The 54,059-nt window shown below is 43.8% G+C and overlaps 2 protein-coding genes across 4 annotated transcripts; one reads left to right on the top strand and one right to left on the bottom strand.

Moving 5' to 3' along the window:
- The first annotated feature begins 3,167 nt into the window (after positions 1–3,167).
- On the top strand, positions 3,168–23,507 carry LOC125351350 (vomeronasal type-2 receptor 1-like). Of its 2 annotated transcripts, none has more exons than XM_048346030.1 (6): positions 3,168–3,409; positions 6,983–7,274; positions 9,638–10,510; positions 15,955–16,185; positions 20,639–20,762; positions 22,525–23,507. In XM_048346030.1, the coding sequence occupies exons 1-6, from the start codon at positions 3,168–3,170 to the stop codon at positions 23,505–23,507; spliced, it is 2,745 nt and encodes a 914-aa protein (XP_048201987.1). The 2 variants fall into 2 exon arrangements, with proteins under 2 accessions (XP_048201987.1, XP_048201988.1); XM_048346031.1 differs by having other exon boundaries at positions 3,273–3,395; positions 6,966–7,274.
- Positions 23,508–32,618: 9,111 nt separating this feature from the next.
- On the bottom strand, positions 32,619–46,914 carry LOC125351348 (vomeronasal type-2 receptor 1-like). Of its 2 annotated transcripts, none has more exons than XM_048346026.1 (6): positions 46,667–46,914; positions 43,839–44,130; positions 40,792–41,655; positions 39,838–40,065; positions 35,676–35,799; positions 32,619–33,601 (listed from the first exon to the last, which is right to left on the bottom strand). In XM_048346026.1, exons 1-6 carry the CDS (start codon positions 46,912–46,914, stop codon positions 32,619–32,621), a joined length of 2,739 nt encoding a protein of 912 aa, XP_048201983.1. The 2 variants fall into 2 exon arrangements, with proteins under 2 accessions (XP_048201983.1, XP_048201986.1); XM_048346029.1 differs by having other exon boundaries at positions 43,839–44,147; positions 46,681–46,803.
- Between the last annotated feature and the right edge of the window lie 7,145 nt (positions 46,915–54,059).

Below are 54,059 nucleotides of genomic sequence, written 5' to 3'. Positions count from 1 at the left end.
GTGTCACTGTCAGGGTCTCAGGGAATCTCCAGCATAAAAGGCAGAAAGGGGAGAGAGGTGGAAATACCTAGCTCACTATCTCAGAGCCAATATATGGTGTGAGGGGTGTAAAAAACCCATGGCTATTTGTACCAACATCCATTGTTGTCTTTTGCTTAAGTCTGGTTACCTGAAGGCAGAGTCATGGTAATGCGGTTCAGAGTATTGTGGAGGAAACATCTCACCTTGCTAGTTACCAAAATGTGTACCTCCAGCTCTGCAGGATGTCATCAGATTTGGAAAGCCTCGCCCAAGATGAAGACTGTCCACCTATGAGGACACTCAGAGTTGAGAAAAGGCTGCTTGATCTGACGTGCCCTGCTTTGTGAAAAGGGGCCTGAAGAAGCGAGAGAGGAAGGAACGGCCAGGCAGCAAAGTGGCTGGAGCTAGAACTCGTCATTCTAGGGGATAGAACATGTGTTTTCTCTCTACCAGGTCTAAGACGAGATGTGGGCTTGGGTGTCTGCACTTTAGCAGGCTCTATATGGAGCCAGGATTTTCCACTGGTCGAGAAAATGAAGTCCTCGAGCATACTACCAGGGAAACATGAAGTTCAGAGGATCCATCAGTGATACTACAGAGTGCCCCATGGCAGCTGAGTAATCCTTTGTAGCTTGTACAGTGGCAGAATGGCCCAGGCCAGTGCCACAACCTGTTGTGAAAATAAAATATCTTAAAAAAAGATAGAAGAACTGCTGTCCTTTGTTTGATGAATCACTGTGGCTCTGGTAAAATGCACAGAAATTCTGAGCGTTACAAGAAGTTGGTGCCGGATGCTGCTTAATGAAGCAACGGGTTAATCTCAACACGAACCCTGACCTAGAGCAAGAGTGGTCTGTGAAAGCAGCGCTGTCGTGTAAAGTACTCGTTTTGAACTGTGAGGATAACCTAACATGACTCGCGTTAATGACTTTGCGTGGTCCCTAGCACACGTGTCCCCAGGGGATGCAGGAGAGCAGCTGGGGGCAAGCCCACGGTGCCAGGGGTGCCTGAGTCATTACTCAAACAGCTGCCATCTGGAAGGGAAGGAGGGGGCAGAGCCAGAGGAGCCTTCCCACCCAGTCCTGACCCAGGCCGTGGCCCGGACCTTCTCAGCGCCAGGGCGGGCTCTCAGAGGGTTCTTGGGGAGCAGTTGTTCACCCCGTGTGCCCCTATGTTTGGATGAAGGCAAGCTGAGCATTCCCAGCCAGATGCCCTGAGGAGGAGGCTTTAAGTCTCGTCAGCCACACTGTGAAAGAGCAGGGGGAATGTGGAGCACTAGCAACCTAGAAAATAAAGATGAGTGAGGGGATTTTCTTAATGTATTTTCTGGTTTGCAGTGGCTTTTTACCCTAATGGAAATATATACGTGCAAAAAAGCTTTAAGTTACTCGTAATTTTAGAAATTTAGGCGTACAGTTCTGGATGCTTCCTTGATGTCTTACCTTCCCTATAAACATTTGTGAGCAAATGTTTGTCTAGACCATGAGTTAAATGTTTCTCCTTAATATAACTAGATCGTAGTTGATTAAAAAATTCCCTATTGAGCCTTTTGTTTTCTTCTATCAATAAAGCCATAATCTTACATGTTAATTTATGTATTTTTAAATAAAATTTCATGATTAAAGGGTTTATACAGTTTTTATGCTCCTGATTCTTTTCCTGATTTTACTCTGAACAAGCTCCATGTGTATATACTCCAAAGGGAGGTGTTTATGTTCTCTTTTTGAAAATCAGCACATATTTTACAAAAGGAGTTCGTTATGCTCTGTTCATAGATGCATGTAATGTGCTCATCAAATTTCAGGCCCTATTACTCTTACTTCTCATGTCCTTTTTTGTTATAATGGGTTTTCTTATTCGATTTCCATAAATCACAAAGTATTTCCGTTGTACACAGTTCTTAATCACTCTTCTTTCTCCCTTTTATCAGTTCCTTTCACCAACTATCGCCTTTTACGTTTATGTAGTTACATAATGGGAGCTGTTTGAGGAGGAGCCAAGGGGAACACTTGGACTTGGCTAAAAAGGTCTAGAAAATTCTGTTTATATTAACACCACAAAGACTTCCCTTCTCACCTCTCCAGCAATACTGCCTCCTGAGTATTTACTTTCTCATCATTGTAAAGGAGACTATTTGAGAAGGGGCAGAGTGGTAGACTGAGAATAACGGAAAGGTGAAATAACGGAGAAAAATGTGGGAATGTTTGAAAAGCAGGGCTACTCAAAGTGAGCAGGTGGGGTTAGGAAAGACTGGGAAGAATGATAGAAGGATGATGTTGATCAGAATGCATTGTGCTCACAAACTGACATGTTAAATTGAAACCCCTTTGAACAAATATTTTTTTAAGTTAGGAGAGAGGGCTACCCGGGGGTGTTGCTTTGAAGTGTAGCACTTGTAAGTTACAAGGCCCCTGGGTTCATTGCCCAGCATAAGGGCAATAAGCATAGGGAAGGGAAAGGGAGGAAAGTAAAGAAGAAATGGGAGAGGGGGAAGAATAGGAAAGGAAGAAGTTCTCTGGAGAAAATGAAGAATAGGATCTTGAGCCATATAGGACAGGCCATGGCGGGACCTCATCCAGCGATAAGATTGAAGGAAATGATGTCGTGAAATGCTTAATAAGCTTTGGAAAAATTTTCTAGGTTAATCAACTAGGAGGACATTGAGAAACAGACATGAAGTGACAATACTACTCAAAAATTTCAGAAGAGTCAACATGGTGGATGTATTCTATTCCACATCCCAGATTGTTTTCATCACATTGTCTAGGCACTAGAGGAGGAATGAGGCCTGATGTAGGTTTTAGTAGGTTGTCAACAAGTAGAAAGCTCTGCCTCACTAAAGAATGAGGCTAGAATTGAGAACTGTGAAAGGGGCAGATCTACAAGGGAAATGGCCCTTGGGAGCTGAACCCCATTAATAGCTCATGGAGGATTCTTGCTGATCATGACAGGAATTTCAGGAGTTCTTGTCAGAATTACTCTGCTAGTCTGGATGCATAAATTGTCAGTGTGGCACACGTGACAATTATGTAACAAGTAGCAGCAAGCCAAGCCCACGGGGATGAGGCACCCTGTGACGCTCCATCCAGGAGCCTCATTAAAACACCTGTGAATTCAACACACTCACCTTGCTCACTCTCACTGAGATGGCCAGCAGAAGGATATGCCTGGTTCTGGGACTTCTGCTGTGTGTGTGGGCTGAGTTAGGCATTGAAGGCCAAAAAGAGGAAGAGGAAGTGACCTGCAGGTTGATGGGCAAGTTTGATTTGAATGGCTATGTGGATGCCAAAAACCATTCCGTTGTCATTGGAGGTCTGTTTCCTATTCACTCCAGGACCATCCCAGCAAACGAGTCTATTTTGGAGCCAGTATCAGCCAAATGCGAAGGGTAAGCTGTGTTCAAGTCTTCTCCATCAATTGCAGGTGCGGTGAGCACTGGTGGGCAGGGCCTGAGTCTCCAGCTGCAGGGATCCTTCTGCCTGAGTTTGCCTAGGGACTCAGGCTCCTCAGAGCCGGGGGTCACAGGCGGCAGCAGCAGCAGCAGCGCCTGGGAACTTGACAGGAGGCTGACTGTGGCTCTGCATCCCAGACCCCGTGAAGCAGAGTCAGTGCTGACTTGTGCTTGCATTCACCTTTGAGCCGCGCTGGGCACCATTCCGTAGTGTGGCCGCTCGGCTGTCCTGGCTAAGGTCTGCAGCAGCGAGGACGTGCGGCCGGGGGCACCGGTGCATTTCTGACCTGATGCTGATGTCCAGATTCCTTCAGCAGCTGCAAGGCCTCTCTCTGCCCTGCGGTGCCCACCCGGGCTTGTCGTGTCAGGAAGGGGAATCTGCTTGTCAGTCCAGATTTGCGAGTGATCTATTGTAACCAAAGCAAGGAGAGATGTCTTGACCATCCCTTCCAATCACTTTAGCTTTGAAAACGTGAGGAAGTAAAGCAAAAACAATCATTATCATTACCATCATATACCTCTTCATGGTCTATGTCTTAATGTTTTTTGTTTGTTTTTGGTTCTGATATTGGGGCTTGAACTTGATTCTCCTAACTTACCATTTTTTCCTGGGATTACTTTCTTTCCAGTAGGAGAGTCTGCATGGGCTATCTGAGGAGCCAGGCTATGCTTCATCTGATAGTGATTTTATTCTGGTTTAATCTTACCTATTATTGACTCCAAAGTGTACATTGGATTTTGGGAAATTTAATTCAGAAATTCACAATTGTAATAAGATACTACTCCCAACTGCCAATCAGTTAAAATGTGTAGGAGAGGGAGATTTTCTTTTATTTTGAAACTGTACTGAGGAAGAAAGTGAATTGGAATAGAAAAGGAGTAACAAATCTTTTCTAAGTGGATTTACACAAAGGTGGGATTGGAGAAAGAATTTAAAGGAAAATAGAGCACACTGCATAGTAATACTTAGCTTTATTTTATTTTTTGCCAGTCCTGGGGCTTGGACTCAGGGCCTGAGCACTGTCCCTGGCTTCCTTTTTGCTCAAAGCTAGCACTCTACCACTTGAGCCACAGCGCCACTTGAGGCCTTTTTTGTTTATGTGGTGCTGAGGAATTGAACCCAGGGCTTCTTGCATGCAAGGCGAGCATTCTACCGCTAAGCCATATTCCCAGTCCTTGCATAATACTTTGAATATTGTAATAAGAGTTCATGAAAGAAAAATTTCAGTATTCTTTATTTATTAGTTCATGAGATTACATGTAATTTAAATTGTAGGAACAACATTGCATAGTATGTGTTTTACTTAATGGTATTATTGTCATTGTTTTTAATGATAGACATTTCTCCATATGAGTTAATGAATTATATAGGTAAGTCTATCTCAGGGTTTCAGTGTTGTAAATAACATTGAGGATACCTTTCTAAAGCCAAGTTTGCAGCAGAGGAGGAATTATTCACTGCAGGTGAATAATTTTCCAGTTTTTGAAGTGTCTTGAATGATATTACTATGTTTATTTTTAAAGTGTATTGCCCTCGGAATAAATGTGGAAATGAGATATCTTGGAATGCTAAGGTCTTGGGCCACATTTCAGTCTCTGCCTGATTGCTGATTCTCTGTCTCTAGGTCCCCTTCTCTACATTTCACAGCCAACACTCAACCCAGCACTCTTTTATCCTGTCATAATAGAATTGCTTGGCTGTTTCCATGTTACTACTTCAACAGTGCTATGCCAATTCTATTCACTTTTGTAAGACAGGGCCAGGCTCCAGACTAACTGGATAAGTATTCACCACATGAAAAACTAGAGAAAACACACTTCAAGAGGCATGATGGAAAATTGCAGTGTGCCAGTAGAGCAATTTAGTGTCAGGCATTTAAAATATTTATTGGCTGGACGCCAGTAGCTCACACTTGTAATCCTAGCTACTCAGGAGGCTGAGATCTGAGGATTGCAGTTTGCAGCCAGCTCAAGGAGAAAAGTGTGGGACTCCAATGAAAACTACTCAGAAAAAGCTGGGAGTGACACTGTGGTTCAAGTGGTAGAGCTCTAGCCTTGAGCAAAAAGAGGCTCAGGGACAGTGCCCAGATACTGAATGTAAGCCTAAGGACTGGAAAAAAAATTCTCACAGAAGACATAGGATTAGGTACTAGCTACAGAAGATGAAGAAAACCATCTTAGAGTCCTTGTTTGCTTATTTAGTGGAGAGACAATTGGAAAAAAAATAATGCAGGAGAAATATTACTCCCTTTTTAATGACTAAAGAATGGAAAGGAGTACCTTGTTAATATTTATTTGTGAGGATTTAAAATGGAGACATCACTAACAACATTTTTCAGCATTAAGAATAAACTCACCTGGCAAAACATAATTGGAATCATAGTATATATAACCTAATCTACTGTACTCTGTTCAAAAGTATTGTCATAATTTTTACAATGGTAATGTTTGGAGGAAAACAAGATAATGGAGGAAAAACAGGTATTGAGGGATGACTAGGTACCTGGTTTTGTAAAGAGAATCCTAACTAGGAAACTTCATTGTGACAAGAGAAACCAGCACTCAAAAAGATCAGCACATGGGGCTAGGAATATGGCCTAGTGGTAGAGTAATTGCTTTGCATACATGAAGCCCTGGGTTCGATTCCTCAGCACCACATATATAGAGAAAGCCAGAAGTGGCGCTGTGACTCAAGTGGCAGAGTGCTAGCCTTGAGCAAAAAGAAGCCAGGGACAGTGCTTAGGCCCTGAGTTCAAGGACCAGGTCTGGCAAAAAAAGAAAAGAAAACCAGCACATACAAAGGATATGCCGAACAAGAACACCTCTAAAAAACTGTATCTAATATGTCTGTTATCTGTATCTCATTCTATTACTCAACATACCCAATCAACAATGAGTAGGGGGCTGGGGATATAGCCTAGTGGCAAGAGTGCCTGCCTCGGATACACGAGGCCCTAGGTTCGATTCCCCAGCACCACATATACAGAAAGCGGCCAGAAGCGGCGCTGTGGCTCAAGTGGCAGAGTGCTAGCCTTGAGCAGGAAGAAGCCAGGGACAGTGCTCAGGCCCTGAGTCCAAGGCCCAGGACTGGCCAAAAAAAAAAAAAAAAAACAACAATGAGTAGGACTCAGACTTGAAGTTTTCAACTTTGTAACATCTGTGATTAAAACAACCAGCCCATAGTGATAGAATGCTTGCCTGGCATGCATGAAGCCCTGGGTTTGATTCCTTTACCACATAAACACAAAAAGCTGGAAGTGGCCCTGTGGCCCAAGTGCTAGCCTTGAACAAAAAAGAAGCTCAGGGACAGTGCCCAGGCCCTGAGTTTTCAAGCCACAGGAATGGAAAAAAACAACACCCTAAAAAAACTATCCAGAAACAAACACCAAACAAAAAAGCCCAGACAACTGAGATGCCAGCTGAAGATTTAGCAAAATTCCAACTCATAATTCCCTCTCCTCCAAGCCCTGCCCACTGACTTGAGCCTTACAAGAGTGATTTCCTTTCCAGGTTCAACTTCCGGGGATTCCGCTGGATGAAAGCCATGATCCACACGATCCAGGAGATCAATCAGAGGAAGGACATTTTGCCCCACCACACTCTGGGCTATCAGATCTTTGATTCCTGTTTCACTGTGTCCAAAGCAATGGAATCAGCTTTGGTATTCCTCACAGGGCAGGAAGAAGACAAACCCAACATGAGAAACAGCACTGGGGCCTATCTGGCAGGAGTAGTTGGATCAGGAGGCTCAGCCTTATCGATCGCTGCTTCAAGAGTTCTAGGACTATATTATTTGCCTCAGGTATCTCAGGATATTGTGCTGCTTTTATCTTACACAAACAGAACCTGTGCGTGTGGAACTTGAAGGGAACAAGGAGCTGAGGGGAGGGTGGGCTTAGCTACAGAGGCAAGCAGGAGTACTGGTGAGGATGCTACCCCAGGTCCTGTGTCCAGTCAGCAGGTATGAATTACTGCCTAGTGGGACATGACTGAGATTCTGTCCTTGGGGTCCTGCTTTAATGACCACGTGGTCGGCTAAACACAGTTCCCACCAGCGTTATGAAGCACGATTCAAGTCATTGGTATACACCTGTTAATTGACCAGTAATTAGCCTAGGGTCTCATGTTGAGTTTTTTTCTTTAATAATGCTAATTACTCATGACTGATTCACACACGGGAATGGGCCTGAAAATTTATCAAGATGGGAAGAGTTTTAAGATTCTAACATTTTAAATGAAGCCAATCTTAATAATATGTAAGTTAAAAATTAAGACTTATTAATTTGAATGGTGATTGAGCTTATTTGTACTTATAAGGAGAGTATCACGTGCACACTAGTATGTGTGTGTGTATGTGTGTGTGCACGTGGGCACGTGCGCACAAGCCCATGGGTGCTTATGTAGCCACAGGTTTGCTGCTAGGGATCAAACTCAGGGCCTTACACAGGCCAGATGTTCTACTACTGATCTAACACCCTCAGTTTTGCACAGGATTTCAAATGCAAATGTAGAAAAACCAGGAAATACTGAAAGCGGAATTTAGGGGAAATGTTGGCTGACACAGTGATTCCCTGTAGCTTGGCCCAGCTCCTGATTCTGTGAGCTCTCTCTTCTATCAAACATTAGTGCTGGCTCACACGTTTTCTAGAAACCTTTAGGTACGTTTTCTCCTAGAAATCTTTTTTTTTTGGCCAGCCCTGGGGCTTGGACTCAGGGCCTGAGCACTGTCCCTGGCTTCTTTTTGCTCAAGGCTAGCACTCTGCCACTTGAGCCACAGCGCCACCTCTGGCCGTTTTCTATATATGTGGTGCTGGGGAATTGAACCCAGGGCCTCATGTATACGGGGCAAGCACTCTTGCCACTAGGCCACATCTCCAGCCCTCTCCTAGAAATCTTGAAGTGAAACTTTCATGTTTATTATATCATTTAAGTTGAGCAACTTGAAGAGCTCAATACCCTATTTTGGGAAATCCAAGGTTTAGAAGGCTTAAGTGACTTAAAGTTTTATACAGATAAATTGATTCTCATGCTCTTTTTATGATCTTTCTGCTAATGCAGTTTTATAGTTTAACCTCCACCCAATGGAATAAAAATAGGAAAAGAGAGGAAAGACAACATAGGGCTAGCCTTGGATTCATGAGGGAAACAACCGCCGCAAAGCTGTGGAATTACAATATAGAAGAGGGTGGAGTGTTAGTAATGTGAGCTGGGACCAGGGAGAAGGTGACATATGTTCTTCATGGTAGAGTTGATGAGGTTGAGGGTTAGCTACAGCATCAATGTGGTAAAATGGTTAGGAGCTCATGGTCGCCTGATCTCCATTCTTGAGTTCTAAAAGATGGAGAATACACACAAGGGCCACTGGCCACGTGAGGATATAAAATTGCTCTTCGTTGACTTATCTTGAGTATAAAATGAGTGCTTCTAAGAGTTTTGTTTGAAAACATGACTTAAATGTAAGATTGTAGGTGTTATATTACTCAAATCCTTGCAGAGGGATATAGGCAGAGAGGAAGAGTGAAAGAAGAATGTAATGGAGGGGCGGGGGGGAATGGGAGGAGAAAGACAGATGAGAGGGAGGAAGGAAGAGACAGAAACAGTGAGTTGGGGTCTCTTAAATGTCATCTGTATGCAGATGTTGATCTGATGAAGAGGCTGGAGGGCTTGACTTAGGAGTCACATTGTTTTAGAGCTATAGCCTTATCTGAGAACTTGTGGACTGAATATCTTTATCTGTGTGTGTGTGTGTGTGTGTGTGTGTGTGTGTGTGTGTTGGTCCTGGGGTGTTTGAACTCAGGCTTGTGTTCTGTCCCTGAATTTTTATGCTCACTGTACCACTTGAGCCACAGCTCCACGTCTGGCTTTTTTTTTGCTGCTTATTGGAGGTAAGAGTCTCCCAGACTTTCTCACTTGGGCTGGCTTTATATCACAGTCCTCAGAGCGGAGGCTTCTAAGTTGCTAGAATTACAGGTGTGAGCCACCTGGGGCCTTAATATTTAATCCTATTAAGCCCCTTACGGTGGAGTAGGAGAAGGATTGGCACTGGGAGAGGGGCAAGCTGCTCCCTTTAACACTCCCACCAACTGGGTAGATAAGGGAGTAGAAAGTCCTTCTGTATAATTCTTGTGCTTTCTAATAATTGTGTTGCTTTGCTTTCAATTGTAGGTGGGCTATACCTCTACGTGCTCCATTCTTAGCGACAAATACCAGTTTCCAAGTTATTTTCGTATAGTACCCAGTGATAATATCCAGTCCCAGGCCATGGTGAAACTTATTCAGCACTTTGGCTGGGTGTGGGTGGGCACTATCGCATCAGATGATGATTATGGAAAATATGGTGTTAAAGTTTTTAAGGAAAATGTGGAGAGTGCCAATCTCTGCATCGCGTTCTCCGAAACCATCCCCAAAGTCTATTCCAATGAGAAAATGCAAAAGGCTGTGAATGCGATTAAAGACTCCTCTGCCAAAGTCATTGTGCTTTATGCCTCTGACCTGGACCTCAGTCCCTTTGTGCTGGAGATGGTGCACCACAACATAACTGACAGGACGTGGATAGCAAGCGAAGCGTGGATTACCTCGGCCCTCATGGCAAAGCCGGAATACTTCCCCTATTTTGGTGGCAGCATTGGGTTTGCAGTACCAAGAAGTGACATCCCAGGGTTGAGAGAATTCCTCTATGACGTGCATCCCAGCAAGGATCCAGATAACGCCCTGACGATTGAATTCTGGCAGACAGCATTTAACTGTACTTGGCCCAACAGCAGTGTGCCTTACAATCTGGACCACCGAGTGAATATGACCGGGAAAGAGGACCGCCTGGAGGCCATGTCTGATCGGTTGTGTACTGGGGAGGAGAGGCTGGAAGATCTTAATAATACCTACCTGGATGTGTCTCAGCTGAGAATTACAAACAATGTCAGACAAGCTGTGTATGCTATGGCTTATGCCCTGGATGAGCTCAGCAGATGTGAAGAAAACAAAGGGCCTTTTAGTCCAGGACAGCATTGTGCCTGTATACCTACATTTGAGCCCTGGCAGGTAAGTTGTTTTAACTCACGATGTAGTTTGGACATTCGTTGAACTATAGATTTTTCTGAATTTTCCTCCCTATTTCGTAGATTATTTTATAAGATAGCCAGCTAACATAATTAATTATGTGGCCTAAATGCTCATTGCCAGTTTCCATTTGTTCACAGAATTGTTAGGTTTTTTTTTGGTGAATGATAGAAACTCCCTAGGCATTGCCTTGGACCCAGGTTTCCTCTCTCGTCACATTGCCATCGACAATATGAAGTTTAGCACTTATTCTAACATTAATTTGGGGGCCTAAATATCATGTCTACATTTTATCCAGCGGCAATTAGGAAGGACAGACTCCTGTATGCCTGTCCCCTTAATGTTCACTCATCAAATTACGTTCAGTACCCTACACCCCTTAGCCAGAATTTAGTCATATGGTCTTCTCTAGTCTTTTTTTTTTTTTTTTTTGCCAGTCCTGGCCCTTAAACTCAGGGCCTGAGCACCGTCCCTGGCTTCTTTTTGCTCAAGGCTAGCACTCTACCACTTGAGCCACAGCGCCACTTCTGGCCATTTTCTATATATGTGGTGCTGAGGAATTGAACCCAGGGCTTCATGTATACGAGGCAAGCACTCTTGCCACTAGGCCATATTCCCAGCCTTCTCTGGTCTTAAAGGAACCCTAAGATGCAGTCATTATGCTGTGGGAGGGGCACACAGGCAGAACACAGTACGTGAAGACTGAGGGCCTCTCGTGGAGACGGCATTCCACATCCTGTGTCCCTGAGGTGATATTGAACAGTTCACTTGGAGGCACAGCATCCTGAGTGTTCCCCGCGATCACTACGAACCATAATGGTTCTCTGCTCATAGCCTTCATTCCTGCCTCCTGTCTAAGGGAAATGTGAGCATCCTGGTCCCTCTGTAAGCCCCCGCGATGCTCTGCTTCCCTTCCTGAGTCTCACCCTCGACTCTACAACATGGAATTGTTTGTTTAGAGCACACCAGACCCACAGTGGGGCAATTTTCACATCATTTTTACTTTGATTTTCAGATCGTCTACATTTATGTGTGTGTGTGTGTGTGTGTGTGTGTGTGTGTGTGTGTGTATGCATGCATGCATGTGTTGGTGCCCATACTGGGGCTTGAACTCATGGTCTGGGTGCTGTCCATGCGGTTGGTTTTGGTTTGCTCAAGGCTAGCGCTCTCCCACTTAGCTACAGCTCCACTTTCAGCTTTTTTGGTGTTTCATTGGTGATAAGTGTTCTCAGACTTCTTTTTTCCTGGGCTGGCTTTGAACTGTGATTCTCATATCTCAGCCTTGCCAGGATCCCGGACTACTGGCATGAACCACCACGCCCAGCTGAGAATCTTTTTTTTTTTTTTACATATACACATATAGTATTTTGTTTTGATGAGGTGATGTACAGAGGAGGTACAGTTACACAATAAGGTAGTGAGTACATTTCTTATAATATTTGTTACACCCTCCCTCATTTTTCTTACCCTTCCCTAGTTCAGGTAAGCATATATACAATATCCAGTGTACCAAAATCATACAGTAACCATGTAGGGTATGCCAAAGGAAATTCACCTAGTACATTAAACATAATGATAACAATAAAATCCTCCTGTGTCCTTCTCTTGGAGTTCATTTTGCTTAGCCTCATCTTATATAATCATGTGTACATAGCTGTCGAGCTATTGTGATCCTCTATTCTAGACCTTTTTATGTTTATTTAGTAATTGTTTGGCTTTAGATACATAATGTAAAGTTGCTGACCAAAATATTTGGAAATATCATTTGAAGAGAAGTTTGTTATTTCACAGACATGGTCTCTACTGTTCTCCCCCCCACAATCATATATCAAGGAGACCGTGCACCTTTGACAATCATTTTTGAAAGTAGCTTTTGGATTCCTACAGTTGATCAGTGGGAGATACTTTGGACTGTTCCTGGTCCATTTGACACAGTCTTTTCTCCAGAGAGCCTTGTTTCTAGTGCTAAACTATTGAGTCTGGAAGCCAGGCTGGGTCTGGGTGTGTTCATTGGGACTGAGGTAGTGGGCATAACTAGAAAATGACAAGTCAAGTTATAAAGTGCCAAGTGAGATACAGGCAGGTCAGGAAGTAAAAAAATGTGAAAAGTGCAAGGTGCAGGTGGCTCACACCTGTCATCTTAGCTACTTAGGAGCCTAACATCAGTATCACAGTTTGAAGTCAGCCCAGACAGGAAAGTCCATGAGGCTCTTATCTCCAATTAACCAATAAAAAGTCCAAGTGGAGTGGTAGCTCAAGTGGTAGAGTTCCAGCGTAAGCACAAAATCTCAGGGGCAGTGCTCAGGCTCTGAGTTAAAGCCTTAATACCAGCATGGAAAAAATTGTTAAAAGGAGAGAGTATTAATGTAGGCTTATAAGAAAACCTGCAAAAACTGCAAAGAACCAATAGCCCCCTCATCAAGTGGGCTAAAGACCTACAAAGAAACTTCTCTGATGAGGAAATTAGAATGGCCAATAGACATATGAAAAAATGCTCTACATCACTGGCCATAAAAGAAATGCAAATCAAAACAACATTGAGATTCCATCTCACCCCAGCAAGAATGTCATATATCAAGAAAACTAATAATAACAATTGTTGGAGGGGATGTGGCCAAAAGGGAACCCTACTTCATTGTTGGTGGGAATGTAAACTGGTTCAGCCACTCTGGCAAGCAGTATGGAGATTCCTCAGAAGGCTCAATATAGAACTCCCCTATGACCCAGCAGCCCCACTGTTGGGTATCTATCCAAAAGCCCACAAACAAAATCACAGTAATGCCACCAGCACAACAATGTTCATCGCAGCACAATTTGTCATAGCGAGAAGCTGGAACCAACCCAGATGCCCCTCCATAGATGAATGGATCAGGAAAATGTGGTACATTTACACAATGGAATTTTATGCCTCTATCAGAAAGAATGACATTGTTCCATTTGTAAGGAAATGGAAGGACTTGGAAAAAGTTATACTAAGTGAAGTGAGCCAGACCCAAAGAAACATGGACTCTATGGCCTCCCTTATTGGGAATAATTAGTACAGGTTTAGGCAAGCCATAGCAGAGCATCACAAGGCCCAATAGCTATACCCTTAGAAACACATAAGATGATGCTAAGTGAAATGAACTCCATGTTATGGAAACAAGTGATATATCACAATTGTAACTACTTTCAACGTCCTATGTGTATGTGTAGTTTCTATTATTGATGATGTTTTGTATCACCTTCCTATGTTTGTACCTACACTATCTCTGTAATCTTATCTGAGTATATTGGAAACCGTGTTTACTGGTATTGGAAGTAGGAAATTCAAAGGGAATACCAAATTCGAGAGACACAGGGTAAAAAAAGAGAAATAACTACAAAAGCAATACTTGCAAAACTGTTTGGTGTAAGTGAACTGAACACCTGGGGGGGGGGAGGGAAAGGGGGTAGGGAGGGGGGCATGAGGGACAAAGCAACAAACAGTACAAGAAATGTATCCAATGCCCAACGTATGATACTGTAACCTCTCTGTATGTCAGTTTGATAATAAAAATTTGAGAAAAAAAAAAGAAAACCTGCAATGTAGTAAGATAGGTTTTCTACTTGTATAAAAGGAAATATGAGCTGTAACTCTTTTTAGCCTATTCCATGAGTCAGAAAATGTCTGTTTGGAAAAAAATCTTCTTTTTCAGGGTTTACTTGGACATATTTTTTTCTCCTCTTTGAGACGGGGTCTTGCTTTAGCAGTCTAGGCTGAGTAGCACAGGCTGATGAGGGACTCCACATTCCCCCGTATCAGGCTTTCGGTGCTGGGATTACAGTTATGAGACCCAAAGGCTACCTTGGCCCTTGCCTTGCTTGAACCATTCTCGACCATCTAGTGATGCTAAATGGAATTATGGAAGGCTTGTTCCAGGGGAGGAGCGGGGAGTGGAAGCCTTTGAGGAAAAGAACAGAAAAGACAAAAACCAAAACAAGCACAGTGAACCTGGCACTGTGTTGTGCCCTCTAATATTGATTTCATGAGAATAGTGAGGTTTGTTGAAAGACTACAAAGACCACCTGGAGTGGTGGGGGGATCCACTTCTGAGAGGCTCCCAGAGGCTCGGCCTCCATCCCGAGGACAAAGGCAGGGAGGAATAATTGTCCACTCTTCCTCGTCCAGGAATGGTCTACTGCTTCCTTTGTACATGACATTTCAGAGAGCCAACAGGACTCGACAGAGTCTCTCTCTCTGCTAGGCTGTGTGGCCTTACTGCTTTGGGGAGGGTTGGGGACTGGGCTGGGTCCTCTGACTGGAGACACAAGTCCAGCCTGTGGGATGGGAACGCGGACCTCTCCCTGTGCAGGTGAGTTCCCTCCACACCGAGGAACACAGGTTGGTGCCTGAGCCAGGTGGACTCACTGGTGAGGCAGGACGGGGAGCTCTGTGTTCGCAGAGGGTCCTGTTTATCCCTGTGTGGTACAGAGACACTCCACCATGGCTGTGCCTTTGGCCATGGCTTCTGACTCCCCTCCCCCACCCCCCCCCTCCTGCAACGTTAGAGAGGCACAGGTGTTATTTCTTGGCTTAGAACATTCTTCTCACAGGTATTTGCCCCGGGGAATTCTACTGATTCTCTTTAAACCCAGCTCACATGGCCACTTCAGGGAAAGTGAAAAGTTTCCAGTTTTCATAAGGCAGTTACCCTGTTTCCACCCATGCCTTATCAGCACTTTTCCCAGTGGACCTGTAGACGGATAGTGAATCCTACTAGTAGCTCTTCTTATTGTGTAGCCTCCCTACTAGTCTGTGAGGTTTTCCTAAACCAGGAAATAGGTTTAACTCACCTTCACATCCCACATGTGCTATCCAGGAAGAGGAGAAGTATAGTGAGAGGTGGATTTGCTGGTACTAGTAATAGGAGGATAAGTCAGAATGTTCTCATTTTCCTTGATATACAGGATCAGGAAACATTTGGCTCCATATACATTAACAACCAGTGTTATTCCAATATAAATATTAGTATTTTCATGTATCACAGGAATTAATATTTTCTAGTCACCAAACTAAAAATGAATAAAATTAAGTTTTATAATTTACTGAATTCAACATAGCTGAAATACTTTAACATAATATTTTCATATTATAAAAATAATAATGTGAAAATATTAATGAAATGCTTTGTATTCTTTTGTTTGAACTAAGTCTTTGTACCTCTTGTTTGTTATGTTTATAGACTGTCTCAACTTGGCAAACCGTCCTTCAAATTTGAATAGGAACATGTGACTAGAGATTATTAGATGGCAAATGTATAACAAGGAAGAAAATGTATAACCCAATGAATTAAAATATGAGTTTGAAATTATTTTATTTGTAAGACTATTTTCTTAAAAAGTGTTGTTGGTTTTTTTTTTTTTTTTTTTTTTTTTTTACAAATTGCTTCCCCCTTGCTTTCTAGCTCTCCTACTATATGAGAAGAGTTAAATTTACAACCCATGACGGAAAGAATATACAGCTTAATGGTGCTGGAGATTTGGATGTTGGGCACTATGATATTCTAAACTGGCAAGCAGGTGATAATGGAGAAGTTGACTTTGTTAAGATTGGAGAATACAATTTTGGCACATCTAAATTTGAAATTGTTTTTGCAAAGAAGTCAACAATATTTTGGAACACTGAATCATCCAAGGTTAGTTGCTTGCACATCTGAATCCATCTCAAAACTGTGCTTTTGTCTTTTTGATTTTTATTAGCATATGTTAATGAGAACAAACAAAGAGTTCCTTGGTGATGTTTACATATGTAGAGTTTATTATGGTATTTTCATACTACATACATCCTTTATCATGTTCTCTTTTCCACTTTCCCCTCCCACTTGGTCCTCTTCCCCCACCAAGTAGCCCCCCACTTTATCTTCATTTCCTTCCTTCCTTCCTTCCTTCCTTCCTTCCTTCCTTCCTTCCTTCCTTCCTTCCTTCCTTCCTTCCTTTCTTCCTTCCTTCCTTCCTTTCTTTCCTTCTTTCTTTTCTTTCTTTCTTTCTTTCTCTCTTTCTTTCTTTCTTTCTTTTTTTTTTTGTAAAGGTCTAGGTTCTGCATATTTGTCTTTCTGGCCATGACTTATTTCACAGTGATCTCTATCTTCATCCATTCTCCAGCAAGTGACATAATTTCATTCTTTATGCTGAAAAATACTCCACTGTGCATATATGCACAATCATGGTGTATAATCTTCTCAGTATGTAACTGAATTTTGTTTGCAAGTCTTGTTACTGAGATATTTTTTATCAAGAAGGAAATTTGTCCATAATTGTTCATTTTTTTGTGGTGTCCTTATCTAATTCTGGAGTAATATTGACCTCATAGAATGAGTTTGGTAGCATTTCACCCCTTTCTGTTTTGTAGTACAACTTACGGAGTCTTGCTGTTAGTTCTTCTTTAAATATCTGGGAGAATTCATCAGCAAATTTGTCTTGCCCTGGGCTATCCTTTGTTGGGAAACTATTACTGCTTTAATCTCATCACTTGTTATGGATGTGCTTAGGTTTTTTATGCTCTGTGGGCTCAATTTTGATAGGTCATATGCATTTATGACTTTAATTTCTTCTATTTTTTCCAATTTATTTACACAATAAATTTTTAAAGTACTCTCTGATGGTGTTCTGAATTTCGTTACTATCTATTGTAATATTCCCCATCCATTGGCTGATGAGAACCTAGATTGACTCCATGTTTTACTTGTGAAGAATCCTGCTGTCAACGTGTGCGTATAGGTGTTTCAGTGGTATATGGACTTATATTCCTTCAGACATTTTTCCAGGAGTGGTGTAGCAGGATAATATCATAGTTTTACCATTTGCTTTTTAAGGAACCTCCATAGTGAATTTTATAGTGGCTGCACTAACGTACATTCCTGCTGACAGTGTATAGGGTCCCTTTTCCCCACATCCTTGTGTTTTACTCCAGTCTAGAAGATATGTGATCCCTGGGACCTGTGTTCATAATTTCAGTCCTTCTTCACAGTAAGCCTCCATAATCTGTAATTAGCTAGCTCCTAGTTGAGCACTTTGCTAGTTCTGAGCTTGCATTGCTTCTGCCATGGTCCTCAGGTGCTTGGATTTGCCAGTGAGAGCAGAGTCAACAATCACTATGGACTTGGTTGGCTGAGCTCTTTGATGCTTAAAGATGTTGGTGGATTCCATCTGTCTTTCTCCCTTTCCATGACCTCTCATGGCTATCTACCCTGACCCTGTGGCCAGGACTCCCTAAGCCATGGTTGTGCCTTGGGTTTCAAGTCCCAACAGTAGCTGAATCGCAAACACTCCTCTACAGAAAATGCCTGTGGCTAGCAGACAATTCTTGGAGCCATTATATTTCACCTGCCCTAGGTTTGGTGCTCTGGCTCCATTGTAGTTCTCAGACCATGAGGCTGCCTCTAGCTAAGGAAGGGTTTGCTCCGCCCACCATCTGCTTCTCTGTCAGACCCTCTCCTTCTCCACTGCCATCTCTTGTGGCCAGCTTCCTCCCAGGCACCGTGGCCTGGTGTCCCAAGACTCCATAAGTTGCAATTATTCATTGTTTTGAAGTCCCCAGAATAGCTCTGTCTCAAACTACACCTGTTGACAAATCCCCACTGCCAGAAGGTAGCTCCTGGGGCTGGAGCACTCCACAGCTGTGGGCTCGTTGCTCTGTTTTCCACAGCAAATCTCAAGCACTGGGACTTCCATTCATCAGGGAGAGTAGGGTCACCAACCACAAGGCCCCTCACTGCCCAAGTTCTGGATTGCTCACACCTCTCTCTGGGTCTAGCTGCCTCCTTCCACAGCCACCTCTTGTGGCTGCCTCTATCCCAGATACTCTGGCTGTGTCCTCAAACTCCTGGCTGTGGTTATTTACTATTTGCAAGTCCCCAAGGTGACTTATTCTGAAGCCCTAGTGGCAACAGACCCCGCAGCCAGCTGGCAGCTCTGGGAACCTGAGTATGTGGGTCGGTGCTCTATTTCTGATATGATCCTCAGGCAATGAACCTTGTTCTTGTCAGATAAGATGAGGCTGCTGACCTCTGCACCTTTCCCTTTCTGAGCTCTTGGTAGCAGTGTCTTCAACATCTCTGTGCACCTGTATCTCAGGCTTTCCTGCTCCATGTCTGTCTTGCTCCCATACCCTGGCCAGGTGTCCAGGACTCCCAGAGCTGTGATTTGTTCATTAGTTTCCAGGTCCTCAGGGTAGCTCCGTCTCAAGATCTGCCTGTCTGGAAACGCTCACAGCCAGCTGATACTTGAGCTTTCTGCCAGCTACAGGCTTGGTGCTCTGCTTTCACATGTCATGTGATCCTCAGGTGGTGAAATTTGCATACATTGGTGAGGTGGGCTGCCAACAATCGTGGCTTTGGCTTCCTCAGCTCACCAGTAGCTGCATAAACTTCTCTGTTTGACCATGACAAAACCTATCTCTCTCTACAGCTGCCTCCTGTGGCCTCCAAGGAACTGGCAGAGGGTGTCCCAAGACCCTTAGGTTACGATTGCTTTTTGTTTTCAGAAGTGCCAGCCTCTTTTTATGTGTGTGTGCTGGGATTGAGCTCAGAGCCTCACACTCTTCTCTTATGTGTTGATGACTGCCATGCTACCACTTGAGCAACACCTCTGGTTCTGATGTTTTCCTACTTGATTGGTGGTAAGAGTCCCTCAGATTTGTTTGCTTGGCCTGGTTTGGAACCAGGACTCTCAGATCTCAGCTTCCTGAGTAGTTAAGATGACAGGAATGAGCCGCCCGCACCCAGAACCTCAAGACGTCACCTTGCCAGAGTTCTCTAAGCTATAAGCAGTGAAAGATAGTCTTATCCAATGCTATCCTGTCATGCTGGGGGCTCACTGTCCTTTCTCAAACTCTCCACTGGTTTAACGCTTGGGCAAGTAGAGATTTGTTCCACAACTAGGACTACCATTCTGTCTCCTGGGCCACCTGGCTGCCCTTCTGGAGGCTTCTATCTCCATCCTTCTGCAGGACCAGAGCTGCAAACTGTTTCCTAGTTTACTTGGTCACCTTTCTGTTCCATTGTAGTTCTGTTCCATTGTAGTGTTCAGCTATTGTGTTTTTCATGGTCCTTAGTGCTCTTCTATATCTTTTCTGAATATAATCTCTTGTTACTTAGACTTCTTATTCATGGAGGGTGATGGAGAAGAAAAGCCTTTGCTGACTTTCTCATTCAAGCCTGGAATTGACTTCCTTATTTCTGTTTCTTTAATTTGTCTTTTTGAATCTTGTGTGAGGTCATTGGTAATGTTTAAAAGTTAACTTCTGGGGCTGGGGATATGGCCTAGTGGCAAGAGTGCTTGCCTCGTATACATTCGTATACATGAGGCCCTGGGATCGATTCCCCAGCACCACATATACAGAAAATGGCCAGAAGTGGCACTGTGGCTCAAGTGGCAGAGTGCTAACCTTGAGCAAAAAGGAAGCCAGGGACAGTGCTCAGGCCCTGAGTCCAAGGCCCAGGACTGGCCAAAAAAAAAAAAAAAAAAAAAAAAAAAGTTAACTTCTGAATTATTTGTTGAGCATTTCAACCATTTCAGTATTATACAGAATCATTGAAGAGTTAGAGGCTTTGGAAAAAGTCCAGCCGCCTGTCCTTCTCATTGTTTTTTTTTTTTTTTTTTTTTTGGCCAGTCCTGGGCCTTGGACTCAGGGCCTGAGCACTGTCCCTGGCTTCTTCCCGCTCAAGGCTAGCACTCTGCCACTTGAGCCACAGTGCCGCTTCTGGCCGTTTTCTGTATATGTGGTGCTGGGGAATTGAACCTAGGGCCTCGTGTATCTGAGGCAGGCACTCTTGCCACTAGGCTATATCCCCAGCCCCCTTCTCATTGTCTTGTGGATCTCTTGGGATGGAGACCTCCTCTGGTTTTACTTGGTGGACTTCTTCTGAGGTCTCAATCCTTATTACCCTTTCAAGAGGAGAAAACAAGTCCTATAACACAAATAGCACTGTTGAGACTGTTGTTGGATATGAGGGGTTCATCAAGGATCAGTTGTTATTTTCAGGACGGCATTCATTTTAGAAGCTTCCATGGAAATCCAAAGAACTTTCTCAGTCCCACAATGGTAAAGAAGAAGGGTATGCCATGCTTATTGTTATTTGTTGTTGCTAGCTTCCCCATTCAGTGTGCACTGATGTGTGTCTTCCTGGGACCCGGAAAGGGATTCGTCAGGGGCAACCGATCTGCTGCTTTGATTGCATCCCATGTGCTGATGGACATGTGTCAGAGAAACCAGGTAGACATGGTTGTTCTTAAAATGCAATTCAGGGCTGAGTGCTTGCCTAGCATGCATGAAGCCCTGCGTTCGATTTCTCAGTACCACATACACAAAAGCCGGAAATGGTGCTGTGGCTCAAGTGGTAGAGGACTAGCCTTGAGCAAAAGAAGCCCAGGGACAGTGTCCAGGCCTTGAGTTCAAGTCCCAGGACTGGAAAAAATAATTGAAAAATGCAATTCAATTAAACGTGTGTTGACAAAATGATTCTTACAAATCTTTGCAAAAGAGCATGAAGAATAAAAAAAAAAGTAAGCAAAGCCTGGCACTGGTGGCTCATGCCTGTAAACCTAGCTACTCAGGAGGCTGAGACCTGAGGATCATTGTTTTAAGTCAGCCTGGGTAGAAAACTCCCCATGGGATTCTTATCTCCAATTAACCACTCAAAACCCAGAAGTGGCGTGGTGGCTCAAAGTAGTAGAGTGCTAGTTTTGAGCAAAAGAGCTTAGGGACATTGCCTAGACCCTGAGTTCAAGCCCCACAACCAACAACAAGAAAAAGACTAACAAATTATTGGATGTTCTGTGCATTATGAGAAAATACATAAATTAGATTTTAGTTCAAAACCTGAAGTTGGGACAAGTTCTATAACAATGAAGTTTATAAAGGCAATATGAAACATAAGAGTGAATAATTAATGCAAAGTTTCTTAAATTATTTGTTTTGGGACTTGATTAATTATCATTTCACTTCCTATTTGAAAAAGAACAAAGATGAACTTGAGAGATCTTTAACTGGGAACTGTGGGATTCTATGCCTTAAGATTACTGACATAAGGCTGTAAGACTTTACACTAGAGTTTAGAGTACATATTGAATTCTGTAATCATCACTATGGGAATTCATCTCTACTGCCTGCCAAAGTGGTGTTCCGTATAAGCAGAATTCTACTTATGCTTAGTGTTTTTAGCCTCGTAAGCCTGTGGGAACAAGTTTGTTTTAATTTTGACACGGAATTTTCTTGTCTTTTGTAGAATGGCCTTCAGAAACAATTTGTGTAAAAGAATTTAAATAATGTAAAATTGTCCCCCAAAAGAAAAAAAATTTTCCACAATGTAGCATGAAGAACTTTCTAGATATCATGTGGCTTAGTGGATTACATCAAAGAAGTCTGGTAAACAGTCAGAAGTCATTGGAAAGGAATTCCAATCCTTACCTAAACTTCTCAAAGAGCATTAGAAATCCTTTTTTACCATATCACCTTAAACTCATCCCAAATAGCTTGCTTTTATATGTCACAATTTCTCTTACAAACTCCTTCTGGGTAAATGCCCCACACTTTTCTCTTCCAAAGAGGTGATATTGACTGGAAGACTAAAAACTCTTGTGTTCTATGCACCATATCCCTGTAATAGTCTTCCTGGAGGTTTCGCCTCAGTACATTGAATTTCCTCACTCACAGATGGTCTTGGGCTTTATAAGTATGCACAACTCCTGTCTCAGTAGATAGTTGGAGGAGAAAAAAAAAAACTAGTGTGCTCTGGAAAGAGCATCAAAGGAAAGGCTAAACTTGAAAAGAAACACTAAACTTCAAAAATTGAAGAAAATGTTTCTCAATCTGTAGTATCTGTGCATTACACTCCATTTTATTCTCACTATTGTGAGAAAGTGCATGTATTCTATGTGAGATTCATTAGCGCATCCTTGCTCCAGGCCTTTGAATGCTCTCAGCTGTTTCCAGCTACAGGATTTCCCGGCAGTGATCTCTCTCGTTCCTTCCCCAGGGGAGAGGGAGTGCACACAGTGTGGGGAGGACTACTGGTCCAATGAAGACAAGAGCAAGTGCGTGCTCAAAGAGGTGGAATTCCTCGCGTACAACGAGGCCCTGGGCTTCACCCTGGTCATTCTGTCCGTCCTGGGGGCCCTGGCGGTGCTGGCGGTCACCGTGGTGTATGTGCTGTACAGGCGCACTCCCCTGGTGCAGGCCAACGACCGGGAGCTGAGCTTCCTCATCCAGGTCGCGCTCCTCATCACCGTGCTGTCCTCTCTGCTCTTCATCGGCAAGCCCAACCAATGGTCCTGCAGGGCCCGGCAGGTCACCCTGGCCCTGGGCTTCGCGCTTTGCCTCTCCTCCATTCTCGGAAAGACCATCTCGCTCTTCCTGGCCTACAGGATTTCTGTCTCCAAGACTCGGCTTCTCTCCATGCACCCCGTGATTCGCAAGCTCATCGTGTTCCTGTCTATGCTGGTGGAGCTCGGCCTGTGCATCGCCTACTTGCTGCTGAGGCCCCCGAGGGTGTACAAGAACATGGAGTCTCAGGTGATCAAGATCATTCTGGAGTGCAACGAGGGTTCTCTCGAGTTTTTGTGCGTCGTGTTTGGCATCGACGTCTTGCTGGCCTTCCTGTGCTTTCTCACCAGCTTTGTGGCTCGCCAGTTGCCAGATAATTATTACGAAGGCAAATGCATCACTTTTGGGATGCTGGCCTTTTTCATCATCTGGATCTCTTTTGTCCCCGCCTACTTGAGCACCAAAGGCAAATTCAAAGTGGCCGTGGAAATCTTTGCCATCTTGGCATCCAGCTACGGTTTGTTGGGCTGTATATTTGCTCCCAAGTGCTTCATTATTTTGCTGAGGCCGAAGAGGAACACGGCTGAGACAGTTGGGGGAAGAGTGCCCACTGTGGATAAGAGCATCCAGCTGACTTCAGCTTCTGTGAGCAGTGAGTGGAATGATACCACCGTGTCCACAGTTCTGGATGACTAGCGCTGGAGGGACACCGGCCTTCAAAGCGGCTACCTTGTGGTCTGGGGTAATATTGAGACCAAGTACTTGATGGAATAGGCTTAGTATGGTACATGAAGTCTCATTGTGTAAGATGAATAAAGTAGCATGAATAAAGTACCTCTTGCTGTAGAATTTGTGAACTATTTCATTCAAACATTGCATGGGGTTTTTTTTTTATAGTAGAGAATTAAATGATGGCATATACCTAAAATGATAAAGAAAAACAGGGCTTGTGAACATGTTTGTTTGTTTTTGTTTCAGATAATGGGTACTTTTATATCAAACAACCTCCCCTAGTGAGGGGCACAAGATTCATTTTGTCTGGATCCTGTCAATGCGTAGAAGCAGACAGCCTCCCAAGAAGCTGGTCCAAGAGAGATTACAGTTCACAAAGTTAGAGAACTCACTCATGGAAGATGTCTGGCATACAGAGAATATTGAAGGGATCATCAGCCACTGGGTGTCTCTTCCACCTTGGCCTGGGTAGATGAATTCCTTTCCTGACAAGGAAAGCCTTTTCCCACGCAGGCCTTTTTGGAGAAGTAGTGGTCAGGGATGTTATAATGAAAGGATGGATTTATGTACACATGAAGAGGTGCTTGGGTCTTACCATTTGCTGCTTTTCTCCCCACACTTTCCTCTTTGGGTCTCACTGTGTGTTGGTATCTTGTGTCCTGTTTACTTTGTCATATTTTGTTGCATTCAAAATCTATCATCCACATATCAGAGAGACCATGCACCATTTGCCTCTCTGTTCTTGGCTTGTCTCCTTCAACATGACTTGTTCTAGTTATATTCACTTCCTTGTGAATGTGATTGTTTTATCCTTTCTAATGGCCATGTAAAATTTAGATCCATTCATCTGTAGTGGGACATCCGGGTTGTTCCCATGTCTTGACTATTGTGAACAGTGTAGCAATGAACGTGGAGGTGCAGGTATCCTTGTCATATCCTGGTTCCTGTTGCTCAGGGTAGATGCCTAGGAGTGGTATGGCAGGCTTGTAGGGTATGTCTGTGTTTAGTTTTTTGAGGAACCTCCAGACTGCTTTCCAGAGTGATTGAACTAGTTTGCATTCCCACCAGCAGTGCACTAAGATTGCTCTTTCTCCGCATCCCTGCCAGCATTTGTTGTTGTCTGAATTCAGAATATAGGCCTTTCTGACTTGGGTAAAGTCGTATCTCAGGGTTGCTTTCATTTGCATTTCCTTTACAGCCAGGGATAATTAGCATTTCCTCATGAGTTTCTATGCCATTTTCACTTCTTCTTCTGGGAAGTCTCTCTTTAGCTCCCTTGCCCATTTAGTGATTGGTTTATTAGATTTGGGAAGGATTAATTTCTTGAGCTCCCTATATATGATGCATATTAAGCCTTTGTCTGATAAATTGCTGGTAAATATCTTTTCCCAGTTGGTTGGCTGTCTTTCTAGTTTAGTGGTTATGTCTCCCTCCAGTGGCAGTAACTCCCAACGGGGGAGTGCACAAGCGCATTGCCATAATTTGTGCTTCCCAAGGGGCTGGCATGCAGGCCACTTGCTTGGCTCATCCTGGCGGGTGAGGAACTCTTCTCCCAAGGGCCATTGCAGGCACAGAGGCGCAGTTCCCAGCAGGAGAGCCCTCCTGCCAGCTCCTGACCTGTGGGCATGATCCTGATTCCAGTTCCATGGGAGATACAGGGTCCTAGCGCCTGTCAAGTATGAGTCCCTGTGGCCTCCCACTGGAAGCTAGCAAGGGAGGGGGGCGGGGAATGGGTTAGGGCTCTGGCCTCTTTGTCTCTTTGTCCCTGTAAAATATGGTGTTCCTTCTTGGGTGGGAGAGAGTGGGGTCCAAGTTAGGCTTTGTGGGTCATTGCCAGCACTGGTCTCTTGGTGGGAGGGCTCCTGGGAAGGGTCCTCACGGATCCCGGGACTGGCTGTGGGCTGTCCTGTGGTACTCTGGGAGATGTCTGGGTTTGGCTGCTGTTGTGTCTCCCCTCTGGTCTCAGTGTCTGTGTTGTCTGGGACCTGCACTGTGGGAGTGTTCTGTGTCTGAGTTCTGCAGTTTGCTGATGTCCTGAAGTCCCGGGCAGCCATGGGCTGCTTATGCACCTTGGTTATGCTCCAGCAAGGAGTCGGGGAGGTGTCTTCACGATTTTCTGTCTTTGTGTATGGAACTTATGAGCTTTTCCCTTGTTTCATTTCCAGTCCCTGTGATTCTGTGTGTTTGATTTTTCATTGTTGTCAGTCTCTTGGGGGGAAACAGCGTGTTGGGACCCCGAACTCTGTGTGGTTGGAGCGTGCTAGGCTTATTCCCTGTTGTTTCAGTGCCATCTTGGGGCTTCCTTCCCCAATTCCTTTTGTATCTTCCTCTTTGTTTTCTGCCTAGGAAGAAGGTGATGAAAGTATTTTCATTTTGTTCCAGATTTTAGAAGAGATTGTTTCCGATTTTCAGCATTTAGTTGTGTACTGGCTCTTTGTTTAGCCTTCATTACGTGTTAAGCTATGTTCATCTATTGAGCATATGATTGATTGCCTGTTAACAATCATATGATCATGTCATTCTCACCCTTGAGTCTCTTTATGTGCCGTATTACATTTGTCCTTTTAGGTATACTGAACCAGTCTTCTATCTCAGAGGAGATGCCAGTTGGTTGTGAATGCCAGTTGTGGTGAATGATTTTTTTGATTCCTGGTTGAATTCTGCTAAAGGGCATTTTACTGAGAATGTTTTTGTATGGATGTTCATCAAGGAGATCGTCTGTAATGGGAATGGAGCAAACTTGTGAGCGGGCTAAACCAGAAGTTAAATGAACTAAATGGGCAAAATGTTATGGTAACTTTAAAGGACAGAAAGATTTTTCTCAGCTTTCATCTTGCTTATTTTCTTCAAGTTTCAGATTACTTAAAAATATCTGACAAAACAAAACAACACCACCCCAAAAATCCAGCTGAGTGGTGAGATGGGGTGGATCGGTAACACAGAGCATCCTACCTCCCAGGGAAGGCAGAGAGGAAAGGGCAGCCTTTCTTTTCTCCTCCCACCATACTCAGGTCTGCAGTGTGCGCATGCCCACTGTGGTGTAGAACTCTTGGGCATTGAAGTGTGATCTGTAAGGGAAAACAGCTAGCCAGGTTGGTCACAGGCCTTGTGCAGAGGCAGGGATCCTTGGCAGCAACGCCAGCTGTGTGGGGATGGAACTTGCTAGACTTTCTCTCCATGGGAAGTTTCCCCTGCTCACAGAGAGGACAACTCTATACTGTAGTCTGAGCTCTGCTCTAGGATTTTCTGGGTCAAGTCCGAGAGCTGGAGCCCAAGAAAAGGAACGGCTTCCTTTTCCTTGTGGAACAGCGCACCTCTGTGGCCATCCCCGGCACTGCAGGGAAATTCGGGAGTAGCTTTTCTGTTGGCTTGGGGTTTGCTCCTAAGTCAGGAAAATCAGGTTTCCCGATGCTTGATGTTTTCAGATGGACAGCTTCTACGTGAGGGCGTGGTTCAGGAAACACGGTGTCCCCAGTCCCTGAGTGTCGGAGGTTTTCATTATAATTCCTAAACCAAGTCCCACAGACTCCAACCAGTTCCATCTCCCTGCCACGCACATCCTCCAGAAATGTCCAGGCAGGAGAGACATGGCCGGAGGGCTCAGGGAAATTAGCACAACTGTGCTCGACCAGAATTAGGCCAGTCTACAAGAAATGATGTGGACCTGTCTAAGTACAGCCCTGGGCAGCGGTAGCATTTTTTCTAGGCTATTGGCTTTCACTCCTGGCTACTTTTGGAGTAGTCCAGGAAAAGATCAGGCCTCAGGACCTTGGTGGAGGGGCTGGGAGGTGGCCCTGAGTGAAATTTAGGGACAGAAATAAGATTCAGCTTTCACGATGCACATCTCTGTCTTGTTACGAAAGGCAGAAAGGATCGTCTCTCCTGGAATTACTGAAGTCTTTTAAAAAATTAATCATTTATTTATTGTCAAAGTGATGTACAGATGGGTTATAGTTTCATATATAAGGCAGTGAGTACATTTCTCATCCAAATTGTTACCTCCTCCCTCATTTTTCACCTGCCTCCTCCATCCCACTTTTTCTCCTCCCCCCCCGATGTGTTGTACAGTTTGTTTATAGCATATGATTTTGTAAGTATTGCTGTTGCATTGGTTTGTCTTTTTATCCTTTGTCTCTCAATTTTGGTATTCCCTTTCCATTCCCTAGTTCCAATACATATATATACTGTATCCAGGGTACTAAAATCAGTTACAGTATTATCAGGGGTAAAACCACGGGAAAGAAATACAAAAGAAAAAGGGCATAATTTCACATGGCATGTTAAAAATAACAACAATGATATACCACTTGTTTCCATAACTTGGAGTTTATTTCGCTTAGCATCATCTTATGTGTTCATATGGACATAGCTATTGAGCTATTGTAATCTTCTGCTATGACTATCCTAGATGTGTACTAATTATTCCCAGTGAGGGAAACCATAGAGTCTGTTTCTTTGGGTCTGGCTCACTTCACTTAGTATGATATTTTCCAAGTCCTTCCATTTCCTTATGAATGGGGCAATGCCATTCTTTCTGATAGAGGCATAGAATTCCATTGTGTATATGAACCACATTTTCTTGATCCACTCATCTACCGATGGGCATCTGGGTTGGTTCCATATTTTAGCAATGACAAATTGTGCTGTGATGAACATGGTTGTGCTGGTGGCTTTAGTGTGGTCTTGCTTGTAATCTTTCGGGTAGATGCCCAAAAGTGGGGCTTCTGGGCCGTAGGGGAGCTCTATGTTCAGCCTTCTGAGGAACCTCCACACTGCTTTCCAGAGTGTCCAACCCTGACTTTTGCTCACTATGTTTGAGAGACTCACCTGCTGCCTGAGCATGCACATTCTATCACTGTCAGGCTTCCTGGGAACTGGGACAGGAGGTGTATGCTACCAATGAGTTCCTTCGTTGAAAGGGGGAATCTTGGGGTCTAGGTTGCCTCAAGTTGTGCTCCTCCTAAACTCAGCCTTCTAAGTAGCTAAGAAGAGACTGTCTCACTGGGAAGATTTACTTTTAACTTGGCAAGTGGTGTGCTGTGCTTTCGGCAGGCTTTGCCTGTGCTCCTAGGACCCAGGCTGTGTGTTGTGGAGGCTGCTTCAAAGGGAGGGAGAGAACATCAGTGTCTTTGGGAGTCCTGGCTAAGGGGTAAATAAGGGCTGCTTTTATTCTTGTGCATTCAGAGACCTAGGAGGATCTGAAGAGCTGATATCTCTTTTTCCCTGCACACTTTTCACAGAGCAGAAACACGATGTGGATCATCCATCCATCCTATTCCAAGGTGCCTCTGAAGACCCTGACTCCCCGGTCCATGCTGTGAACGCATTAGTACACAGCATGAAGACAGAAGGGAGACACTGTCTCTGTGTACTTACACTAAACTTTGACACTAGGAAGAAAAGTCAGGGTGTGTATCTTTCCACACAGGCTCTCGGGGTGTATGTCAGGCTCGCCTCCAAGTCACCATCCTGTGACCTTACTTTCTGCACATATGTGGCTGTACCCTACTGAATAAATGCCTTTTAAGATGGAACTTGGGCACCTGATGCTGCCCCTGGTGCCCCGAACCTCAATTCCATGGTCTGGTGTCTGCTATTGTCTAGTCCCCAGTCACCGCAGGTTGCCACAGAAAACATTTCCCTTTAGCCTTGTATGGAAGGTAATTAGCTATTTTGATAACTTTATTCAAGTATACATAAAAAATTAAGTACCAGATAAGTGTACATTATCTTATCTATCTATCTATCTATGGGTGCATTTGATATTCCTTTTACAATACAAATTTTTTGTAATTAGAGTGGCAGGAAATGCAACGCCAGTATAAGGTAGATAATGGCCAAAGATATAATTGTTAGGTCTGCCTAGGAGAACAGCCCCTCCACCCTTCCTCTTCCCCTGCCTGAAAGCAGTCATCACCTGACTGTCAATCACCTGACTGTGAGTCAGCAAAGGACCCCAGACTCTGAGGTCACTTCCTCATCTGCTGAGGGCACATCCTGGACTGCCCTGGCCACACCTCCCTAGAACTGTGAGAGGTTCCAGGGCTCTGAGATCACTTCACATCAGCTGTAGTCCAGCTGCCTCCCAGTCTTTCCCTAAATAGTCCTGGTCAACATGAGTCCCCTCCTCTTTTCTCTTTTTCTCTTCTTCCTTCTCCTCTGCCGTCACATCTCCATCTTGTTCAGGCTGGAAGCTTGCTGTCCCCCTCCCGGTCCCGTCATAAACTCTTTTCTGCCTGATCCATGTGGTGGGTTTCTTTTTGGTGGAGCTTACAGTAACAGAGGCACAAAGGTCTATGATAGTGTATTTACAATTTCAATGTAGGATACGTTGGCATTGCGGGTACTCACCATGCTTATCAGGCTTAGGCTAGGTAGAATAAATGTCTCATTGGATCCCTCTTTCTGTTTACTTAGTTTCCTCTGATCCATAAGGAATCCTTTTAAGTGTCACTGTGCCCAGGAAGCCTTTGCTGAATCTCACTCACCCTGCCCATCTTTTGTCAGGTCAGTGACCACCTATCACTGAAAATGATGTCAGGCACCTGGAGGGGGGTCTCAGTGCCCTCCTTTTCACGTCTTCTGTGCCTGCCTCTGAGTCTGGCGTGCCTCGAGCCACCAGAGATGGCTGAGGAATGTATGGGTGGACAGGTGCAGAAGCGGATGTGAGCTCTGGAACAAGCAGGTGCCGCTAGGTTAACAGGTAAGGGCTGTTGAAAAGAGCAGGTGAACAGTTTGCAGGGCCTTTGATGTCAGGCATTGACAGCTAGACCCATGTTTTGTCACCAACAGTGGAGAGTTGAGCAGCAGAGGAGGGGTGAGGTCACAGCTGTGTTTTATGGAGATGAATGTAACATTGGCTTACCTCATCCATTTTCATGATATAGTGGACTTTTCCCCCCCTCAGGAAGGTTCTTTGCCCTAGCGCAAAGACTTAATCTTATAATGTGTGCTGAGGCCTTCCAGGCCATGAACGTTTCTTAGAAGGAAAGTGCTCAGTGTTTGTAGGTCACCTTGGGGCAGGATTGTTTTGCATTTGGTCGAATGCAGTTAGCCTTCATGCTACTCCCTAAGCAAACAAGCACGTAGTGTTGATGTAACATCCTGAAATCAATTCTGAGCTGCTCCCCACGGGCCAGCATGAATTACAAGGATATGCTTGCCTACAGCAACAGTGTCTATAGTTGAGTGCTAGAAGTTATTTTCCTACAAAGCAATCAGTGTAAACGCAGTTTTTAGTTTTTTATTTGTACCAGAGACAAACTTTAAACTACATATTCACCAAGGAAGAAAAACCACTTAATATTATGGAGTATGTTTTACTATTCTTTTACAGGAACGGTAGGAAGAGCCCTGTGAAAGTCTTCGGAGATGGGGAGGGGCAAAGGTGCTCATCCAGAACACCCTGAGGGACCATTGGATTTGTAACAAATGTGCCCACTTTCTAGCTCTTGCGAACCTTCATATACACTCCAGTTTGGAGCGTAGGAAGCTCATCCCCTTTATCTGGTTTGGAATAGTCCTCCTGTACAATCTGTTGGGTTCCTGACACATTTACCCTGCTAGGTTGGAAATCATAGTCCACTTTCTGCTCCAACAACCCAGCATGCATCTCCACCTAGGCAGTTCACTGAGATTCAAGAAATACTGCCGCTCTCCTGAGGGCAGCCCTCTTTCTGACCTATCAGATTTCGAGAGCCAAATAGTCACATGCATCCTGATTTGTCAGCCATTAAACCCATTCTTTTTTCCATAGTGTGGTTTTTTGTTACACTTAAATAATATGTATGGGTACCTTTTCAGATTACTTACGCACGTTTTCTATTGTTGGCACAGCGAAGGGTTTTGTCGAAGGCTTTGAAAATTGTCCCAGAATGAAGGAACGTTACAGTGATGGCAGAGATTGGATAAGAATAAGAAGGCCACTCTCTGCTGCAGCTGCTTCCCTTGGAGGATTGGAAAAAGGCACAAAGGTATTTTTTTTGCTACTTTACCCATTGTATTCTGAGGGACTTGTGAATGTATTCTGAAATTTATATTCCTCTAAATAGCTACTTTTTTGCCATTTCATACCTTGACTTACAGAGTTTTGATATATCCATGTCTGTGCTGGCTTCACATGTCATATCAATAACTTGAAAATAATTGTGTCTAATTCCACTTGCATCTCTCTGAGAATCTGTGGGAGACAATACATTAAGGAAGTGGAGAAGTCTCATTTAACTGACCCTGTAGAAGTTTCATATTTCAGTCTAAAAATATCTAACATTTCCTCATGGGACTCCAATTCCAGTTAATTCTGTGTGATCAGAGGGCAGACAGTTATCATTGAATTTGTTGCTTAAATAAATCTCTGGCCTTCGGATACCAGCTGTGGCTCACTATTAGCTTTTCTACCATCTGGGTCCTGCTGTATGATCAGTTTCACTGCTGTCGTGACATCTATGTCACTTGTCACTTTGTCCTCATTTTTCAGGAATATATTGAAGCTCACACTTTACTGTATTCCCCTGGAGGGAAGCCTGGGAGGGAAGGGCTGCCTCCCCTTGGAGGAACTTGTCTCCTATCATAATGGGTTTAAGGAACCCAATGGTGTTGGTATTTCAGTTCCTCCAATATTCTCTCAACTCCCTGCTCCAAGGGAAACTATGAAATGTAGTTCTTTCTTCCATCAGAGAGCTCTCTATTTTGGAAGATACATGAACAGGATACAGAGCAGAATGTGGTTTTTGGTTCTTGCATGGTGAAGGTTAACTCCCAGTCAGAAATGCATTGTTTAAAACCAAAATCATATCATGACCTAATTTTTTCTCCATCAATTTAGATGAATTGTCTCATCTTTCTCTACAAAAGAACCCTAATAGAATGTTTGGATGAAACAGTTCATCATATCAGTAGCAAGAGATCTTCTAATTCATGCTAAATGGAATGGTGAAGAATGAGATTGCATTGACCCTGCTACGACTATCTCACTAGAGCCCAGACCTCCGTATTACCTATGGCACTGTCAGATGCCACAACCACAACCCCAAAGCAAGCCACCCTGCAGCCTTGAAGGCCAGTGTCCCTCCAGCGCTAGTCATCCAGAACTGTGGACACGGTGGTATCATTCCGCTCACTGCTCACAGAAGCCGAAGTCAGCTGGATGCTCTTATCCACAGTGGGCACTCTTCCCCCAACTGTCTCAGCCGTGTTCCTCTTCGGCCTCAGCAAAATAATGAAGCACTTGGGAGCAAATATACAGCCCAACAAACCGTAGCTGGATGCCAAGATGGCAAAGATTTCCACGGCCACTTTGAATTTGCCTTTGGTGCTCAAGTAGGCGGGGACAAAAGAGATCCAGATGATGAAAAAGGCCAGCATCCCAAAAGTGATGCATTTGCCTTCGTAATAATTATCTGGCAACTGGCGAGCCACAAAGCTGGTGAGAAAGCACAGGAAGGCCAGCAAGACGTCGATGCCAAACACGACGCACAAAAACTCGATAGAACCCTCGTTGCACTCCAGAATGATCTTGATCACCTGAGACTCCATGTTCTTGTACACCCTCGGGGGCCTCAGCAGCAAGTAGGCGATGCACAGGCTGAGCTCCACCAGCATAGACAGGAACACGATGAGCTTGCGGATCACGGGGTGCATGGAGAGAAGCCGAGTCTTGGAGACAGAAATCCTGTAGGCCAGGAAGAGCGAGATGGTCTTTCCGAGAATGGAGGAGAGGCAAAGCGCGAAGCCCAGGGCCAGGGTGACCTGCCGGGCCCTGCAGGACCATTGGTAGGGCTTGCCGATGAAGAGCAGAGAGGACAGCACGGTGATGAGGAGCGCGACCTGGATGAGGAAGCTCAGCTCCCGGTCGTTGGCCTGTACCAGGGGAGTGCACCTGTACAGCACATACACCACGGTGACCGCCAGCACCGCCAGGGCCCCCAGGACGGACAGAATGACCAGGGTGAAGCCCAGGGCCTCGTCGTATGCGAGGAATTCCACCTCTTTGAGCACGCACTTGCTCTTGTCTTCATTGGACCAGTAGTCCTCCCCACACTGTGTGCACTCCCTCTCCCCTGGGGAAGGAACGAGAGAGATCACTGTTGGGAGTCCGGTGATTCTACTTGGTTTGGAACAGCCAAAGACTGACAGTGGGAAATATTGTGTAATGTATCAAAATTGTAATGTATAAAATTACTGTAAGGGAGCTGGGAATATGGCCTAGTGGTAAAGTGCTTATGTAGCATGCATGAAGCCCTGGGTTCGATTCCTCAGCACCACATATATAGAAAAGGCCGGAAGTGGCACTGTGGCTCAAGTGGCAGAGTGCTAGCCTTGAGAAAAAAGAAGCCAGGGACAGTGCTCAGGCCCTGAGTTCAAGCCCCCAGACTGGCAAATAAAAAATTATTTTAAAATATGCAACATTGTATAGATTGTTCCTTTATTTTAGCCTTTCCTTTTCTTATCTTTCTAGGAATGTTCTTCTTCTAAGCCAGGACATCCATGAGTATGGCAATTGAATGTATTGAGTGACACTATCAATTGTATTGGGACTTGGGTTAGGTTAACTAAAACACTCATAGTTCAAGTTGTGTATTAGCATCACTCTCTTCAGAGAGAATTTTGTCCTGACTTAGTCTTTTCCTTCTACAATTATCAGGTACAGATTTTGGGAATGAGGTGTGAATGATTGAGAAGTCTATAAACAGAAACAGTTACTCTGTTTCATTTTCCTGAGGCCATTTTGGTGCATGACCTGCCTATAAGAGAAGTTACATATAAGAAAAAAACTGTTTGAGATGAATTTATGGTAGATTATGAAATATCTCATTAATATTCTTTGAAGAATTCAAGTAAAGATATGAATTCCTTTTTTAATGATATCTGAGAAAGGACCTACACTTTTTTTGGATGTAATTCTCTACAGATACTGGGACAAATAAAGTCCTGGGGTTTTTGGGTTGCATTTTGTTTTTTGGTTGGGCACTTTTTGGACAATTTAACATAGATAAAACTGTCTATTATAAACTAGTGGCTGTGGCTCACACCTGTAATCCTTGCAAGGGATGAGGCTGAGATCTGAGGATTGCAGTTCAAGCCACCCTGGGCAGGAAAAGTCCATGAGGCTCTTATGTCCAATTAACCCCCAAAAGGCCAGAAGTGGACCTGTGGCTCAAGTTGTAGAGGACTAGCCTTGAGCAAAACAGCTCAGGCATAGTACCCAGGTCCTGAGTTCAGGCCCCAGCATGGACACACACACACACACACACACACACACACACACACACACACCCCGTTCTACATTTTCTACTGTTGGTCGTTTGTCAAGAAATATGTACAGTTGTGTTACTTTTATTAAAACATAAAAAATAGACTTCCTTCTACATGCTTTATATGAGTATGTACTCTGCATAAGGAAAATTCTGGTAACAATAAACAGCAAATTAGCTGTGGTTAAGAATTCATTGAACAGTGGCTATAGAATTCATATACATTAGTATTCATGATGACTTATGGCCTTAAATTTAACAATGTTCTTCCAAGTTAAAATAAACATCCTATTACTAATGTTTAACATATTTCAGAAGCAAATAAGTTAAAGACATTTTTGAGTACAATTATCTAAATTTACATCATACATTTTGTTTTGTATTATACTTACTAACTAACTTGATTGCTGTAGGGCTTTTCTAACTTCTAAGAGCTTTAGAAATTAATGTCAATGTTATAGTTTATTTTTGGCTGATAGAAGAGTTTAGACACTAAAGGCTTTATGCTTGCTCTCTTTGCTTTTTTGCTCATAGCTGGTTCTCTAACACTTGATCCTTATTTCCAGTTCAGGTTTTTGCCAGCTAATTGGAGATAGAGTCTCCAGGACTTTTGCTTCTGAGATCTTTGAACCATACTTTTTTAGAACTCAGCCTCCCAAATAGCTAGAATTGTAAGCATCAGCCACTGGTACCCAGCAATATTATGTTGTTATGTTTTGTCTTTTTAAATAGTACTCAGAGCCTTCAATAATTTGATGGATTTTTGTGATGTCTGTTACACATTATTCATGTCTTTTTAGAAAAAGTTCTCCAACAATCTCTGACAGCATATGTTTAATTGAATTGCAATTTAATGTCAAGAGAAAATAAACATCTCTACCTGGTTTTTCTGACACATGTCCATCAGCACATGGAATGCAATCAAAACAGCAGATAGGTTTCCCATGACGAATCCCCTTACGGGTTCCAGGACGACACACATCTGTGCACACCGAATAGGGAATCTGGCAAAGACAAGTGCAAAGATTTTCATCTTGCATCCTTCAATTATGCCATTGTGGAACTGAGGAAGTTCCCATCTGGATTTCTGTGACACTCTGCGCTCAGTTGGGAAATCTAAGAAAGCTTGAAAGAAAATCACACTGTAGGGAGAGTAAAGAAGACTTCCTGAAGCTGAATCTTGTGGATGTTTCCAGAAATGCAAAACAGATTTTTGGAATCCAGGCCAGATTCTGTGCGTTTGGGACTCTGCAGAAGGGACAAGTTGACAAGTAGGTTCCAGTTACCGGGAGTACCTGTCACCCAAAGAATCACCTTCAGGACCTGGAAAAGTATTTCTTCTCAGCAAAGCCATCCAAATTTAGAGAGCCAAGGGTCAGACGAAAAGCCAACTGAGCATTCGAGGCCCTGATTTCAAGCACAAGTACCAGCAGAGAGGGAAAAAAAATGGAAGAAAGAGTTGCTCTTTGAAAAGATAAATAATATAGACCAATGTTTAGCCAATCTGACTCCAAGGAGGAGGAGAAAGACCTGTCTAAGTAAAATTAGAGATGAAAATCACAATCTGCATAAACACCACTGAAATTTTTTTTCAATAAATACTTGCAAACTGAATTCAACAACATAAAGAACATAAGAAAGACTGTATGTACCTCACTATAATACAAGCTATGTATGACAAGCCTCCCTCATGTTGAATTGGGAGAAACCAACAGCATTCCCCCAAAATCAGGAACAAGATAGCAGTCTATTTCTTCTACTCCTATTCAATACACTACTGAACTTCCTCAGCAGACAGCAAGGCAAGAGGAATAAAAGAGATCCTCACAAGCAAGGAAGAAGTCAAATCATCTCCAGGTGCCCAGGAGATGATACTCACTTATCTAAAGGACTCTAAGTAAACACCTTAAAACATTGAGGACTGTAAGGTGATGGGATAAAAAGTCACCAATCAGTACTTTCCTATCTACCGACAGTGAACAGGCTGAGAAAAAATATCAGTAGAATTCCACTAAAAAATGGCTTGAAAAAAGAATATACCCAGGAAAAAACTTTAACCATCAGGGAGGTAAAAAAACAAAACAAAACTCTACATTGAAAACTATAAAATGTTGAGAAAGGAAATTGAAGAAGACACACTGGAAGATAGAAAGCTCTCCCATGTTCATGGGCAAAACCAGTACCATGAAAATGGTTATATTGCCAAAGCAATCTATGTACTTAATGCAATATCTATCAAACTATCTAATTCATTCTTCACAGAACTAGAAAAATCAATCGTTAGAGTAAATGGAAGAAGAAAAGACCCTGAAGAGCCAAAGCAATCTTGATTTAAAAAATGCTGTTGTATCACAATACTATATCTCAAACCATACAACAGAACTTTAGGACAGGATAGCATGGGACTGACACAAAACAGAAGACCTAAAAATAAACACATGCAGCTGTAACATCTGAGTTTTGAAAAAAGTAGCCCAGAACTTAATTTGAGAATAGACTGGCTATTGAACTGATAATGCTGGAAAATCTGGAGATCAGCTTGCAAAGACTGAAACTAGGTTTATATCTCTTGCCTTGTATTAATATCAATTCAGAGTAGATGGAGATTCTACATAAAACCTGAAGCCTTGAAATAGTTGTAGGAGAGGATAGGGAACACACCAGAACATACATGCCCAGCTAGAGAAAGCACTAGGACATATCAGCACAGGTAGAGAAAACACTAGAAAGAAGATACCTGCACAGGTAGTCTCTTCTTGAATATAATTTCACCATTCAGCAAATAAGGTCGTGGAGTGGCAAATGGGATTTCTTTTAAACAAAAAGAGATATATACATAAACTTTCACTGGATTGTGTGTATGCCCACACACATCTTTGTAATTGTGGGCTGCTATGTCTGTCTGGGCACTGAGGGGGAAGGAGAGTGTAAGATGGTGAACAGTACTGAAAGACATTGCATCTGTGAGTGAAGACAGAAGCATTAAACTCAGTGAAAGCTATTATTTCAGTCCTTGTTAATTTTTTTTTTCTGTAGCAATTTTACTATGCAGATCTTGTGAACCATCCTTTGAACTTACTTGTGGTCTGTTACCACTACTAAATGACAACTCCGAGAGGCAGGTGTTATGATTCCCCAGTTCCTATGTGTACGTAGCAGTATGTTTAGAAATGTTTGCACAAGGGCTGGGGATATAGCCTAGTGGCAAGAGTGCCTGCCTCGGATACACGAGGCCCTAGGTTCGATTCCCCAGCACCACATATACAGAAAACGGCCAGAAGCGGCGCTGTGGCTCAAGTGGCAGAGTGCTAGCCTTGAGCGGGAAGAAGCCAGGGACAGTGCTCAGGCCCTGAGTCCAAGGCCCAGGACTGGCCAAAAAAAAAAAAAAAAAAAAAAAAAGAAATGTTTGCACAACACATTTCATCAGATGGTAAGTACTTGGGGGCAGTAAAGTTTTTTGTAGTGCTATTAGTAAAATGTCTATCATATTTATGTTGAAATATATTTGAAGCAAGTAAAAAGATTCTGCACTAGAAAAAAATAATCAGAGTCCACAGACAACTCTTCATCTGCCAACAGATTAATATCTAGTATATGAAAAGCTCAAAATAATCCCCTTACATAATCCAGTTAATAAATGAGCCAACAAATTGAACAGACCATTCTCAGTAAATATACAAAAAGCTGTTTACCACCCACAGTCATAAAAGTAATGAAAATCAAAATACACTGTCAGTCCTATCATGATTGCTCTCATCAAGAATTCTAATAACGGGCTGGGGATATAGCCTAGTGGCAAGAGTGCCTGCCTCGGATACACGAGGCCCTAGGTTCGATTCCCCAGCACCACATATACAGAAAATGGCCAGAAGCGGCGCTGTGGCTCAAGTGGCAGAGTGCTAGCCTTGAGCGGGAAGAAGCAAGGGACAGTGCTCAGGCCCAGAGTCCAAGGCCCAGGACTGGCCAAAAAAAAAAAAAAAAAAAAAAAAAAAAAAAAAGAATTCTAATAACAACTGCTACTTGTTCAGATATGTTCTCATTTTCCCTGCCTTTGCATATGTGTTCTAGTACTTTCTCTACACATGCAGATATCTTCTAGTGTTTATTCTACCTGCGGCCAATATGCGAGGGAAAGCAATCCTTAGACAGTATTGGTGGGGATTGCTACTTTGGAAATCAATATGGAAACTGTTTATGAAACTAAACTCAAGCTGCTGTATATTCTTGGATGTATACTCAACTGAATTTAAGGCACCGTAAAGAGTTTCTGTAGACCATATTTATTGCATCACTGTTCACAACAGTCAAGCCCAGGTGCCTATCACTAGGTAAATGGATTAGAAAAGTGTGGCATACATGTAGAAGAGAGTATTCAGCTGAAGAGAAGAATGAAATTATATCATTTGCAGGAAAATGGATGACACCAAGATAATCATATTCAACGACAGGCACCAGCCTCAGACAATGACCACATGCTTTATCTCATTTGAGGAATGTAGGTTGTAAAAATAGAGGGATGGGCCTGGTGCCGGTAGTTCAAAGCTGTAATCCTAACTACACAGGAGGCTGAGAATTGAGGATCAAGGTTTAAAGCCAGCCTGAGCAGCAAACTCCATAAGACTCTTATCTCCATCAAAAAGCTGGAAGTGGAGTTGTGATTCAAGTGGTAGAACGCCAGAGCCTTGAGTGAAAAAGCTAAGGGACAGTGCCCAGGCTCTGAGTTCAAGGCCCAGTACTGGAACAAAATAATAGAGGAACATGAGTGGGAAAACGAGGCTTTTGGGAGGATGTAGAAGGAAAAAGTTGAAGGGGAAACGTGAAGGTGCTGGGAGGGGATTTCAACCTGATTATATTGTATGCCTAATGAAACTCATGATAAAAGCACATCGAAAGAATTTCAAAGGAGCATCAGAAAGGATGAAGAAAATAGCAATATTATATCAAAGCACATTATATGCATGTATGAAAATATTCAGTGAAACTTAGTAATATATGCCTGTTTAAGGAAAAATCAGTAGTGAGGAGAAAAATTATAAACTAACCCTTGATGATTCTGTGTTCCAAAATATTGGTGACTCTTTTTTGAGGCTGAGTTCATACTTAGAGTCTCTGAAGACATATTCTCCAAGCTTTACGAAGACAACTTCTCCACTATCTAATTGCCAGTTTAAAATATCATATTGTCCTTCTTTTATATCTCCACTTTCATCAAACGCTATTTTCCTTCCATCATGTGTTGTAAATTTAATTTCACGCATAAGCTCTGTCAGCTACAAAACAGGGGAAATTCAAATCATAAGTTGTCACTTGTGTAGAAAGTAGAATTTTGTGAAGAAAACAGTTTCAGATTTATTTAATTCACAGGACTGGGCTTTTTCTTTCTGTATGTATGTGAGAATTCAAACTTGAGGGATGTTTTCCAAACAGATGTGGTGTAAGTGTAAAGTGCACATTGGATCACAAAGACTTACCTTAAAAAGAAATGTGTTAAATACCAAATTAATATTCATACTTTGATGGGTGATCACGCCTTACATGGAGAGTCATGCAGATCTTTTTTCTTTTTAATTCCTGCTGGTTAAAATGTAGACCTACTAGCCCCAAGAACTGACCTTAGAATAAGTGTGCGAGCCTGGTATTGTGGACGGTGAAGTGAGAAGATAAAGGAATAGAGGTCCCCAACCTCTTCTTTCTGTCTCACAGTGCACACTTTAAATTTCTATTATGCCCATGAAAAAAAACAACAAAAACCAACACAAAAAATAATCTTGTGTAAGACACCATCTTAGGTGCTTTTCTATATTTACAAAAATCCTAATGATAATTCTCTTAACAATTAAGAACTGAAGATGTTTGTTTAAGTTACAGGGGAGCCCTTTGCTTTTAGTTGGTCATAATATGAAAACATCTACTAGGTACCGGAGCCACCGAATATATTCAATGGCATGGGTTCTCGTAATTTTCAAACGATATCAAGAGATGACACAATGACTTACTTCTTGTGGATCAAAAGTAGGTATACGTGCACACGGGTAGTCTGGCCCATTTTCTTCTTCACATCTGCTGAACCCATCCAGGGCGTAAGCCATAGCATACACAGCTTGTCTGACATTGTTTGTAATTCTCAGCTGAGACACATCCAGGTAGGTATTATTAAGCTCTTCCAGCCTCTCCTCCCCAGTACACAACCGATCAGACATGGCCTCCAGGCGGTCCTCTTTCCCGGTCATATTCACTCGGTGGTCCAGATTGTAAGGCACGCTGCTGTTGGGCCAAGTACAGTTAAATGCTGTCTGCCAGAATTCAATCGTCAGGACGTTATCTGGATCCTTGCTGGGATGCACGTCATAGAGGAATTCTCTCAACCCTGGGATGTCAGTTCTTGGTATTGCAAACCCAATGCTGCCACCAAAATAGGGGAAGTATTCCGGCTTGGCCACGAGGGCCGAGGTAATCCACGCTTCGCTTGCTATCCACGTCCTGTCAGTTATGTTGTGGTGCACCATCTCCAGCACAAAGGGACTGAGGTCCAGGTCAGAGGCATAAAGCACAATGACTTTGGCAGAGGAGTCTTTAATCGCATTCACAGCCTTTTGCATTTTCTCATTGGAATAGACTTTGGGGATGGTTTCAGAGAATGCGACGCAGAGATTGGCACTTTCCAAGTGTTCTTTTAAAACTTTTACTCCATATTTTCCATAATCATCATCAGTTGCGATAGTGCCCACCCACACCCAGCCAAAGTGCTGAATAAGTTTCACCATGGCTTGAGACTGGATATTATCGCTGGCTATTGTGCGAAAATAACTTGGAAACTGGAATTCATCACTAAGAAGTGAGCAAGTAGAGGCATAGCCCACCTAAAATTGAAAATAATCATGGAGTTATTAGAAAGAAAAGTTAGGTCATAAGTGACACAATTTCAGCTTGTATCTAGTAAGAGAGTGAGGATTTAAGAGCTCATCCTTTATAAACACTTTGTTTACTGCACAGCCGTACCTCCGAACACCTCTTTCCAGTCACTGGTTGAGGGCTGTGGACACTTTGGTCCCTGCCAGTCCTTTTCCTGCCCACCCAAAGGGCTTAGGAAGGGTAATTATGACGATGAGGATATTCACCAGGCTGTCACCTGCTCTTTCCTTTCTCCTGGAAACAAAGTGACTCCCTTGAGCCCACCACCCAGGGCTTCCTCTCCCATCCCAAATCTCCTGCTTCCAGATGACACAGGAAGCGATGCAGAATCCATTTTGTTCCACTCTTCCTCTCCCCTTCCCTCCCTCCCTCCCTCATTCTATCCCTCCCTCTCCATTACTTTCTTTCCTTCTCCCGTTTCCCTTCTCTCCTCTGACAGAACTTCAGAGCATGTCAGTCCTAGCTTGAGAAAGATGCCAGGACGCACCCCTTTAGTATCGGATTTAAGCCATGCTCTCCAGCGTATCTCGTGCCGGCCGTCACGTTTAACTCACACACCTGGATAAGTGAACGGGGATTTTATATCCTCAAGTGATGATTGGTCCTTATGTAGATTCTCCATCTTTTAGATCTCAAGAATGGAGATTAGATGAGTATGAGTTACTCAGCATTTTACCACACTGCTGCTGTAGCTGACCACTTAACCTCACCAACTCTACCACAAGGAACATATGTCACCTTCTCTCTTGTCCTAGCTAATGTCACTAATGAGCCACCCCCTTCTACAGTATAATTCCATAGCTTAGCAACTGTCATTTCCTTCAAAACTAGTCCCGTGTTTTCTTTCACCTGCCTCTTGTATCCTTGCTCCATGGGGTGAAGATTCTATTTCAGAACCACACGAACAGTAAGAAAGAGCTTGTTTAAGAATCAAGGACACCTCATTTTGAATTCCTTTTTAGCAGTTTGCCAGTGTGAGATCTTAGGTAAGTTTCCTACCTTTTCTGACCCCCGAATTCCCTAATGTGACATTTAAGCAATGATTGGGAGGGTGCTGAATTTAGGAATTGCTACTTCTGACGCGAAATTGTATTTCACATGCATCGATTTACCCATCTCTTCAGGATTACTCCATGGTGTTAGGGGAGAAAACCTTTGTAAAGTTTTCTAGCCTGTGTTTTAACCATCGTTGTGGGTTGAGTAGAAGACAGGACTTACAACATTCAGAGTTGGGCTGAGCTGACCATGTAGCAAAATGCTGGACAGAATCAACCTTTTCTCAGTTCTTATCTTCAGTATTTCCCCTTATTCCTGTTTGCAATTCTCTAATAAATACCTTACAAATCGACATGGCTGGGGAGGTAGCTCAGAGATAGGGTACTTGCCTGGAATGGGATTTGATATTTGATCCCCAACCCTGCTCCGCCACCCCACACCCAGGGTAAAAGAACAATCTTAAAAAACTATTCCAATTATTCTTCCCCTACTTTAGTAGCACAAATAAGTTTAATCACTACTCACATTATTAAGCCCTACATTTTGACTCTAATGACCAACCCTTGGAAATAATTATAGATATTTATTTCTATTTACTTAATAATTCTTTCTAATTTCATCTACTTTATGAGGGAATGTGTCATTCTCAACTTTCAACATATATTTTTTAATGTTAAGCTCTCCCAAACTGCTTTTATAAAAAAGACTTTCTAGGATTATACCAGAATGGCAATGACGAACCTTTACGGTTCTGAATAATTACCACTAATAAACATAAACGTATCACATGTACAGTGCCATCTGTTGATCAATCAACAAGTATTTTACCAGTGATCTGCAGAGTGTTGCTGAGTGTTTTGCCTATGGATAGCCAAGGTATATATAAATCACTGGACGACCACCTGGTCATTGAAACAGGACCCCAAGGACAGAATCTCAGTCAAGTCCCACTAGGCAGTAATTCATACCTGCTGACTGGACACAGGACCTGGGGTAGCATCCTCACCAGTACTCCTGCTTGCCTCTGTAGCTAAGCCCACCCTCCCCTCAGCTCCTTTCCCCTCAGTTTCTTTCAAGTTCCACACGCACAGGTTCTGTTTGTGTAAGATAAAAGCAGCACAATATCCTGAGATACCTGAGGCAAATAATATAGTCCTAGAACTCTTGAAGCAGCGATCGATAAGGCTGAGCCTCCTGATCCAACAATTCCTGCCAGATAGGCCCCAGTGCTGTTTCTCAAGTTGGGTCTGTTTTCTTCCTGCCCCGTGAGCATTACCAAAGCGGACTCCATTGCTTTGGAAACGGTGCAACAAGTATCAAAGATCTGATAGCCCAGAGTGTGCTTGGGTAAAATGTCCTTCCTCTGATTGATCTCCTGGATCGTGTGGATCATGGCTTTCATCCAGCGGAATCCCCGGAAGTTGAACCTGGAAAGGAAATCACTCTTGTAAGGCTCAGTGGGCAGGGCTCGGAGGGCAGGAAGCATTTTGCCAGAACGTCAGCAAGCTCCTCAGTTTTCTGAGCTTGCTCATGCTTCATCCCTGATGTTACAAAGTTGAAAGATTCAATTATGACTTGTACTAATTGTGACAGAATGTATTAGGAAGGAACTTTTTTATGTTGTTGGTGGTGGTTATGGGGCTTGAACTCGGGGCCTGGGCGCTACCCCTGAGCTCTTTTGCTCAAGGTTAGTGCTCTATCACTTTGAGCCCCAGTGCTACTTCCTGTTTTCTGGTTGTTAATTGGAGATAAAAGCCTCATGGACTTTCCTGGATGGGCTGGTTTCAGACAGTGATCCTCAGATCCCAGCTAGCCTTACAGGCCTGAGGCACCAGCTCCCAGATACCTGGCTGGGAAGGAACTTCTTGTTTCCTTTCACGACTGGGCATGTGGCTTAGTGGTACAGTGCTTGCTTAGCATTCATAAAGCCCTGGGTTTGATTCCTCAGTACCACATAATTTTTTAAAAAGGAATAATACAATTATATTTAATGTTTTTTTCCTCTGTGTGTCTTATGGGCTGTAGTATTGTCAGATGCAGATGTATCTTTTCACAGAAACATTTTTCTATTTCAGAATCTCTCTACAAAAGCAGACATCCAGTGATCCTCAAGACCTATTCTCCTTATTTGCTGGAAGTCCCTCCTAAAATTTCTTACCTCTCTTCTGTTACTTTGTCTTGTTTTCTTCTGGACACTGATTATAATTATAAAAAACACTTTTTATAGAAGTATCATTACATACTACTTTATATACTTAAAACCGTACATTAAGTTATGCATGCATTGACTTTAGTGACACAATTTTTTCCTGTCATAGGTTGACAGAGATTATTGATGATGTCTATTTGCAATAAATTTATCAATTCAGTGAAAGTATGTTGAATCTATGGGCATGTTCCCATCATTATATAATTATAATTAAAGAAATTTTGTAGAAATTGAATATAATACTAAGTGAGATGGGTAGTATGCAAAGTGATTTCCATAAGTGAAACTTCATATTATATATATATACATATATAAATATATATGAATATGTGCAGAAGGACCTACAGGAATTCTCTATAATGAATACAGATCAGCTACTGCAAGGGTTGGGCTTGGGATAACTTTGTTTTCACTCACTCCCTTTCATCACAATATCCACAGTGTTATTGCAGAGTATGTGCCCTTTTTCCTCAAAAATGTTTCTAAATCTTAATCTTTGTGCAAATTGACCTAGACAAGAATGAATATACTACCTATTACAGTTCATTGTCTTTTCCAGCCCTGAGCAAAAGTTAAAAATAGCAAGTTTCCTTTTATATACTTTAACTGATAACCAGGTAAAATAGTATTTTCTAAAATTATGAATTTCTGAGTTCCCCACAAAGGATTGTTAAAGGTTGGGTGGGTAGAGACAGAAAAACTCGTGACTATTATTAATGAAATAGAACCATGATGATTCTTAAGAAATATACTGAAAAATTAAAAATCCAAGTAGTAACCAGTCACATAATTGATTTGGAAAATTCTGAAATGGTAAGGGAATTATTTTTAATGAGATGTGCTTATCACCAGTGTTTCAGTCATATACTATAGAAAGAGTTATATGTGTCTAGGCTTTTCTATAAACACAACTATTGGAATAGAATATAACTTTAATGTGTTCTAGTTAAAAGTGGAGAACAAATCAATACATTTTATTATATAAATCAGAACAACACACTAAGACAGGCGCTGATTTCTTGCTTCATGTCACTCTGAGGGTAGAAATGAAGGCTTTTGTGATAAATAATGCACTGACTCTCCAACAAAGCACATGTATGAAGCGACCTTTCCCTCCTATTTGCTTTACCCTAAAAATGGAAAACAATTCAAAAGGAAGGACCCATTGTCATCCTTTATACAAAGGAAAGTTGATTCCTCCCTCCAGAAGCATCTCAGAACACAATGAAATAAGATGAAAGACAAGAAGTTATAGTCAGTGATTTTTGTTTTTGGTGTTGGGATGGAAGTAGGGTCTCATGGATGCTTGGTAGCCTCTGTACACAGAGCCTTTGTAAAGAGATTGTGCCTAAGTTGCACTTAAAACGAGAGTGATCGTACACCTCCATGGTACTGAAACATAAGCCAAAATATCCCACGGAAAAATGGGGACTTTACTGTGGTCAGCAGCTACCTTAGCCAGGACAGCCGAGCGGCCACACTACGGAATGGTGCCCAGCGCGGCTCAAAGGTGAATGCAAGCACAAGTCAGCACTGACTCTGCTTCACGGGGTCTGGGATGCAGAGCCACAGTCAGCCTCCTGTCAAGTTCCCAGGCGCTGCTGCTGCTGCTGCCGCCTGTGACCCCCGGCTCTGAGGAGCCTGAGTCCCTAGGCAAACTCAGGCAGAAGGATCCCTGCAGCTGGAGACTCAGGCCCTGCCCACCAGTGCTCACCGCACCTGCAATTGATGGAGAAGACTTGAACACGGCTTACCCTTCGCATTTGGCTGATACTGGCTCCAAAATAGACTCGTCTACTGGGATGGTCCTGGAGTGAATAGGAAACAGACCTCCAATGACAACGGAATGGTTTTTGGCATCCACATAGCCATTCAAATCAAACTTGCCCATCAACTTGCAGGTCACTTCCTCTTCCTCTTCCTCTTCCATGCCTTCAATGGGCATGTCAGCCCGTACACACAGAAAAAGTCCCAGAACCAGGCATATCCTTCTGCTGGCCATCTCAGTGAGAGTGAGCAAGGTGAGTGTGTTGAATTCACAGGTGTTTTAATGAGGCTCCTGGATGGAGCGTCACAGGGTGGCTCTTCCCCGTGGGCTTGGCTTGCTGCTACTTGCTGCATAATTGTCACGTGTGCCACACAGCCTCTCGGTCACTGACAATTTATGCATCCGGACTAGCAGAGTAATTCTGACAAGAGCTCCTGCAATTCCTGTCATGATCAGCAAGAATCCTCCATGAGCTATTAATGGGGTTCAGCTCCCCAGGGCCATTTCCCTTGTAGGTCTGCCCCTTTCACGGTTCTCAATTCTACCCTCATTCGTTGTCACCTCCACAACCCACGGGGGAGCTTCTCTGTCCTCAAAGTGAGGCAGAGCTTTCTGCTTGTTGACAGTGAACCAAAGAGGTGACCATGGGCTCGTTGTTTTCTTTATAAAATATTTTAAGTATAAAACATAGGATTTTAAGAGAGTGTCATTTTGATTATGGTCTACAATTTCCTTAGTGTGGTGGTGAGAAATTCATCTTGTGCCTGTGCCCCAGTTTTCTCAGCAATGATGACGACATGCCACTTAGAAACTTTGGGTGAGTTCATAACAGTTAATTCACAATTTTCCTCACCACCTCCTTTTGCTTCCCTGCCAGATGAGGCTTTGTGCTGGGCTCACTGTGCGGGTTCTCTCAGGACCCATTTTTTTTGCCTTCCTCCTCCCTCTTTTCCTCTCCCTTCCCCTTCCTAGTCCTTCCTCCTCTCCCGTCCTCTTCCCTTCCCTCCCCTCTCCTCCTCTTCCTCTCTGCTCTCTTTTTTTTCTTCTTGTCATACTGAAATTTAGACTCAAGATCTTGTGAATGATGTGCAAAATCTAGTTAGCTGCATCTTGAGCCCTTTCATTCTCAATTTCTTGCTTGGCCCTCCTCAGAAACATCCACAGATCTTTTGCTCAGGGTCATTTTTTTTTTTATCTTGATTCCCACTCTGGATTTCTGCCCCTCCTAGAGAGAACTCTCTCTCTATAATAATTCAAGTGGTACTCAGGAGGGATAAGTACCAAGAGATAGAAGAGAGAAGGGAGTAACGATGATTGCAGTAGATTATTGGTGTGTATGAAAATGGAATTATACAGCCCAATATAAGTTGTAAACTAAAAGTTGAGTTCAATGAAAAGTAATAGTTTTCCCCCACAGATCGCAATGCAGCTACCCAGCCAGGACCATATCAGGAAGAATGTGTAGACTCTTCAATCACAAAATTTTCACCCATGATTTTTATATAGAGGAAGCAATAAAGATCCACGCAAATTGAAATGGAAGGCTAGTTGGTGTAGTTTTATTTATAGTAATAAAAACAAATAGAAGTATACAATAGAGAATTTAAAAATCAAGTTCTAGTTGTGCTATGGTATAAAGAAACATTTAATTCATATTTTGGACAAACATCTGGTCACAAGAGAAAAATCTCACAGTAGCTAACAAGGAAGCACATAGAATTGCTTTCTAGATTTGTAAAATTTACTGACTCCTTCCTTCTTTCTTCCCGCTCTCCCTCCCTCTCTCTCTGCTGCCCTTCCATCCTTTCTGCCTTCCTTCCTCATTCTTATTCTCTTTGAAGTAACTCCTCCAAAAAACACACAAGCATACACACATACAAGCACACACACACACACGCGCGCACACACACACACTCCCATTGCCAGGTCCCTGGACCATATCTCAATGTTCCCATGAAGGTCACTGTCTTCATCACATCGCCGGCAAAGGCTTTCATGTTTAGATGTTAAATGAAGCCTTCCTCAAACCCTGAGGGGTCCTGAAGTGTGCGTGCTCCCGGTTTTATTTACCTGGGAGCATGCCCACAGCAGCTGTGGTTCAGGTGTGGGCCGGCCCGTGTCTACAGCGTTAGTGCGACAGGTGCCTTGCTGCTTTCTAAGTGTTGCTGACCAGACCCAAGACTGGTTCTCAGGGGACGCAGCTCTAGAATTCTCCAGAGTTTGGCCTTTGTTTATAGACAACGGTGCAAATGGTGAACAAGTGACCCTCAGAAGCAGCTGACAAAGAGTCCAGTGTGAGGGTCTGGTATGGGTGTGGGCTGGGAGTCCAGTGTGAGTGTCCAGAGTGTGAGCTGGGAGTCCAGTGTGAGCTGCGAGTCCAGTGTGAGGGTCTGGTGTGGGTGTGAGCTGGGAGCAGTCACTCTGTGGCTTCCCTCCGGTTTTCCATGCCTGTCTTGCTTGACAGCAGCTGTTTCTGAGTAATTGCCCTGTGCGTTGGCAAGGACACCACTTCACACACGGTGTTTATCGCCCAAACTCATTTCTCCGGGGATATGTTGTGCGAGGGAGCGTGAAAAATCACTCGCACGAATCATGGGAGAAGCTGACACTTTACACTCTACCACCCTTCTGACGGACCTCACTCTTGCTTTAGGTCAGGAACTAGATGCGGTGTTGAGGCTCCCGGTTGTGGAACAGCATCTGGTCCCCATGGTTTTGTGAGTCTCAGAGTCACAGGGACATTGACTGGGGCCACAGTGCAAGCCGCTGGCTTCGTTCAAGGTAAGGGAAAGCATGAGGGAAACCACAAGGCCTTTGGTGTGCTGCATCTCCTGTGGCCTTGGCAATGCCCTTCCAGACAGTTTCTGTCAAGCGGGGAGGTCGGAGACTACTCAGCGGTCACATGTGGAAGGGAAGACAGTGAAGCTCACATCCTGTCCTAGACCTCGCAGGGGAAAGGATATGACTACCTCTAGGACAGTGAGTTCTAACTCCAGTGTCTTCACCATTCCACTCTTAATGTGAAATGAATTTGACTGTGTCAGTCCTGGGCAAATTGTTCATTAATTGCATTACAACTTTCTCATATAATTTGCATTCCATTAAGCAGGCTCATGCACAGTGTACAGTTCAATATGTCTTAATACATGCATGGGATGGTACACCACATTTAACTTTCAGAACATCTCCATCTCAATGAGTAATTATCGTTTCCCATTCCTTTCTCACCCCGAGGCCTAGGCAAACACCTCATCCAAGTTCTATCGATTTGCAATCTGGAACATTTCATTGGGATGTAACTATGCAATATTGGTTCATGTCTATCATTTTGGGGAAAATGCCAAACTATTTCCTGAAGTGGCTGCTCCCTTTTCCCATCCTCACCATCAGTGTGTGAGGTTCCAGTTCACTACAACCTGGACACTCTTGTAATTGTCTGTTTTATTACAGTCATTCCGGTGACCACACAGTGTATCTCATTATGGTGGTGATTAGCTATTCTCTAGTAGCTTAGAGTCACAAAGATAACGTAGATATATGTTACATGTCAATTTTTTTCTGTATTTTGAGTTGGGTTTTGTGAGTGAATATTATATGAGCTCTAAGTGTCTCTGTTTCTCACTCCCTATTTTTACTTATAAATAGCCCACTGTTCCTGCAGCATCCTTTATTGGGAAGACTCTTCTTTCCCTTATTGAATTTCTGTGGAAACCTTGATAAAAATTAATTGCTTATTAATGTAAGATTTCCTTGTCCCAATTCACCTCCACTGGTTTCCATGTATATTTTCATGCTGTCTCAATTCCTAAAATTTGTACAGAGCTGAAGCTAGGAACTGTAAGCCCTACAGCTCTGTCCCTTTCTAAGTTGTTTTCCAACTCCTAGTCTTTTTCCACCTGATAAAGATCTAATAGCCAAATATACAGAGAATTTAGTGTACTAAGTACTCAAAGAACCACTAACTCAAGAAATGGGCAAATAAATGAAACAGGCATTCCTACAAAAAACAAAAACAAAAAACAACAAACAGTGCACATAAAGGAATGCCCGACTTCCCTGGCCATTAAGGAAATGAAAATCAAAAAGACATTGTGCTTCCATCTCATACCAGTCAGGCTGGCCCTCTTTAAGAACACAAAACAAGACGGGGGGACAAGAACATTGGGGGAAGGACACTAACATGCTCCAAACAAATGCAACCACTATGGAACAGAGTATGGACATTCCTCAACAAACTAAGAAGAGGACTACTATATCATCCAGCAGTTCCGATCTTGAGCATTTATGCAAAGGATTGTAAAGGCCAAGTAATGGAAATCGCCCAGATTCCCCTATCCCCGATATAGATAGATGGACAGACATAATTGATATGTGCCATAGGTGTAAATTTATACAGATGACAATTTCTTGAACACACACACAGACACACACACACACACACACACACACACACACACACACCATGTCTATTTATAGGCATAGATCTGGAAGAATAATATGACTTTTGCAGGGAAATGGACTTACCTGGAAAAAAAAAATATGTTGAGTGAAGTAGTCAGATCCAGAGGGACAGAGTGTGCGTGTTTTCTCTTGTATGTGTGTGTTAGACCTGAATTACAGACATATTTGTAAATGTATAAAGGGTCATATATATATGTGTGTGTGTGTGTGTGTATAAATGTATTTGCACATGGTGACTCTGAATGAAGTATGGTAATGCATGTCCGTTCACAGCTAACCTGCACACACACACACGAGTGGTCTTCCAGCCCGCCCTCCTCAGAGGTCTTGGAGATCCGCAGGCCGGGCAGGGGCAGGGGCAGGGGCAGGGGCAGGGGCAGGGGCAGGGGCAGAGGGGCGGCGTCCCTAGACTTCGTGCCAGTCTGCTTGGCGGGGGCCTCCTTGGGAGAGCTGCGGGGCGGTGCGGGGTGGGGGGTGCCGGGGTGAAGGTGCCCGGGCTGCGCGCGCGCGCGCGGGGAGGGCGAGCGGCCCGGGGTGGGGGGCGGCGGGGCTCTGCGGGCAGCGGTGCACCGTCCCCGGGCTGGCCAAGCCCGAAGGCGTCCCCGCCGGCGGCGCTGGGGCGCGCATGGGGCTCGGGGGGGAACCTTCCAGGGCCGGCGGCGTGGTGGCCTCAATCGGGCCCCCGGGAGTAGCAGAGATCACAGGCACTGCCCACCCCCCCCCCCCCGCCTGGTCCCGGGCGCCCTCCCTCCCCGCCTCCAGGACCAACCTGGTCGGGCTCGGCCAGAGGCAAAGCAGCTGCCCGCAAACGCGACCCGACCGGACCCCAGGAGGCCACACCGGCTGGCGGGTTACCTGTCACCCGCGGAGGCAGAGCGCAGGACACGGGGAAGGGGCGAGGCCGGGCAGGGGGGGAGACAGACGCCACGAGCGGGGATCCGGCGGTGAGAGCGCCCTGCGCGCCTGGCTTCCTCCGCCTCTCCTCCTCCTCCTCTGTGGTCTTGCGTGTAGACCGCGAGTGCGGCAGCCTTCACCCTGGGACCCTAGGGACCCAAGCCCAAGGCTGCGGGGCTGCCAGGGCAGGTCCCCCTGCTGCTGCCGGAGCACTGTGCGGATGCCGGGCCCGGCCTCGGCCTGCCCCCCACCCAGGAGACCCAGAGAACAGCTGTCAGCCGGAATGCGCCTTCCTGCCAAGCCTGGGCTCCCAGGCCGGGAGGAGGGCACCGTGCCGGGACATCACACCGGACTCCTTTCCAGCCCCTCCAGATGGGGTGCACGCCGAGTTGCCACAATGTCATTTCTGGTGGACATAAGGCCCGCACAAATAAGCGTATATGTGTGTATGTATATGTATGTGCATAGGAATTTACTACCAGATTCAAATAGTCACCTGGTAAAGGATGGGACTAGGATTTGTTTAAAAAAATAAAAATCAGTGTACAAACAGAGGAATACAATTGTACAACTTACACTTCCTGATTTCGGCTTTTTACAAAATTACAGCAATGAAGGCAGCATAAAGATTCACACGTAGACCAATGGACCAGAATTGATACAGGAAATCCTTACATCAATAGACAACTGCTTATTGTTGAAAGTGCCACAGAAAGCCTACGGGGAAGGAAGAGTCTTTCCATCAAATACTGTTAGGACAGTTGGTTATTCAGTAGTTTGTTGGTTTTTTGTTTGTTTTTTTTTTTTTTTTTTTTTTTTGCCAGTCCTCGGGCTTGAACTCAGGGCATGGGCTATGCCCTTGAGCTCTTTATGCTGAAGGCTAGCACTTTCCCACTTGAGCCACAGCGCCCCTTTCGGCTTTTTTTCTGTGTATGTGGTACCAAGGAATCGAACCCAGAGGGCTTGGTGCATGCTAGGAATGCACTCTACCACTACTAGGCCAAATTCCTGGGCCCACAGTTGGTTATTTAGAAAGAAAACAAAAAGAACCTAGGCTGCATGCTATACATCATACACAAAAGCCAGTTGAAATTAGACAGTGCACCTGAATGCAAGAGTTAAATTCGAAGCATTCGGTAGAGGGTATGTACTGGTAGCTTTCTTTGAGACTGAGTTATTAGGTAACAGCACTTGGCAGCCGTGACTGTGTAGGCACCAAATGGTCTGTAAATAAAAAAGGTGATCCCAGTGCGGCCGGATGTGGTGGAACCGGAGTGTCACACATTGCTAGTGGGAATGGAAAACGGAGCACCCGCGTTGGGAAACGGTTGGGCATTTTCTCAAATGATCAACGTGGAGTTGTCGTGAGTGAGCAGTTCCGACTCTGAGAGAACTTACAGCACAGATCTGCTCTGTGACTGTGAGAGCGTGTTCACAGCCAGACTGCTTGTACTAGAAAAGATGAATGGGTGAGTAAAATATGGTGCATCTGTACACAGGAATATTATGAGCAACACACACGGAGGAGGCAACAGAGAGGAAGAATGTTCCCGTTAACCCTCAAACATGAATGAACCTTGAGAACAGCTTCCTCTGAGAAAGGTGAGGCAAGGCAACCACATCTTGTATGATTTCCTTTCCATCAACATCTGGGACAGGGAGACCTTCACCGGCAGGAAAGTAGATTCGTCCTTGGTTAGGGCTTGGGAGAGTGGTGGAATGAATGGCAAGTGATCAGCCCAGGTGGATTTCATTTTGGGTGACCGATAAGTTCTACAGTCAATCTGTGGTGATGGTTGCACATCTTTAGGGGACAAAACCCACCAAGTTCTGCCTTTTAAGTGGGTTAGAAAAACAGAGTAGAGGAGACAGGACAATTGGGACAAACTCAATGACCAGAGCAAATTTATTCTGCACAATCTTGAGGGGCCTTTCTGCCCCCTAGTAGAGAGAGTGACTCTCTTACAGGCTGAAATGTCTAAGGGGCAGTGTAGTGGGACCCCAGACCAGCGCAGTTCAGTGCA

This window comes from Perognathus longimembris, chromosome 5 (genome assembly GCF_023159225.1).
Source record: "Perognathus longimembris pacificus isolate PPM17 chromosome 5, ASM2315922v1, whole genome shotgun sequence".
Classification (NCBI taxonomy): Eukaryota; Metazoa; Chordata; class Mammalia; order Rodentia; family Heteromyidae; genus Perognathus; species Perognathus longimembris.
The sequence above is the reverse complement of the archived record's forward strand: the minus strand, read 5'-3'. Positions and strand labels throughout refer to the sequence as shown.

Coding starts and splice junctions, on each gene's coding strand:
- LOC125351350 (XM_048346030.1), top strand. CDS start 3,168: ATGGCCAGCAGAAGGATATGCCTGGTTCTGGGACTTCTGCTGTGTGTG. Junction 3,410..6,982: donor GTATCAGCCAAATGCGAAGG/GTAAGCTGTGTT, acceptor TTTCCTTTCCAG/GTTCAACTTCCGGGGATTCC. Junction 10,511..15,954: donor CTACATTTGAGCCCTGGCAG/GTAAGTTGTTTT, acceptor CTTGCTTTCTAG/CTCTCCTACTATATGAGAAG.
- LOC125351348 (XM_048346026.1), bottom strand. CDS start 46,914: ATGGCCAGCAGAAGGATATGCCTGGTTCTGGGACTTTTTCTGTGTGTA. Junction 41,656..43,838: donor GACTATATTATTTGCCTCAG/GTATCTCAGGAT, acceptor TTTCAATTTTAG/GTGGGCTATGCCTCTACTTG. Junction 33,602..35,675: donor ACATGTGTCAGAAAAACCAG/GTAGAGATGTTT, acceptor TTCCTTCCCCAG/GGGAGAGGGAGTGCACACAG.